At 46.2% G+C, this 72,089-nt stretch overlaps 1 protein-coding gene across 1 annotated transcript; it reads right to left on the bottom strand.

The window, feature by feature from the left end:
- Positions 1–21,922: 21,922 nt before the first annotated feature.
- Positions 21,923–54,709, bottom strand: LOC144782061 (toll-like receptor 7). The gene is given in 3 exon segments (XM_078661203.1): positions 21,923–23,181; positions 23,183–25,164; positions 54,575–54,709. Coding segments are annotated over 3 exon segments (3,111 nt in total). The 5' UTR covers positions 54,578–54,709; the 3' UTR covers positions 21,923–22,055.
- Positions 54,710–72,089: the final 17,380 nt, after the last annotated feature.

Here is a 72,089-nt window from a genome sequence, read left to right as displayed (position 1 = left end):
TCTTCAGGCTAATCCTCCGCCTACCCGAGCCCCAGATGAGTTCAACTAGCAAGGTATTCATCAATTTGAAAGTAGTGCTCGGGAGCATCAGTGGTATGTTCGTGAAATATTAGAGTAAGTGCGGAAGGACCACCATTTTGGCGATCGCTGCCCTGCCTTCCACCGACAACGGCAGGGATATCCAGAAGTTGACACTGGACCGTATGGCTCTCAGAGCCCTGTTCAGGTTGCCCTATAGCTTAGCCGCCTGAGTTCTATATACGTGGATGCCTAAGTATTTGAACGTATGGGGGGGAAATCTTAAATCTCAACGTTCCAAATTGGAAATCCTGCGGAGATCCTTGCTCTTTAAAGAAAAAAAACTTCGATTTTGCCGGGTTATTAGCGAGATTGGACAGTCGTTCAAAGGAGGCAAACAGCGTGGCCATAGCATCCATGGGGGAGCGAAGGTCACGGAGGTATAAAATGATATCATCGGCACATGCCGATTGCAAATGTGTAGTAGTACCCACAGTGATCCCCATGTCAAGCAGTTCCACCCTAATCTGTAATGCCAAGGGCTCAAGAGCTAATATAAAAATAAGCGGCGAAAGGAGGCATCCCTGTCTCGTGCCTCTACGTATCTTATATTCCGCCAGGATATGCCCTCCTGTCCTTGCTTTAGCCATGGGAGCTTGATATCGAAGTCGGATCCAGGCAATGTACTCCTCCGGCAGTCCAAAACTCGCTAAATATATAGTCCCACCTAATCGAGTCGAACGCTTGCCGCATATCTAACGAGATTCAACCTGCAAAGTCTGCACTGTTTGGGGCCTCTGCAAGAAGGTGGTGTAACTTTCTGGTGTTCAGGGACGTGCTGAGTGCTGGCAAAAAGCCCGACTGGTCGATATGGATCAGTTTGTGTAATGAGGGCTGGAGTCTGTTGGCCGGGACTTTGCTAAGTATCTTGTACTCTGTCGTCAACAATGATAGGGGCCGGTAGCTAGCCATATCTGTGGGGTTCCTGCCCGGCTTTGGGAGTGACACCACCAGCGCCTGCACTGTAGTAAGGGGAAAAGATCCCTCCTTCATTGCTTCCTTATATAGGATCTCCAACTGAGGAACAAGGATATCCGCGTAGGAGGCATAAAACTCAGCTGGTAAGCCGTCTAACCCAGGGGGTTTGTTACGGGGAGGCCCTTAATGGCAACCCTAATTTCGGATTGTGTAATTGGGCCCGACAATTCTTTCCTAGCATCCACCGTAAGTTGGGGGCATTGAACTGTGGATAAAAACTCATCTACCTCTGTACCTACCTCCTCCCCAGGCACACCATAAAGGCAAGCATAATATTGCCTGAAGGCCTTGTTAATTTCTACCTGAGTGGTTGCTACTCCTCCCGTGATATCAACAACCTCATTAATCACCACATTAGGGGGGGGTCGTCTCTCAGTAATTTTGCCAGTAACATCCCCGCCTTGTCTGTGTCTGTGTGGGTCATCCGAGTGTATCTTTAGTGGTCTATAACACGGAGGGACTCCAAAAGTTCGTTATGTCTAATTCTAGCTTCTTGTAAGGGGGCTCGCTTGTCTTCGTTCGTCACAGCATCCTGCTCCAACCCACTCAGTTTCTCCTCAACGTCTATCAATGACCTATGTAGTTATTGTCTAGCCCCTACCGTTGCCCCAATGGCTTTCCCACGTATTACTGTCTTAAAGGCGTCCCATTCTATCAACCTGGTAGACACTGTGTTGCTGTTGTCTGCGAAATTCTGCTGAATGGTGTCTGACATGGCAGCGCAAAACACTGAGTCCTCCAGCATCTGAGGCCACAACCGCCATGTTGGCACTGGGGTGGGCACCCTGCCCCACCCAATCACCACCTCTAATGGACTATGATGGGAGAAGGACTTCGCTAGGTATGTGGTGGTCAACGCTTGCATTGCAATGGTGTTGGAGCAGTACATCCTGTCGATTCGTGTGTGTAACATGTGTACTGGCGAGTAGAAAGAGTATTCCCTGTGTGTCGGGTGCCTCATCCTCCACACGTCACATAGCCCCCAGCCCTCCGCCCAGTCACACAATGCATTAGCTTGTTTACATACGCCCGTCCCATGCAGGGAAGGGTGCGATCTATCCAGCACCACATCCATCACAGCATTACAATCCCCGCCTACAGTCCATGGGTAATTCCCCCCCACCAACAGTGCAGTCCACAACTTTCTTAGGAACATGTCCTGCTCCGAGTTTGGTGCATATATTGAGCCCAGTACTACCATTTGACCATCCAGGATACCCCTGACCAAGACGTACCTACCCTGTTGGTCTACTCTCTGTTCCATCAATGTGAAGGGCACTCCGTGCCTGATCCATATCGTGGCGCCTTGCGCAATCACCGAGCACGTAGTGGAGAACACCTGCCCCCTCAATTTGTTTACGTAGCTTCCCCACTTCCGGCTCAACCAAATGGGACTCTTGCAGGTACACTATCTGCGCCTTGCGCCTCAACAACTGCCCTTGTATTCTTCTTCTGAACTGACCCCAGGCCCCTAACATTCCATGTTATTATGCTAAATTTATTCTGTATTTGCATCACGTCTCTGGATGCGGCCACCATGTAGGCAGCAAGGCTAATTTAATGCCGTGCCAGCGTGAGAAAGTGCACCCCGCAGGACCATTACCCTCCCCAACAATCCCCAATACTCGGTCCGGTCATGGAACCATACCGGACCACCCAACAAAACAGGAAACCGGTGTAACATTTATGCAAAGCGTTCGCATACTGGCCAGACCTACCCATGTAGCTTAACCCTCTACTCTGAGCTACCTTTGTTTTCAAACAGCCTTAATTACAAGTGGTACAATGCCTGAATAGCAAATATGATGGTATGAATAGCGCAGCAATACACGTTACTGTTCAGGTGCGAGTTCATAGTACTGTCCATTCACTTTAGGGAATCAGTCCGTCCGCAGTCTGTGGGGTCGCCGAGGGGAACAGGGCCACACTCCCATCCGAGTCTGACATCTGGGTGTCTGCTCCAGATGTAGTCTGGTTGTCGATCTGCACCGTAGTACGGAAGGAGGAGACCGCCAGGATCGCCGTCTTCTTGTCGCATCGCATCTGTTGGGTCGTGGGCTGGAGTTGTGTATTTCTTTTGAGTAGTCGGCTGGTAGCGCGGCGTCCCGCCGAGCTGCCCCCTTGCATCGTGGATGTCGAGGACTGAGAGTTAGCCATTGATTGCCTTCCCAACTCCATCACCTCCAGCCATTCCTCCATGTCACGAGGGCTTTCAAAGAAATACGTTTTCCGTTCATGGATAATTTTCAACCGCGCTGGGAAGAGGAGGGCGTATTGCAAGTTCAGGTCTCGTAGTTTCCTCTTGACCAATAAGAAGGAGGAGCGCTGTTTCTGTACTAGAAGTGTGTAATCCGGGTACAACGAGACTTTGGTGTTCTCAAAGTTAATTTGCGCAGTTCCCTTTATTTCTGTAGCAGCACGTCACGGTCCCTGTAGTTCAGCAGCTTAATTATGAGTGGCCTCAGCGTGACCCCGGCCTTGGACGGCCCTTGGGGGATCCTGTGCGCCCATTCAATGCAGAAGTGATCAGAAAGGCCCTCTGAAGTCACATGTTCCCTGAGCCAGCCCTCCATGTATCGGGCTGCGTCCACCCCTTCGCTTCTCTCCGGCATGCCTATTACACGGATGCTATTCCTCCGTGCTCTCCCTTCTGCATCCTCCACTCGATCCATGAGGGTGGCTACCTGGGATTGGAGTTGTTTAATATCGGCAGTGTTTTGGTTTTGCTGGGGGGATAAGGCTTTGAGTTCCACTGCATGATCTTTCACCTTATATGCAAGCTTGGCGTAGTTCGCCCGGAGCAGCGACAGGCCGGATGTAAGCGTGCCTATTTGAGCTTCTATGGCTTTCCTAGAGTCATGCACTTCTTGTAAAATCAGATCTAGCTTGTCCGTTGCCCCACTGCGTTGGTATATGAAGTGTCACCGGCCTGCTGGGAGCAATCCAACGATAATGTAGTGTCAGGGACACATCCGTTCCAGCCTCAGTGTCATGTTGTTTGCCCTTCACTCGCCCCATCACAGCGTGTGCAGACTCCCTGTTCCTCTCAATGGGGTCAGCCTGACAGGGCGGCACTCCCCAATGTCGTTAAAGCGAGCTCGCACACGACCTGGCCACCGCCTCTGTGCAATACTCCCAGCCATCAGCACACAGTGCAAACCGTGGTACACTTCTCTCCACGCTGGTTCGTAGGCCTCCAATCCACACCTCCCTGCTCCGTGACACAAGCAATAGCCTCCTACCACCACGGGTCTGACCAGGCATGTAGTTCCAGGCCGTCAATAGGGGAGCAAATTAGAAGGGTGCACCACAGACCTCATACACTGCAGCAGCGCTTCGAGAACGTCCCTCCAGTAGGTCACACCAGCGCCCGTATTAATAATCCGTCCAGCGTCACCTCCTTACATGTGCAGTTCCACCTCGCTGATCGTGTCGCCAGCAACGAGCGCGTCTCCATGCGCTGATACCTGCGCCGATGCGGTCCTCAAGCGACAGCACTTTCTCAGAGGGGTGTCCGCACCACACCGTCGGGTCTCTGTGGTGACGGTCTAGTCTACCGACACCAGGAAAGGGAAGTGACGGGAACGGAAGCGGAAGGCGGCCATATTGTTTTATCGGCGCCGACCGCAGAAAGAGCGGACACACTCCCGGCGCTCCGGGCTAAATAAACTCTTCCTAAATATAGAGTTTGCGTGTATCTTTGCAAACACCACAATGGCGACGAGGAATGCGGTATAATCCGTGCACTCACGGCGGACCGCGCAGCAACCACGTGGTGTCGATTAAGCACCACCAGCAGCACGGAGCGCGGCAGAGGAGCAGATTGCGCGCTACAAGGGCGCAAAAACGAGGGAGCGCCCACAGTTCATCCCACGCTGTTCTGAGGCACAAGTGAGTCACCTGGTCGTCACTCTGCTCGGGCGAGCCACTGAAACAAAATAAAGGGAAAGAAAGTCCTATCCCCAAACAAGCACTTGGCAATGCAACTGTTATAAGCCGGTGCTGAGGACTTTAGGGGGCAAGCTGTGGCCACTCGCAGTCGGCAAAGGAGTATTCCCTCCCCAGCAGAGTAGGCTGAACAGGGCACCCTGGCGGAGCAGCAGCCAAGCACAGTAGCGCCCAGTTCGAGTGACCAAGCCTCAGGGGACGTCAGACAAGCGTTACCTGGCCCATCGGACAGAGGAGGAGGCGTAGGCAACGCCAGCGACCTAGACGAAGGGGACAGCACCGAGCAGTTCACGCCGGGAAGCCCCCAGGGTCGGGCGGACCACGGTCGGGCTCGACAAAGGGGTGCATCAAAGATGGCGGTCAAGTCTTCCTCCCTCACCCAATTGGTGCCATTTCTAACGAAGTGTGGAGAACCGGAGATGAAATGGGAAGACTGGAAGAGGTACTTCCTCAATTATCTTGAAGCCCTGGAAGAAGAAGGCGACGCCCCATTTTCAAGTAAGAGACGGAAAAAGATACTATTGTACAACTTGGGCCCAGAAGGGATCAGGATCTACGACACTATCGTCAAAGGAGAAAGGGATGGAACGGACACGGATGTATTCAGTCACGCCATCGCGGATCTTGACGCCCATTACCGACCAGTAGTGTGCGTCGCAATAGATAGATACAATTTCTTCCAAAGGAAGCAAAGAAGTGGAGAAACGGTGGACGAGTACGTCGTGGCTTTGCAGAACTTGGCCCTTACGTGCAAGTTCGACAGGTTGCATGATGATTTCATAAGAGACCAAATTATCATGCATACTACCAGCTCCCACGTCCAGGAAAAACTTTGGGTGAATGGAGATGCATCTCTCAAAGAGATATGGGCTATGGTCAAAAAGGCGGAAATGTCAAAGCGTTGTGCACAAGCGGCCAAGAAAGAAGCAGGCGGAGCGCAAACGGTATGCAAGATCATGACGCAGGCGAGAATCGACCAGCCGCGGCAGAGAGAACCGCAAAGGAATCAAGATGGAAGGAAGTCCAAAAGCAACAGCTATGCTCCTACAGACAACAGATCGAACAAGGGAAATAGGCCGAGCTGCTACAGGTGTGGCAGTACCACGCACATGGGAAATGACAAAGCGTGCCCAGCGTTCAGGGCAAAATGCTCATATTGCAGCCTGTTCGGGCACTATGAGAAGGTGTGCCGCCGCAAACCCAAAGGAGCAGTAGTCAGATACGTGGACCAGGAACAAAGTGAGGAAGAAGAAGATGCAGAGGACCAGGTAGAGTTCTTATACATTGACGTCCAGGTGCTGGAAATGGACGGGGAAGGAACAGACAAACCCAGGCTCGACATGCACATTGGAGGGATACCACTGGAAATGATCGCAGACAGTGGAGCACCCATCTCCATCGTGCAACGGCAAGTTTGGGAAGAAAAGTTCGCGACCAAGGTCAAAGAGGCGCTGCAACCGATGGATTTGAGGCCAGTCACATATACAGGACAAAGAATTCCCATGTTGGGGTATTGCCCCCTCCTGTTTGAATTCCGGGATCGCCAGGCGCACTGCAAACTATACATCGCCGAGAAAGGCCCCTCAGTATTGAGTTGGAAGGACCAGGGAGCGTTGGGAATACAACTCAACCTAGGAGGCATTGAAAAGATTCTACTTATGGACATGGAAAAGAAGGATGATGTAGAGTCATGGCAGAGAGCGTACCCCAAAGTATTCAACGGACAAATTGGAGAACTGGCGAAATACAGACACCTCATAAAGCTTAAGGAGGGAGCGAAGCCGGTAGTGCACAAGGTGAGAAATATTCCCTGCCGCAGTAGGGAAGCTGTGCAATCCGAATTGGACAGACTGGAGAAGGAGGGAGTGATCAGAGCCATAGAGAGTGCTGAATGGCTTTCGCCTTTGGTGGTAGCCCAAAAGCCCAACGGCAAGGTGCGGCTGTGTGTCGACTTAAGAGAGTTAAATAAAAACATTGTGATCGACAAATTTCCGCTACCACGAATCAATGAGATGCTGGCGAGGACCAAAGACATCAATTTTCCACAATTGACTTGTCGTCAGCCTACCACCAAGTAAAACTACACTCTTCATGCTGTCATCTCACATCCTTTATCACACCGTTTGGTTGCTATGAATTTGTGAGAATGCCATTCGGGTTGGCATCTGCAGCGGCGGTCTTTCAGAAGTTAATGCACAAGTTACTCAAGGGAGTAGAGAACGTGCAGTTTTTCCAAGATGACATCCTGGTGATGGGCAAAACTAAACAAGACCACAACGAGAAGCTCCATGTAGTACTAAGGACACTGCAGGACAACGGCCTGACGGCTGAGTGGACAAAATGCAGGTTCGGAGTGACATCCGTCACGTACCTAGGGCACGAAGTGAGCGAAAACGGAATACTACCGAAAACCGCCAACATGAAGTCGATTCAAGATGCTCCCACACCAACCAAAAAAGAGGATGTTCGGTCGTTCCTTGGAATGGCCGAATACTACAGTAAGTTCGTTCCACACTTTGCCACGAAGACACATCTCCTACGCCAACTCCTGAAGGAGAAGAACAAGTTTGTGTGGGGTGCTGAGGAACAAACGGAATTTGAAGCACTGAAACAGGAAATGAGCACGGCCATTCCCCTAAAGGGGTTTGACCCAAATGCGGAATCCATCCTCACCACTGACGCCAGTGACCGAGGCTTGGGTGCAGTCCTAAAGCAGAAATCGGACAGTGGAGAAGTATCGACGGTCAGCTTCGCCTCCAGATCGCTTGCACCAAATGAGGAAAAGTTCAGTGTGGTGGAAAAAGAGATGCTGGCAGTGGTTTGGGCGATGGAGCGATTCAGACAGTATCTGTGGGGAGCGAAATTCTTGGTCCGAACGGACCACAAACCTTTAGTCCGAGTGTTGACATCAAGCGGCCATGCTCACGCAACGCCAAGAATTGCCAAGATGACTCTTAGGATTTTGGACTTCGTATACGATGTAGAACACATTCCTGGACCACAGAACAAAGTTGCTGACTTCCTGAGCAGGGCAGCAGCGATGGAAGCAGCGGACGACAAGGAAAAACAAAGATGGGAAGGTTATATGGTAGCCACCATTCAGGATACAGAGGAAGTGATCAGCGCCCAGGAGTGGGAAGAGGCGTACCGAGAAGACATCGAACTGGAAGCCATCAAAGGATATGTGGTCCATGGGTGGCCAGAAAAAAGACACCTCAAGGAGGAACTGAGGAAATTCTGGGAAGTAAGAGACGAATTATCGTTGGCGGAGAATCCCATCTTTCTGCTCAGTGGCGACAAAGTGGTTCCGCCACAAGGCATACTGGAGCACCTGATGAATTTAATGCATGAGGGGCATCAGGGAATAACTAAGACTAAAGCTTTGGCCAGACAAGCGTATTGGTGGCCCGCCATTGATGCCCAGATTGAAAGACATTTGAGGAAATGCGAGTCGTGCGCCAAGGCAGACAAGTCACAGAACATGTTAAGACCACCGTTAGGAAAATTTCCGGTTCCGGATGGGCCATGGGAAATGGTTTCGGTGGACATCATGGGACCTGTCCTCAACAAAGAAGGAACACAGAAGTATGCTGTAGTCCTAATAGACAAATATTCCAAGTGGCCTGAGGTGGAGATACTGGAAACGGTGGACACAGAGGCAGTAATACGCTTCCTACGTACCACGTTTGTCAGAGAAGGCATCCCGAAAATTATCACGTGTGACAATGGGCCGCAATTCACTTCTGCGAAATGGACTGCATTCACTACCAGGAATGGCATAGAGGTGAAACACACTCCCATCTACCATCCTGCTGGGAACGGTCAAGTGGAAAGGTTCAATCGGGTGATCATGGGCACCATTCAGGCAGCCATAAACGATGGAATGGACTGGGAGAAGGAATTGGAGAAAATGATCTGGGCCTATCGCATCACTCCGGGAAGCACGGGATACAGCCCATTTAAGGTGTTGAGAGGAAGGGAAGCCTTTACGAAGGACAACATGGCATGGAGGAAGTTGGTGGTGCAAAGCAAGTGGTCACCGGCGGTGGTCAGACGGAATTTGGAGAAAGCACAGGAAGTGTATACAGCGCACTTCAACAAGAAACGCAACGTTCAGAGAGCAGAACTGGAAAAGGGTGATTGGGTGAGAGTAAAGCTGGCCATCCTCAAGAAGAAAGGGGAAAGCAAATTTTCACCACCATTGCAGGTGTTAGAGCCCTACACCCGGTCGGCCTTGCTCAGTGATGGAAAGGTATGGTCACAGGACAGAATGGCTAAATGCAGCAAGATCTTGAATTGGGGTGACGAAACGGAAGACGGAACACAGCAAGTGGAAAATGAGAGCATTAGAGAACGTAGCGGAAAGGAGAATGAGAATGTAGATGAAAGAGAGCAGCAAGTGGAAGACGGCAAAGGAAGAGGAGGGGCGAGTGAAGAGATGAGAAGCGGGAGCAGAACTGAAAGCAAGGAGGAGGCACGTGACAAGGGAAATGAAGGTGCAAGAAGAAGTTTAGACAGACAAGGATCGGGAGTAGAAGATGGAACAGAAGTAAGAAGAACCAGAGTTGGAAGAGCGGTAAAGATGCCAGAGAAGTTCAAGGACTATGAGATGGACTGGAAGTAAGAGTATTTTAGTTAATGTTGTTGTTGCATAAAGGGGGGAGATATGTGGTGACGGTCTAGTCTACCGACACCAGGAAAGGGAAGTGACGGGAACGGAAGCGGAAGGCGGCCATATTGTTTTATCAGCGCCGACCGCAGAAAGAGCGGACACACTCCCGGCGCTCCGGGCTAAATAAAGAAACTCTTCCTAAATATAGAGTTTGCGTGTATCTTTGCAAACACCACAGTCTCTATCTCCGGATTCTGGCGGTGTCACCCATTCGCAGTTTCCGTATTCGGCTCACCCCCCAGCTGCAGAGGCCCGTGTAGGCCCAATCCTTGGCGCTGGCGTGGACGCGCCCCGGGACCCATGCTCCAGGCCAGTCCGCCTGAGCCGCACAGTGCGTCCCGCTGTCTCTATGACTTCAGTAGCTGTGTGCGGCGCCGCTTGGTCACTGCGGCGTCACTCTGGGTCCCCAGCCGCCTAGCCGATTTGTGGTACACGGTGGTATCCGATCCCAACTGGGTCTCCCCACCTCCGCTGGCCACACGTTGCTCCGCAGGCCACAGCCAGTACAGTCCTTCCGATCCCCAGGCCAGACCGCACCGGGACCCCAAAAGTGCAATGTCGGACAGCGCCAGGTAGCTGCTGCTGCCCACAGGTTCGGCGGGCGGCAGAGACCACGGGATACGGCGGCTCTAAGGGTAATCACAGCCCTGGTACGGAGCTCCTTCAGAAAGCGACCGACATATTCGGCAGCTGGCGACGCCCCTGCCCAAATATATTACTTAAGCATGGTTTGGTAGTGCACTGTCATTTACAGACAGTACAAATTACATTTAACTAGCCACTAAATTTGCTTAGACAGGCAGTTTTACTGATAAAACCTGGGGCCCGATTAGGATCGCGGTGAATCCGCATCCTACGGGCCGGCGGAAGCCACCGCCGGGCCGGAGGATGCGGATTCACCGCGGCGGACACAGAAAAGCCCCCCCACCAGATTAGGATGGCTGGGGGGTCATTTTTCCGTCCTTCGCTTTTCCGCCGCGGTCGCCTTCCGACCGCGGCGCAAAAGCTCTAATATGGTGGCGGTGTCTGTCAGACACCGCCAGCCATATTAGGATGCCGGCGGAGACATGCTTTTCCACGGCGAGTTTTCCGCCGTAGAAAAGCATGTGGAGTTTGAGTATGGGGGCCCGTTGCGGGCCCCCAGGGGTGTTGGGGGGAGCACATGGGTATTTTGCATGCACAAAGCGGCAGGCACCGCGCGGTGCATGCATTTTTAACATTGTGGCGGGTGCCGCTTGAAGCAGCACCCGCCACAATGTTAAAGATACAGGATGTGACCGCCAGGGTGGCGGTCACATCCTAATTGGCTTGGAGGGAACGCCGCTGCCCTTGCGGTCCCTCCACCTCGGGGGTGGCGGACGGACACAAGTCCGTCCGCCATCCTAATCGACCCCTAAATTTGCACGAATGATAATGTGTGGAAATTGGAGTTCAGCCACAATTTATCACAGAGCATCACCAAGTGCAGTGTCTTGGTTAGTTTTTAATCCTATTAAAATCTTTGCTTCCATCACACTTCAGAATTACAAAAAAAGGTGCTTCGTTTGTCCATTCCTAACTGCTGATGAAATAATTATGCAGTTCATTTACAGGCATTTACATTTTGTTGTATGTTAGGAAAAAAATGAGATTCTACATCCTTTCCTTTCACAATCCCTGTACCCTAGCAAAATTGTGATTGTTGTCTTACCCCTACGAAATAGCAATTGTCATGTAGTTCATGTTACAAAATCCTCTCATTTTTCAGTCAGAGAAAGAACAAGCATTGGCATAGCCAATAAGTCTCGCCTTTGGGACCTTATAAGTGTTTAGCCATGCAACAGTTGATGTTGTTGCACCAAGGATATTGTGCTGCATAACTATATACTTATAAGTTTTCAAAAGCGAGACCTATTGGCTTTGCCAATGCTTGTTTTTCTTTTGAAATGCAACCCGAATTCCTTTAAGAAAAACGGGCTGCATTAAAAAACATTTTTTTTTTTTTTAAAAGCAATGAAGTGCATGGTATTCTGCTGATCCCAGCTGGCCACCCTCCCTGTGATTTTAACGATTCCTAGGGGGTGGCAAATTGCTTCCTACCTTATTAATATTCATGAGGTAGGTCACTTGCGACCCATAGGAATCGTAGAAAGTGTTCAACACACTTTTGTGCGTGCCGTTTTGTGATTTCCTAATTGCAAATCGCAAGGATTCGTAAAATGGTTACTTAATGCATCTGGCCCTTACCAGTTGCACCATGCAGAGCTAAAACGTGGACTGCATGAGTTACACAAGCATAGATCTGGGAAACCAGGGAGCTCTGCAAGACGCTTCATGCACCTCTGTTAGCCAGTTGTGCATTTTTGTGAAAAGGACGTGCAGACGAATGTCTGACAAAATGTCGAAAGACAAAATATCTACATGCAAAAATATCGGAAAAAAGATATCGATGTCAACAATATCGACATCATATCTCCAAAAAGGTAAGTATAAAAATATCGAGAAAAAAATATCGAATGTCAAAAATATCGTGATTTAAAAAAAAAAGTTTTTTTAAAATAAAAAAATAGGTAAAATAAATTAAATAATACTTATAAATGTAATAAACATAGTTAAAAATGTTATAATATTTAAAATTAATAATTAATATACATAATTTTATAAAAAATAAATTAAACATATACATATAAAACATAATATATACTTACTTAATAATAACGTTTTATAATTATTTTAATAACTTATAAAAAACTACAAATATTAAAAATTACAAATACATCTTAAAACATAAAATAATAATATAAATAAAAATGTAAAACAAATTTAAAAAGTAAGGAGAATGTTGGATAGCGTAAGGATAAAAATTACTATTCCCACTCCAGAGAGTGCAACAGTAGGGAAAGCGCTGGATAGCGTAGGGGTATAAATTACTATTCTAACTCCAGAGAGTGCAAAAGTATGGAAAGCGTTGGATAGCGTAGGGGTAAAAATTACTATTCCCACTCCAGAGAGTGCAACAGTAGTGAAAGCGTTGGATAGCATAGGGGTAAAAATTACTATTCTAACTCCACAGAGTGCAAAAGTAGGGAAAGAGTTGGATAGCGTAGGGGTAAAAATTACTATTCTCACTCCAGAGAGTGCAACAGTAGGGAAAGCGTTGGATAGCGTAAGGGTAAAAATTACTATTCCCACTCCAGAGAGTGCAACAGTGGGGAAAGTGTTGGATAGCGTAGAAGTTAAAATATAACAAGCTTATATATAAATTAATATTTAAAAATATATTAAAATAATTATTAAATAAATGTAAACTATTTACAAATACCAATACATAATTATTAAAAACATAATCACCAAATAATAATTAAGTAACAATACATTTATATTAAATACTAATTAATAAAAATTAATTACCAATTAATTATTAATTAACAATAATATAATTAACAAAACAATTAAGGAAAATAAATTATTACTTAATTACATTTAAATTACTTCCCACCCTATTCCCCTATAAAACAGTAACCCGCCACAGAACATAATTATCAATTAATCAATTAATTAAAATTAATTACCAATTAATACAGTTTAATTACCAATTAATAATTAATTAACAATAATATAATTAGCAAAAACAATTAATTAAAATAAATTATTGCTTAATTACATTTACATTACTTCCCACCCTATTCCCCTATAAACCCATAACCCGCTACAGAACATAATTATCAATTAATCAATTAATTAAAATTAATAACCAATTATTAAAATTTAAATACCAATTAATTAAAAGAAATGTATAATTCCTAAAAAATTAAAATAAATGTAATATAATTAAATTACTTCCCACCCTATTCCCCTATAAACCCACAACCGGCTACGGTACTAAAATACAACATTTACTAAAATTACATTAAAAAAACAAAAAACATATTAAATACCTAATAATATACATAACAATCATTTAAAATCGCTATTAGTAACATTGATATTACTAAAATCGATATTAGTAACATCGATATTACTAAAATCGATATTAGTATCATCAATATTACTAAAATCGATATTTACAAAAATCGATATTACTTACCTTCGAAATTCTTTACCTTCGATATTTAAACATCGATATTATTGTATATCGATATTTAAAAATCGATATTTTGTCTGCCTACCGTGCAGACATAGTGCCTGATTGCGACTTTAGCTGTCTGGGAGAGGGCTGCCACGCCAACGCCCGCTCCAAGACCACCAAAGTATACCGCCGCCCGCCCATCGGATTACAAGCTTCCTCGCTGTATGGTGGGCAGGCAGAACAGCTATCCCATTCAGGTGCCTATTGAAAAGGCACCGCAATGGGAGTGCCTAAGACTGTTCCTGAACAACATGGACTGTGCAGTCCATGCCATGCAGGAAGGGGTGCATGTAGATAGGGGAGCATAACATGTGTCCCCCTGCATGCATCCCCATGTACAGGGTCCCCCTTTGTTTCCCCTACCTCCATCCTCTTCATGACAAGCTCACTGCCATGAAAAGGCTGGGGGTGGGAAAACGCATAATGTGCTTGGCGGTGATGAAGCATATTGCTTTCCCAGACTGCCGCAAGACCACTAAGGATCGCAGATTCCTGGCGGTTGCGGCGGTCCCCTGGAGGTCCAACCGCCGTAGTCGTAATATATAGGTCAGACCCCTGGTGCGGTGGTCCCTGACTGCCACCGCACCTCCACTGTAAGTTTGGCGGTCCTATAGGCCGCCAAACTCAAAATCAGGCCCCTAGTCTTTTCTTCTGCACCTACCTCAACCTAAAAGTTAGGCTTTTTAGCACTTTCCTCCTTCCGAGCTCAGCAGGAAAACTTCAAAGAGCATTACATTATAGCAAACCTGTGAATGAAGAACTGGATATGTAACATACTTTCGTTTCTGCAATCTTAAACAACCACTGGCAAAGCCAGTAGGTCTTGTTTATGCGACAATAGGTCTTGTCTATGCGACAATAGGTCTCGCCTATGCGAGAGTTATTGACTTTGTCAATATCTTTTAGCCATGTTATATAGCAGTGCAGCTGCTATTCAGCATGGCTGAAAGTTAATGAAAAAGACGCTATGACACTGCCAGAACTGACTACAAGGGCCAGTGATTTGTTTTTTAGTATGGAATTGTTCTCGGCCTTCCCAAAAAAGCCTTTTATGAACCAAATGACTGTAACACCTAGTGAGCAAACATAAACCAAGACGAAATTCAAATACACATTCATGCATCATTTTGTTATTTATTGGAAACCTGAAATGTAAGCCAAAGGTTGAGGTTGCTGGGCAAAACTAAAACTAAGCAATAATAGAAATAAATGATAACTGTTATCCATAAACAGGTGCAAAGGCTGCAATTTGTGTAAAGCAGAATGAATTTGTCAAAAACGATTATGACATGACTGTAAAGTTTGAAAATCACAAATACATAAAAGGCATTCAAGAAAAAAACCTCACTTGTTTAATTATCTTACCTCTAAGCTATAGTCCACCGTGTTGGCCCTGTATGAGGATAGCACCAAAGAGGCTGTGCAGAGCAGGGAGCTCAGAACCATCTGCATCTTTGTAGCATCTTAAAACCTGTTGATGCACTTTTCTGGGTGCTATTTCTTCTGCCAGTTCTTAGGGGAGGCAAGGACCAAAGAGGGAGGAGGGAGTGGGTTGGGGTGGACAGGGCAAGCAATATTTGTGGAGGGGACAGTGGTGGACCAGACAAGCAACAACACAGGAGGGACGCTGGGGCATAGGGCAAGTAACAATGTGGGAGGGAGGGAGGGGGAGTAAGGAGGTGTGGGTAAAAGGTATAAAGGTTTCTCTGTAAGCAGCAAGCAGTGGAAGGACACTAGGCAAGGGACACAGTACTTGGGCTATGCTCCTGGGTAGGGACAAACACTTGAAGTAGAAGTGAAGCTGGCACTGACTAAACAAAGAGAAGCAAGAAAACGAGAGTGATGATGATGCCAAACAGCACTAAGCAATGGGCGACCTGTCACCCCCCCTCCCCAGTAAGTAAACAAAATGTCTTGCAAGTGACAGCACCTAAGGTATGAGGGAAGGGAGGAGGAAACTGTCAAACAGACATAGGTGCATGCCGAACATACCAAAGGGCATAAATCAAGCAATAGTTTTACAAAAACATTTAGGGGTGCTAGGGTGAAAGCAGGAGAGTATTTAAGGTGGAGGCAGGGATGTGACCTGCCTGAGGGAAAACAGCTTTTACTACCCACCCTTTACCACACAGGACCTTTACCACTCAGTCATTACCGTGCAGGTAAGTACCACACATGTAAGTATTTTTACATTTAATACGCAGTACTTTTCCATACAGGTACGCATTTATTTTTTTAAATAACATAATTTTTCTGTTATTTAAAAAAAGTGATTTTAGGGTTTATGGATGGGTAGAGGTAAAGGAAGGTAAGAGTGATTTTTTGGTTTAGGGGTCGGTAAAGGGAGGTAAGAGTGATATTAGGGTTGAGAGGTGGGTAGACGTAAAGGAAGGTAAGTCTTATTTTAGGGTTTAGGGTTCTGTAGCAGTAAAGGGAGGTAAGGGTGATTTTAGTTTTCAGGGGTGGCTGGAGGTAAAGGAAGGTAAGGGTGATTTTAGAGTTCGGGGCTGGGTTGAGGTAAAGGGAGCTAAAGGTGACAGGACAACGTTCTCATCAATCAGTAATCTAGTCGTCTTGACAGCAGAACAAACAAATAATCAATAGGAATTATCGACCTAAGACACTCACGTTCTCTGCCTAGGAGGGGTTTTTCACACACTTTTTCTTGCAACATTCTAACAACTAATGATATGATTGCATTTTAAGGATAAGGGGTTAACGACTCGAAATTGAGCAAGGGCCTTTATAATGCATGCAAAAGAAAATATTTTTCTTTGATAAAGTTTATGACTGACTACCCATGAATCTCCTTTTGCATGCCACACGATGATTACTTGTATGATTCTAAATTAATTAAGTGCGCTCGCATAGATATATAGTTGTTATGCACAGAATCAGCGCACTACAGCATATACTGCATTAACAACGACTGTGTGGTTGTGCTTATTATTGTGTATTCCTTTTTCTTATAGGCACAACTTGCTGGGTGATAACCATGAGTTACTGATTTGCCCCAAAAAAAGGAAAATAAAGAGAAACTTATTTCCATCGAGTAGCACACCTTAGTGTGTGTGCCTCCACTTTACTTAACAGCAAAACACACAAGATGATGGACGGAATATTGCACAATGGCAAAACATTCACCCCCAGTCACAGATCTGGGTTTAATCCATCGTTATTTTGCTCACCAAGCCACCCCAGTTCAGACATGGCCATATGCAATTCAGTCTTGACCCTGTGCCTCATGGGAACAGTCCAGACCGAACTGCGAAGCCATGTCTTTCCTGGACCGGAATCAATCATCCTAGGACCGGTTTCTGGCTATCAGCCGTCTTCAGCCAGGATAGCCTGACTCCAGTGGCGTAGTGAGCACGGGACCCACGTCTGGGCATACCCTTCCCACATAGGGTGAACAGCAAAACACACAAGACTGAATTGCATATGGCCATGTCTGAACTGGGGTGCCTTGGTTAGCAAAATAACAACTTATTTAACCCAGATCTGTGACTGGGGTTACATGTTTTGCCATTGTGCAACATTCCGTCCATCATCTTGTGTGTTTTGCTGTCCACTTTACTTAAGGCCTACACATTTTAGGCCTTTCGTTTTTGGTCCTGAAGTAAGCCTCTTATTGGTTAAACACATAGACCACTTTTTTTAGGATATAGAAGATCAATGAAATCTCCTTTATATCCACATTTCATTTTTTTATCCTGCCACAGGACCAAACTATTAAAAGACTCCTGACTAGGAGGGGGATCCTGGAGACAGTTTTAATTTCACTACTTTCACCATCCAACACTATAAAAAAACCCTCTCTGCTGTAATCAGACATCAAAGCACACCTAGGATGCATTTGGCACCCTAGGTGGGAACCCAATGATGAAGCATGCCACCAACTAAGTTAGTGGGTGTGGGTTCTTTCAAAAAAACATTTCGTTTTTTTGTTTGACACAACTGTTTTTGAGAGCAGTAAACTTTTTTTGAGCCGTTCTTCTTGTTGTATTACATTTATTAGGGAAAAGGGACGAGCTGCTTCTGTTTCTCACTCTCCTTTTGTTCTAAGTTAAATACCCTATACTACAAGCAGGGTGCATGAGAGTGGCTTAAGGGGCAGTGAAAAGGTAGAGGAATGCAGATTGGCAGGGGTACGAAGTGAGAGACATCACAATATTTTGTAAAATAATCAACATTTTTTAGAGACTTTCAAAACTGAGAGAAAGACAGTGTGTATGTTTTGGTCTGTGTGTATGTAAAAGGTTGTATTGAAATCCGACAGATACCGCACCATACATGACTCAAAATACCTGCACCCAACTATTTACCCAAAAATACATTTATTAACCCCCCCCCCCCCCCCCTCCAAATCTATTCCCCTGTCAGAAGGAGTAAAGCACAACATGGTTTTATTGTGTTTCAAATCTGTTTATTTAAAACATAACAGGCAAAGAAAATCAACCAGGTTGAAGATATACATTCTTGTCGAGGAACATAAGAATACAACCACAATCCATTTTAGCTAGCACAGTACATCAACAACAATTTGTAATACAGAGACAGTACCATTCATCGCAAGTCCAAAACTACAAATACAAGAAAAGCTAAACTGAAAATAAGGGCAATGAGGTACAATCCTTACCAAGGCTGTTTCGGTACACTTCTCTTGTTAAGAAGAGCCAGAGTGAAATCCCTATTAACACAAGAGTTATTTGGCGGTGGTCCGTCCTTATCCAAAAGATTAAGCAGTAAGTGTCCCATGGTTTTATTTTAAAGGAAAACTGAAACTATACATTATTCTCCATTCTGACTTTAAAAACCTAGAATGGCATGTAGAAATTACCCAAGTAAGAAGCAAGAGGTCATCAAATTGATAAAGTATTTAAGGAAGATAGTTTCAAGGGAGGGTGGTAGGTACTATAGGTATTTGCCACAGTAAGCTGCTAAATTATTAGAATGCTGCATACGCCATTATCTGACGAACTCACGTTACTCTTTTCCAAGTTTGTGGCCAACCAATGACTGGGGCATCCCTAGAAACCTTTATAACTAAAGACATAGGGCCTTATGTATGAAGGTACCCATTTGCGAATCTCAAATAGCGATTTTAAAGAAATCGCTATTTGAGATTCGCAAATTGGTATGTATGTAGAAAATCGCATTTTTTTTGCGATTTCTTTAAATTCCTTAATTGCGATAAGCAACTTGCGAATCGCAATTAAGGAATACTTTCCCAATAATTTCTATGGGCCAGGAGGCCCATAGCAATGAATGTGAAGTTATTCACAATTTGCGATTCACAATTTGCTAATCGCAAATTGAGAATAATTTCAAGGGTGCAGGGGTGTCCAAAGGACACCCTGTTGCACCCCTGAAATATGCATGGGTGCACATGTGGCGCACATACATGTCCTAAGGGCATGTATGTGCGTCACATGGCACTTTGAAAAATGAAAACATTTGCATTTTTCAAGGAATTCGCAACTTACCACCAACTAGAAGTTGGTGGTAATTTGCGATTCCTTAAGGACATTTTGCTAATTTTTTTAGCATCATACATTGCATTTAAGGAATCGCAAAATTTGCGATTCCTTATATGCATTTCCTTGTTTTGCACCAGATTTTACTTTATACATGCCATTTAGCAAATTCGCATTTGCAAAGGCCGAAATTCTGCAAATTTCGGGCTTTTGCGAATGCGAATTTGCTTGATACATATGGCCCTAAGAAGCAATGTTAAGAGGGTAGTGCGTCATAAATAACCTTATAAATTTATGTGGTCTACACAGTGTTGAGATTGCTGTTATTTTTATTTCTGTTGAAAATGAAAAATGGGGATAGTACTCACCATCTAAGATGTTAACAGGGTCAGTTTAAGTTTAACACAAAATCAAGAATCGAGTGCAAACGATCTTTCCACTTAATTTAGAACTGTGAATTCACCAAAATTGGTGCTTGGACCCAAGGTGTTTCCACGCGTAAATCTTCCCACGTATTATCTGGAGGAGTATATGTGAGGAAGCAGATCAGAAGAGGGAAAACTAAGTCCCGCACTCTGCGGAGCTCGTGGAGTTCCAAAAAACTCCGATCCGTTGAGCAGAGTTTTTTTACTTGCTCACTTTCGTCAACGTCAAGTTAGCGAGCGCGCGCAAGGAAAATCCAACTACCGGCATGGGTTTTCCTCATTTGCGATTGTCAAAGTAAAGTTGGCAAGCGCGAGTGTGGAAAATCAACCTCCTGGCGCAATTTCTCAACGCGGGTGGTCGGATTTCTCAGTAAATTATCTCATTAAAACTGCATTTTTCTAATGCACTATCCTACTTGCGGAGCTCCATGTAGCGCGGCACAGTTTTTTGTGCACTGCAAACTCCGCCCAGGCTTACCACCCAGTTTTACCTTCAGGTAAAAATGCAGCTAAGTGCTGTTCTGCATTCCAACCTTGAAAACCCAGAATTGTGTGCAAAAATTGCTCACAAGACATGCAAGAGGTCAATCATTAAGTTGATGATGTGTTTCAGAAAGATTGTGTTGAGAGAGGGTGGTAAATCAGGTAAATGCAGATGCTTTGTCAGAGGGTTTGTGTTTATTGAACTCCCCTCTACACTCATACAATAGGTATTTATCACAGTAGGTTGTTAACATAATAGCTCTACTACCTGATACAGTTAGCACATTTTTGCTTTGTAATAGCCTTCTAAACATTGTTTATCAACAGTTCCATTATGGTATCATGTGGGGACCAATACTGGAAACATGTCCATTAGAGATGCAATGATTTGCATATTTAAGGTCCTCAATTTCAATGTTGACTTCTCTAACTGGAAAATGTACACATAATCCTACTACAATAAATCATTATTACAAATCAAGCAATTGATACGTACAACGTTTGAATGCCAATAAACCACAATATAAATGTTCATGGAGATTTATCACAGGATCACCACATGGACATTTTTATTTCCCCATGTTAGCCTAACTATGCACGTTGTAGGCCGCTTCTGCTTTACACAGGTTACCAAAGCACAATCTTGGTTTTGTGCCAAATTATATTTTCACTTACAGTTGGCACATGTTTTTGTATTTTTACCTTTTCCGGGGATTTAGTCTGCACATCCTAGGCAAAGTCAAACAATACTGCTCTTTGTTAGTCTCTGTGGTTGTATACTAGCACCTAGACATAATAGAGACACCAAGATGCTGTTTTTGAAAACACGTTATGTGATATAACCCGGGACATGTAGTTCTAAACACACCGAGAAGGGAGACTGGCAGACAGCGCAAAGGTCCTGAGACAAGAGAGCTGCGTCAGCTGGGATGTAGAACAACTATCTATGAATGCTACGTTTTGGGGTCCTCTTCTAAGCCCAGAGATCTATAATCTATAATCATTTAAGCTTTCGTAGTGAGGGTGGATTTAGGCAAATCTGTTAGATAATATGGCATGACTCTTTATTGTATACAGTTTAGTAGCTAAGCTAAAGTCATGACTGACCTGTATTTTTTTGCTAGTTGTAGTGCAACAATAGTTTAAATAAACATTATAAACTTTCCTTCTGTCTCTTTTCTATTTATTGTGGACAAGTACAAGTGAGAGAATGAACGGGGCAGATCTGCTATCGGGATCCGGAGAGGGTCAGGAGTGTTGTGTTCTGGGGTGCCAAATCGCATGTCTCTCTTGAAAGATTAGGAGGGCGAGTGAGGCACTAGGAGCTAGTCAGACTCCAGCCCATAGAAGCCGATGGGGTATGGTGATTCAGTCCCTACATGCTGACATTATATAGTCCCAGGCATAGTTCTGCTCCTGGGCAGAATCCCTGCAACAAAGGTACTATTGACCAGGTGTATGTCAGAAAATCGAGGTGAAAAATACCTCTCTACAAGAATACACTCACTGCTCAATATCAGCTACCACAGTATAATCAATGTAAGGATATATAGGTAAGTATTGCTTTATTATTCCTAACCCCACATCTATGTACCTTGACAATGTATGTATAGTCCAAGTAATAAGATTTGGAGGTAAAAATAGTACATTTATATTCTTATAAATCAATACTACCCACTCAATATGGTGACACACCTAAAGAACGGACACACTGATGAGGAACTCATGTAAATGTAATTTTTTGCATATTAGAATCCAAACACTTAAATTTCACTGCAATCACTGCATCATTCCAAAAGATAAACATACGTCATATTTAGACACATGCAATAGATACAGTTAAATGTTTCTAGAAACACCAAAAACTCATGATATTTTAATTGAGTCTAACCATCAATGCTTTTTCTTAACTTAGAGTCATACCAGTGCTTGCTATCATCTGTCAGCAGGACACGCAAGGAGTGCCAAAAATATGGCTGACCTTTTGGTGTACATGGCCAGTGAAGGATCGACTTCTTGCACACTCTTTTACGGGAAAGTAAATATTTAGACATCTTGATCTCTTTATCTAACAGCACAAGAATAGCTACATCCATCTTCTCATCGAGCAGCCTCTGTTGTGCCATAAAGAAGGTATGTCTTAGGAGCCCACATTCAAACCCATTAGCATCAAGAACAAAGATGGTCTTCTTGCTCTTATAAACAGCATCACAGAGATTTTCAATTCTGGATTTGCCAGCAACCCAGTCCCTTTCTTCTAAGCAGAGTTTAAAATGTTTCCTTTTTTTCCCCTCCAGGTGTGACAAAAGTTCATTGTACACCCAATCAACAATAGCATACTTTTGAGTATCAAACACAATGAATGCATCATATTCACTACCATCTGGGTTTTTTACAGAAGTACTTTCTTTTCTAAATGTTGCCTTGAGTATTCTGGTGCTGTACCAGATGTCCCACCAAAACAGTTTCTTTAGTATTGGAAAAAGCGTGAAAAATGCTACAATTGAAGCTGTGGAAATGAATGCCAGGTTACCATATATGTCCTGGCATGATCGAGGGTCAATGGAATACAAACTCTGCCCTTGTTTTGACTCTGGCAAATCACAAACCAAACCAGTAGAGGCATGCTTCAATTTGAGTTTGGCAGATTTAGAAAACCTAATAAACCAGTGGACATCACATGTGCACCTAAATGGATTTCCACTCACATCAAGGTATTGTAAATTTGTAAGGAGTGTTTCTGGAAAACTGTTTTCATTTATCAACTTGATATGATTGTTTTTAATAATCAAATATTTCAAGGTGCTGCAAGCAGAGAAGAATGCCTGGTTCAGGGTCTGAATGTTATTGGATTTCAAACTTAGAAATGTGAAATTGCTTCCAAAATAAACTGGTTCTTTTGGCAAAAATGTCAGAAAGTTATGACTAAGATCCAGAGTGGTCAAGCTGACAAGGGAGCTTATGTTTTTCCAGTGGAAAAAAGTGATTTCATTAAATGCGATGTATAACTTTCAAACATTTAGGGAGATTGTCAATGACTGTGTATGGCACAGTCTGTAATTTGTTAAGAGAAATATCCAAGACTTCCAATTGATGAAGGTTTGTAAATAAATTCAGGTAGGTATATGTCCCTCCCTTCCACATTATGTCCAACCTGTTATATCTGAATACTAAAACCTTAAGTGAATTACTCCTTAGCTTTGTAGATATCCTGATGCCTATGGTGTTGAAAGAAAGGCTTAAAAATGTAAGGGAATTCAGATTTTCAATGAAATCAAAACTATGAAAAAAATCGTTTATCATGAATTGGAATTCGTTATAATTGAGGTACAGTATCTCCAAATGTGGAATCTCAGTGAAAGAATGATTATTGGAAGAGTCAATTCTATTATTTGCAAGATCCAAAAGCTTCAGTGACTTTAGATGTAAAAATTGACTCCCGTTTAATCGTTGGTTGATGAAATTACAGCTAAGATTGAGGCACTGGATTTCGTCCAGACCTTTGAAGAACTCTGATTCAATTTCTTTGATGTTATTAAAGGACAAGTCAAGCGACCTTCTGTAGTTTCTGCAGGATGGAAAGTTAAAATAGTAAGTATGGTGTTGAAGGGTGTCCCTACCTCCTGTTGAATACCTCCAGTGAGGATAGTATTCAGAAAAAGTTATTTCATTGGACAGACTTAGTGGCGAGGTTTCTGTGTAGCATTGGGTTCTCTCACATAGTCCGGAAAGTGTTAAAATATTTCGAGACAAATCAATGAACTTCAGGCTTGGGACGTTAGCGAAGAGAGTCAAGTTCACTTGGTCAATGAGGTTAGTTCTGAAGGTTATAATTTGTAGATCTGGGAGCTTCAGGAGAGGTTCTATTCCTTTTTTATCCAATTGCCCAAATAAGTATCCATCGAGATAAAGGTATCTTAGTGAGCGCATATGTGCAAAGGCTGGAGAGACCCTCAATTTTGTAAATACCATTCCAGGCACAAAGTTATAGTTCATACGCAAACTTGTGACTTTACTAAGCTTGGAGAAAAATGTCCCATGTGCAATATCATATGCCAGAAAGTTGTCGGATACATCCAATGATCTTAGGTTGGTTAAAGGCACAAACAAAGAGTCATTGATTTTGTGCAGAGAGTTACCGTTGAGTCTCAAAAAACTAAGGTTTTGGAGGTGATTGAATGCATCAGGGTGGATCTGAAGGGCAGAGTTGTTAGCACATGGAAAACAAGGTTGTGAAGCATGGTCACATCGTTGGCAGTTCCATTGAAGATCCAGGTATTCCAGTTTGGTAAGATTGTCAAAGTCAGAGTGCTTTACTTCAGCTATTTTGTTTTCTGAAATGTCAAGATAGAGCAGATTAGGTGGAAGGCCTAAAGGAACACTTGTAAGGTTGTTAAATTTCAATGATAATGTTCTCAAAGATTTTGAATCTTTAAACATGTCCTTCAAGAAAGTAAATGAAGAGTTACATGGGTTCCGATAGAAGCAGTTCATGCCAAGATAGAGCTGTCTAAGATTAACTAAGCCGGATATATTGTGAAATCCCAACATAACTATATTGTTCATTTCCAAATCCAACAGTTTTAAGCTAGGAGGCAGCCAAGGCACCACAGTCAAGCTATTACCTGCAAGTGTTAGATTCTCTAAATAACAGAGTCCAGTGAAAGCATTGCGCTCGATTGTCAATTTGCACGTTTCGCCCTCAGCTCGCACTTTACCAGGTGCACAGTTCCAACTTAAATTGAGAGACAGAAGATTGGGAATCCCTGATAAAGAGTAATTAGCTATATGTTCAAGGTGGTTACAACTAAGGTCCAGTTTCCTCACATTTTGGGATTTAATGGATGGAATAATTTTTAAATTCCTGTTCCGGCAGTTCACAAGGGTGGAGTTGTTGGTGTCATCACATGGCATAAATTGAGGGAGGGTCGCCGAAGCAATTAGTATGATCCCTATTGAATGAATCTTCAAAAGCAGGCTGTTATATAGGGAGATCTAAGAACAAAAGAAATATAACATATTTTATTTGTAAGTACCAATTAAACAGCCTTGTTGCAGAAACCATTTTCCATAGGGATTTGTAATCCCAGCAGTCGAATACATGATATGGTAAATTCAAATGTAATATACTTTTAAGTTTGCTGGCCAATGTTTTTGCAGGAAAAATACTTACTTTATACTTATGATTGAAAACAGGACTTCATAACCTTTAGGAAGATTCCAAGAATGTTGTATTCTAATTTAGTGTGAAAGGTTTACATCATTATACACAGTATCTTTTTATTTCATGATGATACCATTGACGTGGGTTCAAAAGGTCACCAAAGTACTCTCATTTAACTTTCATGTAAAACAAATTTTAGATTTATTGATACATTGCCCTGGTAATATAAACAATGACCTTCATTATGTTCCTTGATCTCCCTCCTTTACAACTTGGGGGACGATTCCGATGTCGGACGGACCAGAGTCCGTCAGACATCGAACAGATACTGGAACCGAACAACCTATGGTCGTCGGTTCCAGATCTGCAAGTAGGATGCGACAGAACAATCGCAATCCTATACTTAACAATGGGAGCATGCATTCCTAACGGAATGCATGCTCGCATTTTTCCCTGCACCCTGTGGCAGGCACCCCAAGATGGCTCGCACCCATGGGGGCCATACTGAGGGCCCCCAAAGACAGTTTTTGTCTACCTTTTTGTGTCAGAAAGGCAGGGACAAAACGGCAGTGGGAAACTGCCATCCTACGCCCTTGGCCGGAAAGAGCCAGCCCGAGGAGTACTGAAGGATTTCCGGATGGCGGACAGGCTCTCGGGCCCCGTCGGAAGCTATCTGGATAACCAAGTCGGTTTCCTTTCCAACCAAGTCCATTGGAATGGCTTGGTCAGTAAGGAAACCGAATGGCACATTCAGATGCGGGCAGAAGGGCTCCGACCAACGGTCAGAGCCCTTCCTGCCCCATCAGAATCAGCCCCATGGTTGGAAACCCTTCTTCAGGCTGGGCTAGAAAATTGATCTTAATTATGCTTTATTTTGAGCATTGTCACGGTCACATGCCCATCTTATACCAGATCCCTGATCCACCTATGTAATCATTGCCTTCAGCTGTGATACTAGTACCTCAGGCCATAGTACCAGGACAGAAGACTGTGACCTGTATGCAGTATGGCGAGCTGGTATGGCATGCACAGCCCATATCTTTGCCCCCCTCCCCACGCCTGAGATCACATATGAACATTACAATCTCCTACAATAAGGACATTAGAATAGTTCTGCTTACTCTGGGTCATGTTCCTCAGGAAAGAGCCCAACTGTGTAATATGGCATGCTTAGGTCAGGCAGGCTACCGCGTTGTAAACATTTAAAAGCAATAACCTGCTTGTCCCACTGGATAATGACGTCGTCTGTAAAATAGGAGAAATATTGAGCAGCATAACGGAGTTACCTAGGACTGCTAAAGAGACAAAAGTTACCAAACCCCCCTTAGCTCTTCCTGCAACAGAGGGAGTAGCTGGTACAATAAGGGTTTTACAACCTTCCAAGTAAAATCTATTTTCAACAGCCCATGTCTCCTGAAGGCAAATTACATTGAAGTTTCTTACAAAAAAATCACCCAATCTGGGTTGTCAAACTTTCTTGCAAGCCCTGCGATGTTCCAGGAAATAAACTTGCACCCCTTACAGTCTTGATAGCCTGAACCCAATGGCCCAACCAAACACTGTAATGAAGGGGAATTTTATTCGGGCAGATCAACATCCAATCAATCGCAACATTCTAATGAGCTCAGGGGCGCAAACCCATTAGATGTATTTATACCTGGAATTGCCTCCTGCTGGCTCCTGAAACCTACATCTAAGGACGGCCCCAGGGTATTTCCAAATAGAGGCTGTGGGTAGATCAAAGGCCTGTATAACTAACCCAGTGGGAGTGCCACAATGGCCGAGTTACGACCCCTGTGGTTGAACTGCGTTGCAGAACTTAAGATGCTCTTTACCAAAAAAGAAGTATTAAAGTTGATAATTACTCAGTCACCAACCCAGTTTTTCTTGGCACTGCCCACCCATGATGTTCTACGCAACATGATGATGGGATTTTTTACCCACAACCTTGAGGCAATATTTAAGTTTAACCAATGCACAACTTTGTTCTTCAGTTGGTCAAAATCTTCCTTTGCACCCGGGGCAAGTCGAGGGATGTTGGCTAAAACCACTATGAGTAGAGTCGACTCTGGTGGCAGGTATATAGTACACAATCTCTGGGTAGAATTACTAGATTCTCCTAAATGCATCCCACCCAGCCTTCCGTTAGACATCCTGTTTGAACCACCTGCTTCAGATCCTGGGTTCTGGTGCTGCTTAAGATGTGATAATAAACAGAACAATTGCCAATACTGTTGTCCTAAATTCCTGTTATTCGTCACAGCACATTGGAGTGAAACCAAATAGGGGTTCTAAGACTAGTAATTCAGTCTGATTAAATTATTGTTTTATTATTTTCACTTTAAATGCATATGTAAATTACTTTATGCAATTTATACGAATTATTCAATCCCTCTGATCAAAAAACATTATATACAATGAACAATAAATACAAATGTACACATTCCAAGACATTACAACACATTCATTGTTTCCCAATCAATCCACACATTCCACATTCACTCTGTGACTCTCACACTAATGAGAACAAATTGTCTATTTACATAAAGCATACAAAACACCATAAACAATACTTTTTTTTAAAAGTTTGTGTTTTCAACAAAAATGCTAATCATTTGAGATCTATTGGCGTATAAACTAGCGGTCTACGCGTTTCGAACTCCTAATGGGTTGGGAGTTCTCATCAGGACCTCATAACTCCTGGTGAAGAGGAGTCTCAACAATCAATCCGACCAGAGACAATGTGTCCCTGGTAGTGAGGGAAGTAAGCAGTTGTTTGATGTCGTGGATAGGAACTGTCAATAAATCCTTTATCGAGGGATCTCTGTAGGATGGCGCCGTGTCTATAGAGCGGTCGGGTGGATCACGCTCTCAGAGTTGCCTTTGGCGTGCTGGTATCGGCGTATAGTAATCACCGCGGGAGCCACTGTCAAGATTCCAGGGAGCCCATACCCAGTAGTGCTTTTTTTAGCTTAAGATGAGAGGCATCCCCCATCATAATGAGTAGCTGCCAGTGCTAATGGTAATGCCCTGTTCTGTGATGGAGCGGATGTAGATGAACATGCTGAAGGCACTGGATGGCACATGCACTGAGATTACACCCCAGACACTGACTTAGGTAAAGACCTGGGGCCAAGCTCCTGCCCGTTACAGCGAGTACTAGGAGTCAGGACTGTTGGGGCTGGGGACAAATAAGTGGTAATGTGTGGTCACCGTGTAGTAAAGCAGTTAACTTGTTCAAATCATTACCAATTGCGGAAAGACGGTGTGAAATGGGGTCTACTTTAAGATCCAAGGCTGATAGCAGGGCAACCTTAAGAGCTTCGAGCAAAACCGTCATGTCCAGGCTGGGCTCGGCTGGGGTATCTGAGGGATTAGGGTGCAAAGTGATACTCTTTCCTCCCTTCACATGACCCCCAATCGAAAGGCACTTCCTTTTGCTCTTGCTCTCATCCCCACTCCAGGGCCTGCCCCTTGGGCTACGTACAATGTCTGAGGCGCTGGTGGCTGAGCGCTGACATGTCGAAGGGGAGTCAGGGAGAATGAGCAAGCACCCTCAGGCAAGACCAGTGCCACTTCTACTGGGCCTGCAGGGGAAACTTGTTCCAAATATGCTGGTCGTGAGGGTACTGAAGAATACTGGGTGGGGAGAGTTACGGGGTATCGAGATAGTCGCCGAGTGGCCGGCTCAATTTCCTTATCCAGGACCACAATGGCACGTTGCAAGAAAGCATCCATAGTGGACCCAGTGTTCACATGCTCCTTGGCAGGGGGTAACACAGGCCTATCTCTCCCCATTATAACAACCCCGGCGTCCCTGGAAAATAGCCCAACTTTGTCTGACGAGCTGTGTAGATGAGGAATTTGTTAGTTCCAACAATAAAAGGTGGCCACAGGGCTGGCAATGGACCAAAGGGGATATATCCAGCAGCACTGAACGATGTTAACAGGGAGACAGGAATGAGGGCAAGAAGGCTCAGGCCACTGCTCCCACCAATTCACATACAGAGCCCAACACACTCCTAAAACGAGTAAAAAGGCCTCTTACCTGTGCGAGAATGCCTACTATGAGCCCAAGACCCGGGTCCTCCAGTTGATAGTCCTAATCCTTATGCAACCTTCCCCAAAAGTGCTGAAGAAGCTCCTACTCTCAAAACGATTTTAGGCGATGACGATGAGTATGACAAGGGATGACAAAGGTTGACAAACGGCCAGTCACCTGAGTCCCCAAAACAGAGAAAATAAAACCAAGAGGGGGGCCCAGCCCAGCCTCCTCTGGTCTCTGATGGGCGCGGACAGGTCACCCTTGGCCCGGGTGCGTCACGCAGGTCAGCTGGATGCAGGCTCCTCCTCCTCACCTGGATAGTGGGACAGAGAGTCCCTGGCTGCAAGAGACCTCACCTTAGTGTCCAAAGGCAAGAATAGCATCCCACACCTCGGGAGATGATCAGAGCCTTTACGGCACGCGGCATGGGTCAGCTGGGTGCAGGCTCCTCCTCCTCACCTGGATATTGGGACAGAGAGTCCCTGGCTGCAACAGACTTCACCACAGTCTCCAAAGGCAAGAATTCAATATAAAATATATACTTCTTATTTCTTATACATCTTGATCTGCTATAATTCAAAATGTCGGGGACATTTTGCACAATTCCATTTCCAGCCACCAACTGATGTTTATTTAACAGATTGCACTGCTATCGTTTGTGCACACCTAATCAACCTTTTCATGAGTTATACAGCAGTCATATATGTATCAGAGGCACCATAGTTTTTAAATTTGCAAAATTAGAGCCCATAAAACATTACGGAAGTGATGTACAGAATTCCTTTTCTTATTGGTTGTCCTTCCAATTATAAGACCATGAATTTTGTTAAGGCAAGACCCATACAAAGATTAGTATCATGGCTACTTCATTGACATAATTAAAGTATTTCCACATTTCCTCATATATCCTAGAAACAAACTCAGCTCAAATGTGTTTGTAATTTAAGAGGTTCACATTTTTTAAACCCATGGTACAGGCATGCCTAAAAATTAAGAGATAAAAACATTTTTGTTTAAAATTCCATTAATGAGCCAAGCCTTTTAATTTTCTTTCAAAAATGTGTATTACAGAGACTTTATTTTTTGTTTTTTTATACACATTCCTGCGTTTTTATTAATTCTGTTGGATGCTAATGCGTGGCATAATATTAAGTCAGTTTGAAATGTGTACCAAACTCTGGCCACACAGTATGTCCCGGAAGTGAAAACTATCTCCTGCAACCATATTGGATTACCCAGAAACACATTCTGTGCTTGATTAAGGTGAAACAGTAAACATCCTCGTGCTGCCACTCGTTTTAGAATGTAGTTTTTCCTTTTTATCTATAATTGATATATATTATATTATGTCTGCAAATTTTGATGTTTTGACCGTATAAACTGGAGAATAAAAAGATTTTTTGAGACTGTATGGACTCAAATATTCATTTTACTTAGACCATGGTTAATTTAATATTTGTTGTTGTTTGTGAATTATCTTGCATTTAAATACTATGATGCTTCAACAATAAGCAAACATACTTACTATACAAAATAATAACTAACCACGGGGAAAGCCGCTCTATATCAAATCATATGAGTCTCGGCTAGCATTCTTAGAATTCCAACTACGGGAGGAGCTACGCTCGGAAACAAGATGGCCGCATAAGCTCCCGGCTCCGTCGACCGCCGCCAGAAGCTCATAAATCCTGCACTTTATCCTGAAATCCCGCCGGACCCCCGTGCTGGTGAATAGCATCTGATTTGAAAGGTGCAACCCCGACATCTCTGGCGGCCCGGACGGCGAAGTTATGCCGTGCGCCATTCTTGGCCTGCTTCCGCTCTGACGCCGGGGCCTCGAGTTTCAACTTGGCCGTGTTGGAGGCGAACAACAACGGCTGCGAAAAGTGGGTGGATCCGGTCTCTCGAAGTGGCTTTTTTGTTTCTCCCTATTGGATGATGCCCCGGTGATGGCTTTCCCCTGCAACTACAGCGGCCTGTAAATATTGTCTGCTTGCTCGAGGTTCCGCTTCCCGGAGACCCCGTTGGGTTCCCGGTGGTCCTCTGGGCTTGGTTCCTCATTAGCGGCGACGGTGCACCCACTGTGCTGTGTGCGTGCTTAATTGTGGTTTTACATCGATTCTGCCCTGAACCCTGGAGAAGTCGACCTCCGGGGTTCGGTTACCCGCCCGGTTGCTCATTGAGGGGCGATGGGGCGGACTGAAACTACACCGTCGCTGCGCACTGTGCTGGCCGCCATTTTGCAGCTCCACGAACGGTTCACCGCCGCCTTCCAAGGGATGGTCGTAACTGCAGACCGTATTTGCTCGAGACCGGATTCCGACCCTTGGCTGTTAGAAAGCCTAGATACTCCACCCGAGGATACTGCCTTTCTTGCCACCAAGGTCCCCGTGCAGACTATTGACCTGGACCCTCCCAGCAACTTTAAGATGGCGGCTATCGAGGCCGAGAAGACTGGATGTGAGTTACGCCCGACATTGAAGCCGCCCGAAATGGATGTTACTGCCATTATGGACCAATGTTTCTTCTGCAACGTTTGCCAATTTCGACCTTCGCCTCTTTCTGTACTCGATCGACACCGCCTTGCTACTTTCTCTCAGGTGGACCATGGACTTGCTTTGACTTTTGAACTTTGTGTACGTTTATCCTGCTTCTCCTCTCCTTGCATTGCTTTTAACGTTCTACGATTTTCTGGCACTCCTGTTATGATGGCGGTTCGAATTGAACTACTCAACGTGCATAATCATGGCGATCTCTGTGTGCAGGAGGGACTTTTCGTGATGGACCGCGAGGGTCTGGGCTGAGCTTGGCTACGCTTCAATGCACTGTCGCTGTTTTTGCTGGGTGGTATCTGTGGGAGCGGGACCGCTTGTACATTTGATGGGCCTGGGTACTGTTTTTCTGATGTGTCTTGATGGGATTTGCTCTTTCTTCTGAGCCGGGGTTGGATGGGATGTTCTTTTTGTTACGGCTCCCCTACGAACTATTTCTTGATTTGCCGCGATTTGCTATCTTGCCGGTAGGGGGTGTCTGCTTTTGGCGGGGGGCGGGAGTCTGGGAGCTTGTATCGTACTTTACTATTCTCCTCCTCCAACCTTTTTCCCTATCCTTGGGGTGTAGTTTAGGGGGCGACAGACACACTGCGAGTGGGGTTGGGTCGTAGCCATAAGCAGGGGTGTAGGGTGGTGGGTTGCGGGTTTTTTTTTTATTTTTCCTTTGTTAATTTCTATGACCTTCCTATTTCCCCCTTTCCTCTCCGCAAGAGCTGTGGCTTATTCTCCTGTTCTTCTGCATATCTGGGTGTCACATATGCCTATTGTATATCCTGTCATTTTGGTGGTGAATGATGTGGGGGATGCCGGCGGTCATTGACGTTTAACTGTACGCTCCAGCCTCGCTGGTATTTATTTTTCTCTTGCTCATGACTGTATGGTGTTTCATATCTTCGTTCCCACGTACACGGCTGTGCTGTGTTTCGCTTGGTGGCGCCTGATATGTGTATTATTTCTCTTGCGTTATAAAATAAAAATATATATAAAAAAAAATTTTAAAAAAAGAATTCCAACTACATTGAAAAGTGAACAAAAGGAATTTCTTTATTATCACTATTGCAATCAGCGATCCCCCATATTCTCACAGAATTTTCTCAATGGAGATCTAATTATGTAAGGCCAATAATTTAAATTATTGTATTACCATGTACAACATCTTTACTCATTTACATGTTTTTTATCAGTTTTGAATTCTAATTGTAGTTGATATATCCTAGTTCTTAACTTGATTCAAACTTTGATTCATGGGTTTCTGATAGCACAGTTTGCAAGTGTGTGCAATGGTTCAAAATATCGAAACAGGTTGAAATATTCTCGACCACAACATTGGCAATAAAAATGTAACAGATTCCAATAAGATATCATTCTGGAAGTACCATAGATTACTCAAGTGATGAGCAATATTTAGCAAATCAAATACTAGTTATTTGGCCTCGTTTCTATTTGATTCCATATTCAGTTGGTTATACATTCTTAAACATCAGTTACACACTGCATTTTCGATGTGTAAATAGTATGGATTATATCCACCTTTTAACATGAAAAAATTTTATTTTTACAATTTTCTTCCACCAGAATGGTCCCTTGTTTCTCAGAAGGGACATATGAACCCTTCCCCCCACCTTATTCTAGGACTTGTCAGTCTCACCTTTGACCTCCCCTCACTCTGATGGGGGACTTGAACCAACCTTCTTGGGGTCACTCCCAGATACCTTTTTGGACACTCTGGTGCTAAACCAGAGGTCCACATCCTGGGCAAGCTCCCTAGGTGAAGTAAGCTTTCTGTCAATTAAGTGACGGGTCAACTCTGTAAAGCAAGTACAGAGCATGTGCTCTTTCAAAATAAGATTATACAGATCATTAACATCACTCACTGTATTGCTCCTCGCCCTACCACTCAGTACCTTGCTGGAGTAGTCCAGGAAATCCAACCAAGAATGGTTTGGCAGTTTCTGGCTGTCCCTGAGCCTGATGCACTACTTCTCAGGGGTCAGCCCAAACTTTGACTTTCATGGGAGTGCACCTCCTTTTCTACCCTCCTTTAATGTAGTAAGGGTATCCCTCCTCATTGGGGGCATGTGTTTCTACAGACAGGCTCCCCAATTCTCCTCATACTCATCTCATATGCAGAAAACCATTTATCCATGGCATTCCCCACCATGCAGACGGGCACCAGATCTTGGGCCTTACAGACCCTCACCTCTCCATTGGACACTGATTGCTGCCATCATTGCTACTGAACCCTGCTGCTTGCTTGGCTTCCAGATCCACCTCCTTTAGGCTCATCTCATGAGCCATTCTCTTTTCCTCCCAAGCCAGCTTTTTTTCTTCTGGGCTCTGTCTGCCTCCTCCCTTTTCTCCTCCATTTTTAGTTTGGCCATTAGCAGAATGAACTCCCTTTCCGCTTTCCTGTTCACTAACTCCTCAGGGGACAGGTTGTGGGAGGACATACTGCTGCCTGCATTAGTATGAGGTTCCATTCCTGTGTATAAATTGTCCTTCCACTCCTCAGGTGGCCTCCTCAGACCCTCCTTCTCTTCTTTCACGTCCACCTCTTCGTCCTCAAGCCCATCCGCTTTCTGTTTCTCTGGGGTGAACAGCATCATCTGACGTCTTGAAAGGCTATGAGGGCTACTTGGTGATCCAACTTTTTGGGCTTCTTCTCCACATTAAGCCAACTCTCCCTGCAAAGCTTCTGCAGGCCTGCCGTGCTCAGGTTACCCACGTTGAACAGCTCCATCTCCATTGTGAGCAAAAAGGAGGTGCGGTAACAAATTTGGAAAAAGGAAAACATTACCAAATCAAAAGAAATGAAGGAATGTTTTAGAAAAAGCAAAAGAGGTCAATCAATGAGAAATTGAAAAAAAAAACGAAACTGATAACAGAATAAATATTTGGGATTTTGATGTTACACCAAATCATTGAATGGTACTGCAAAAACACGAGTACTGGATCCCGCCACTGATCACCAATATAAGAAATCGTTTTTTTGTTCGAGGGGGTTGAAAACCTTTCTCAAGCAACAACCATAATTCTTGTCAGGGTGAACCACAAAAGTCACTGAATAAGACTATGCTTAACCCTCTAGTGCTTGTCACAATAGCAGTCACAATTAACTTAGAAGCACTGTGTTAAGTTGCTATACAGCACACAACAGGAATAGAGTGCACACACCACAAGAAACATACCACACCAATTTAGGAAAATAGAGAAAAAAATCATAAATCATTTCACACCAAAACAAAAATCCAATTAATAGAACTGGAGTAATGCATTTTTAAACTTTTCTGTGAAAAATAGCACCTAAAAGTGCCAACCACAGGAATCAAGTCGTGCGAGACCAAGGCAAAATCATAAGTTATGGCCAACCACGATAGAGTGTCGTTTGAACATATGAAGTGGATTGAGCCTGATCTCATCTTACCTTCAGACCTAGAAGACATTTTGAAGAAAAATGTCGAAAAAGGTCAAGTTCAGCAAGGCAGCAGGCGGTGTCTGAGGAGGAGCATTATTGTCCGGGAGCCACTGGATGAAGTAGCTGAGAAGATTTCTGCATTTGAACTATCTAGCTTTTTTAGAACTGAAAAATCTCCAGCAGAATACAGCTACATGCTGCAGCTGACGAGGGCTCCATGAAGATGGTATACCATTCCAAAGAGAATCAGCTGCACAGGCTTTGCTACTTTGGAGAAGAACGTAGCTGGAGTTACACTGAAGTCAGGCCTACCGGCGATGCACCTTGGGGAGATCTCTGAGCAGGTAGTTCCCAGTCATCTGTTGGTTCTCAGAGCACTTTTAAGCTGAACATATATTAACTCCCAAGTTGTGGTTTCTGGCTATTTGGGCACTTCCAAGGGTCCAGGTCTCGGTAGGGATGACTTGGAGGGTAGAACTCACTTAAGGCAGGATCTAGGTACAGGGTTCAAGTTGTTGAAGCTAGTTGTGTCTCTGTAACTCAGAACGGGAGGCCAGCCATTAACACCTTAGGAGCTTCGTAAATATACCTCCCCAGTGCTGCGCTGTCCATTATCCGTGCTGATTGGACGTCCAACGGTCGCACGCAGCACTGGGGAGGTAGTGCCCGTGACGACCGTTGGCCGACGGCAGCACTTAAAGGGTTAAGGCAGGCCTCAAGCAGCACAGCCATCCTCTGAGGGGACAAGGCAGGCTTCAAGCAGCAGGGCAGTCCTCTGGTAGGATCAGGCCAGTTCTCTCAAGTACAAGGTAGATTTTCTGAGTGGCCTCAGTGGGCCCTGAAGTATACAGAAGAGCAGCTCTGCAGGTCCAATATTTATACCTGGTGACATGCCAGCCTTTGAAGTGGGCAAAACATCTAGGTCGTTACCCATCTGGTTCTGGAATTTCCCCCACTCTTCCTCTACCCAGGCTCCAAGAAGTCTAAGGTAACAAAAGACTGGCCTCAAGTTGTTTGTGAGTGTGCTGGTGCATCTCCTTGGAAATGTAAGTGGGGCTGAGAGCAACTCTGAACCTCCCATACTGACAGGATGGCCCATCTATCCACACCTTGTCCCCCTTTGTCTGAATGTCTGGGAGGAATACACAACGGCCAACTGCCACTCTAATCACAGTCATGTGACTCAGGACACAGGCTGCAGGAACCAAATGAACAAGTTACTTAACTTTGGTAACGATATCTCTGTAAGAAACATAGGTCAGTTATAGATTCCTTACCTTAGAATTACCCCCAGGCGTCAGTCTGGATCTGGAAAGTTTTTCATCAGCAGTACCCCTGCGTGTCAGAAGGTGGCATCGGTCCACTTCGCGTCCGTCGTCGCGGTCACCGGGATGACATCACGGTAGCTACAAAGACGCCGCACTCGCGTGCTGGCGTCAGTTCTGTACATGACTTTCCACGTCAGAAGTGCTGAGCAATACAAGACACTGACCACTTGTGCACACAACTAGGGCCCTGAAAGGATGTCCTTAACCTTAGGAGTCAGTTTGCAAAACGGGGAGGATGGGTGGGGGTGTAAGGAATCTATAATTAACTTATGTTTCTTACAGATATATTGTTACTGAAGGTAAGTAACTTGTTCATCTGAAAGAAACAGTTAGTTATAGATTGCTTACCTTATAATAGATACCCCAGCAATACAAACCCCACAGGTGGGTCTGCGATCCAAGTTCACACCAGAAAGTCCTAGAGAACAGAACGGCCAAAGAAGCCGCCTCTCCGCACTTGGCTGTCCAGGCAGTAGTGTTTCGTAAACGTGTGCAGCGATGCCCATGTAGCTGCCTGACAGATGTCATTTAGGGGACTCCTCGTCCCAAAGCAGTAGTAGCTGCCATCGCCCTGGTGGAATCCCCACTGCAGGCTCCTTCTTAGCCAAAGAATAGCTGGCTTTGATGCATAGAACGACCCACCTGGGGATGGTGCATTTGTGCCTGGCCCAACCTTTCTTAGCGCCCACATAACCAACAAAGAGCTAGTCGTCCACCCGGAATTGTTTTGTGCAATCTAAGTAGAAAGAAAGCGCACACTTTGGATCCAGAGGGTGGAGCCTCTCTTCCTCTTTCGAAGGATGTGGAGGCGGAAAGAAAGTGGGCAAAGTGATGGTTTGGCCAGTGTGGAAAGAAGTAACCACCTTGGCAAGAAAGGAAGGTCTAGTTCTAAGGACGACCTTGTCCGGATGAACAGCTAGAAAGGGAGGCTTGGAAAGCAGGATAGAGCTTGTAGCTCACTCAACCTGGGTGCAGAGGTGATGGCCACCAGAAAAGCAGTTTTTAAAGTGAGAAGACGTAGAGGACAGTTATGTAGTGGCTTAAAGGGAGCGCACATAAGATATGTCAGACCCAAGTTCAAGTCCCACCGGGGTATTATGAAGGGAACAAGAGGAAAAAGCTGAGTAATGCCCTTAACAAATCTATTTACAACAGGGCACTTGAAAAGAGAAGGCTGATCAGGGAGCCTGAGAAAGGCTGAAATGGCCGAGAGGTAGCCCTTAATAGTGCCCAGAACAGAGCTGAGCTGGGCCAAAGAAAGGAGGAACAAGAGAACCTCAGAAAGAGGGGCAGAAAGGGATCCACAGCCTTTGCTGTGCACCATGCCACAAACGCATTCCATCTGCAGGCTTATACCATCTTAGTAGAGGGACAACTGGTTGCCATGATTACATCACCGTCTTCGGGAGGCACGTCAAATGACGACAACTGCCGCCGCTGAAGCTCCATGCAGGGAGGTGGAGACTGGACATGTTCGGTGGAGGACCGTCCCCTGCTGCTGTGACAGAAGAGGCAGTCTGATCGAAGGATCAATGGCCATGCTGAGCAGCTCGGGATACCAGACTCACCGTGCCCAATCCAGGGCCACAAGAATTACTTAGGCCGGGTTGCGCTTGATCTTCTTCAGCACTCTGGACAAAAGTGGAATAGGCGTATAGAAGACTGCAACTCCACTTGTGACGAAAAGCGTCGCCTAGCGAGTTGCGCCTTGGAAATTTCAACGTGCAGAATCGCTGACATTGCGCGTTCTATTCGGTGGCGAATAGATCTAACCAAGGCTCTCCCCACTGCTGAAAGAGACCTTGCACCTCCTCTGAGTGAAGACCACATTCGTGATCCATCATGCACCTGCGGCTGAGTTTGTATGCCCTGGCGTTCAGTGAACCTGCTAACTGTTGAACCACCAGAGATATGCCCTGATGTTCCAGCCATGTCCAGAGGCGGAGAGCCTATTGAGATAGGGTCCATGACCCCACCCCACCTTGTCTGTTGCAGTACCACATGGCGGTGGTGTTGTCTGTGAACACCTGTACTACTCTTCCCAGGACAGAGGGAAGGAAGGTTTTCAGTGCAAGAGGAATCAACCAAAGCTCCAGAAGGTTGATGTGGAGCCCGGACTCCACCGGAGACCAGAGGCCTTTGATCTCCGCCTCTCCCATGTGGCTGCCCCATCACAGAAGGGATGCGTCTGTCACCACTGTGTTTTCTGGTTGGGGAAGGGAGCGGGACCTGCCGTTGACCCACTCCTGGTTCGTGAGCCACCACTGCAATTGTCATGCAGTGCCCTGCGAGATCTGGACACAATTGGACAGATTCCCCTGATGCTGCGCCATATGGAACTTCAGGTCTCATTGCAGAGCCCGCATATGCCTCCTGGCATGATCGACCAGCAGAATGCAGGAGACCATGAGACCCAGCAGCCTCAGGGTCATCCAGACCAAAACCCGGGATAGGGGCTAAAAGATCGTAATCATAGCCCGAATACCCCAGACTCGCTGTTCGGGATGATAAACCCGAAACTGCGTTGTGTCCAGAACCGCTCCGATGAAGTGGAGCTTCTGAGAGGGGGTCAGGTGTGACTTGGGCATATTGATGGAGAACCCTAGCGCATGCAGGAGGTCAGCCATAGTCTGGAGGTGGGAAACGACAGCCTGGGGCGAACCCACCTTCAGCAGCCAGTCGGCGAGATAGGGGAAGACTGGAACCCTTGATCTGCGCAGATGAGCTGCGACCACAGACATTACTTTTGTGAACACCTGAGGGGCGCTGGTAAAGGCCAAAGGGGAGCACGGTAAACTTAAAGTGCTGTTGGTCTACCGTGCACTGCAGGGAATGCCGGTGGGCCGGCAGGACGGGGGAGTGAAAGTAAGCATCCTACAAGTCCAACGCTACCATCCAGTCTCCAGGGTCAAGGGCAGACAAGACCTGAGCGAGCGTCAACATCTTGAACTTCTCTTTCCGGAGGAAGCGGTTGATGTTCCAGAGATCCAAGATAGGACGCAGGCCTTTGTTCTTCTTGGGTACCAGAAAGTAGTGGGAATAGCAACCATAACCTACTTCTGGGACATGAACACGCTCGATGGCACCCTTGATCAAGAGTGCTGAAACTTTCTGTTGGAGAAGGGCCAGGTGCTCCTCCGATATGCAAGGGTACTGAGGTGGCATGGAGGGAGGGGTAGTCTCAAAGGGGAGGGAGTAGCCCCTTCGGACTATTTGCAAAACCTACCTGTCCGACGTGATGGTGCGCCAGTGGGGGAGGTGATGGCATAACGTGCCGCCCACTGGCGTTTGGTGGCCCATAAAGGTCGGACTAGGAAGGTTTTGAGGCTGCTGCAGAGGGGGCTGTGGTGGACTGGCCCACCCATTGGCCTCCAGAACCACATCGGTGGTTCCCATGTCCCTGGCCACGCTGGGGCTGAACAGCTTGCGCCAGCCTGTGGCCCTGGGTGGGACGTAGTGAGGCACCCCTTCCGTAGCCACAAAAGGGGCGAAAGGCAAACTGCACAGGGTGGGTGGTAGAGAGGCCCAAGGACCTGGCCGTAGCCTGAGAGTCCTTATAGCGCTCTAGTGCGTTGTCTTCCTTTTCGCCAAAAGGTGACAACCATCAAAGGGCATGTCCATATGTGTGGATTGGACATCCCTGGAAAAACCAGTCGAAAGCAACCAGGCGTAGCGTCGAAGGGCTACTGACATTGAATCGTCCTGCCAAGTGCGGCTGCGGTATCCAGCCCAAAGCGGATGGTAAATTTTGCTGTGTCTCTCCCCTTTGCAACTGCATGGGAGAGTATGGCCTGGGCCTCCGCCGGGCACTGAGGCAGCACCGGCACCACCGTATCTCACACAGAGTGGGTGTAACGGGCCAACTGACATGCAGTGTTTACCAACTGTAGTCCCAAGCTGGCGGAAGAAAACATTTTCTTCCCAAGGTGGTCCAGCTTTTTGGATTCCCTTTCTGGTGGTGCGGTAGGGAGAGCGCCTTTGGAAGTAGAGGCTTGGACCACCAAGCTCACAGGAGTGGGATGTTGGGAGAGGAAAGTGGGGTCACCCGGGGCCGGACGGTGGCATCGGGCAATCATCCTGTCCACAGGATCCCCTGTGTTGGGCCTGGACCGGGTGTCTAAAAGGATGTCCGTGGGGTGTTTATTAAATGGCAGCAAGAGCTCCGAAGAACTCACTGCCGGCTGAAAGACCTCTGTCGGGAGGTTAGTCCTGACTGCCACCGTAGGTAGCTCGAGGTGGAGAGCCTCGGCCGCCCTACCAACACCACTGCGTATGACGCTCCCTCCTCCGTAGCCACAGTAGGTAGAGACAACATGCCTAGGTCTGTGGAGGTATCCAGACCACTGGCATGCCCCAGTTCCTCTCTCCCGATCGTACTTCAACTGCTCTGTCGAAGGGTCACCAGACTCCTCCCAGTCTTCCTCACCCTCCTCAGGCTGCCAATTTGGCCATGGTGGAACACAGGGACAAAGGTTTCCATCAGCGCCGGACCCGGCGCCGCCATTCCGGCTCCGTGTCTACATCAGGGCGGATGCCGGGGTCGACGCCAGCTGGGGGCCAGTCATCGTCGGTAGCGGGCGTGGTGCAGGTGGAGGCGGCGCTGGTAAAGGCGTAATGAGGTCGACCTGCACTGACCCGGATCCAGGTCTGGATTCAAGGGGGCCTTGCAGTGTGGAGGGCGGAACTGCCGCCGTCGAAGGCCTAGGGCCCCCAGCTGAGTCCGCGGGGCCTGAAAGTGTGCTGGCGGAGTTGGGCTGCAAAAAGAGGGTATACATCGCTTCTTAAAATTGACAAAGCTGGGCAGGGGTCGCTCCCGGTCACGGGAAGGAAGGGAAGGGCGGAGTCGACCCTGAAGGCTCAAAACGCTGAGCCGTGGGAGGAGCACGATCCGCACCCTGCGTCAGCCGACGAACGAGGGGAAGTCGAAGAGCGACGATGCTTCTTCGACTTCTTCTTGTGCTTCGACTTACCTGACCCCGAGTGCGAAGACTTAGAAGAGGAGTGATGATGACTCCGCGATCGATCCTTCGATCTCCCACGCGACCGAGACCTTTGCGCGACGCTAAGCCGACTACTCCGCTTCCCACAAAGACTTCGGGCCATGGTTCGACAGTCGGAGCAGGACTTGGGGTCATGGTCGCGCTCCAGGCAGAAGAGGCACACACGGTGCGGATCCGTCACCGACAACAGTCGGGTACAGGAATGGCATGCCTTGAAACTGGGCATCCCTTGTGCACCAGGAGTCGATGTAACACTCAAAAATGAAGTCGACAAAGTCGCAAAAAACTCAGTCAAAAATTGACTGGGGGTACCACTCTCTCCAGGTCTGCGCTTGCTGGCGCGGAATTAGAAAGAACTGATGTCAGCGTGCGAGGGCAGTGTCTATGTAGCTACGCGACGTCATCCGGGCGATCAGGACGCCGATGACGGACGTGGCGTCGACCGCCACTACCTTCCGACGCGCAGGGGTACTACTGACCAAAAACTTTCCGTATCCTATCTGATGCCTGGAGGTAATTCTAAGGTAAGGAATCTATAACTAACTGTTTCTTTCAGATGGTTAGGACAAGAAAATGAAGAACTTCCTACAGGTGACACTTTTAGAAATGTGACTAAAAATCCAACTTTACCATTAAAGCGGATTTGGAGACAGGACATGACATTTCTACCTTTTCTCAAACAAAAGTTATCACTTATCAAAAGCAATAAGGTAACCCAATGCTATCCTATGGGAGGGGTAGGCTTCACAGTACTAAAAAACACATTTAGGCGTTTTTCACTACTAGGACATGTAAAACTTAAAAGTACATATCCAACGTTTTAGATACACTGCCCTATGGGCTGTTCAGGGCCTACCTCATCAGTAGTAACACAGGCCCCCGTGGTGCGGGGGGACCCAAGCTTCAGGGGGCCCCCTCAGCACAGCCCTTCGGCTGGAGAGCTCCTGATTGCATTGGTGGCTCCTTTATAGAGGGCAAAAGGGCGGCAACCCCCCCAATCCATCATGACCGAGGTGCTGGCTGCAGAGTCCGCAGCTGCTACTCTGGTTTCAACAGTAACAATATTATTTAGGGATCAGTCACGGCGCAGTGCTGCACCAATTAAATTTAAAAGCATTCACCGCCGAGTCTGTGTGCTGAACCACTACTAAGGAGACAATCAGCTTGGGGTAGGGAGTTTGTGATGCACACAATAGGCTGAGGCGTACGTCAGGTCAAGTCCTAATTGCCACCCACACGGCACGATGAGCAGCCAGTGAGGGAATAATATTTTGGCAATGGCCCAGTGATTCTAAACGTCCCGCGTTATGTTCACATTGCAGGGTGGGTCGGCTGTCCCAGATTAATACAGGTACTGTGTTCTATTTAAGTTTTCCGCCCTACCGTCCTCCAGGCACGTGTGCAGGGAGTACTGCTCTGTACATTCTCGACACTTGCTGACATTTGTTGTTCCACCTCTCTCTAGAACTTAGCACGGCACGCATGCAGTCTCTTTCTGCAGCTCAGGCTTGATCATGTGCCAGCCTGGCCCCAAAGCACCATCTGTCTGGATCCACTCTGCCCCTTAGAGAGTGGCTTGTGTGAATCTTTCCGTTAATGTAGAGTCACTCATGAGTTGCAAAATGATATTAACCTGTAACGCATGTATGGTGCCTGTCCTAAATGCCGAGGGAAGAGTCAATCTTTTCTTTGTGAATGTTCTTTATAATGAAACATGGTTTTATGAAATTCGACCCAAAAGGAATTTGAACATATGTATTGTGTATTTAAAAATGTTTCTATACTGTTACTATTTTTATACGTAATTAATGGTTTTATAATTCCTTGGTATAAAATTTGTAGTATGCTTTTATGGTTTTAAAATAAACTGAATAAAGTATTTTGACTGACTGACTGACTGAAACTGGCATGTTGTATGTCACCCTAGGAATGCCAATTTAGCTTTTGTGGTATATGCTAGTAATTCAGAGACTGTCAGTGCAAAGAACGGCATGTGTTCTACCTGAGCTTTAGTCAGCATTTGGCATCTGCTCTGCCTTATTCCTAATTCAAATGTGGGCGTGTGTTCAGGTGTTTTCCAGTACAGAAGATTTTGTTTATTGTACGCAGTGGTAGTAACTCATCGTTTGTCCACATTTTATTTTTGCAATTGTTTTCAAGTGCGGGGCATTATGACTAATATGACTGAAATGCTTGGTGAATGTGCCAATTTGGCAGTCATTGCAGGGTTGAAGGTTATCGGTGAAAGGCTTTTCAGATTTTCTGTGGGTGCCGGTGAACTTGCTGACTGGACTGGAAGGGTTTCAATCAACGACTCCGAGCGGGTGCTAGAGGCCGACATGAGGCCTTAGTGCAGTGCTATAGGAATGTACAGCAAGCAGGAGCACAGCCCGAAAGTCAGTGGGGCACCCGATGGAACAAGTTAAATCCATAACATTTGTGGCAGTGTTTAACAGCATTACACTTTTAACCCGTTTGCCACGGCCGCGATTTCACGGCAGTGCGGCACTTCCGCAAAACGGGCGGGGCCACGTCGAGCTTTGGACGTGCGCAGCACTACGAAGGTAGTGTGCTCGCGACGTCCAACGGCCGACGGCAGCACTTAAGGCAGCACTTAAGGGACTTGTAAAGTCACTGCAACGTTGCGCTCTAAGTGGCAAACATTCAGTATTCGTCATTAGTGTGCAGCGAACAAATTTAAATGAAGCCTGAGTGTATTATAGTGTAATGCTGATAGGGGCAGCAAACTCCATTGTGGGGCTCTGCTTCCACCTGCTTCATTAATGGAGGGGTGGGCAACAATCTATGAGGCAAGTTGGTTTGTATTGAAAATAAATGCTAGCCACCAGAGTGGCACTGTAAGACCGTAACGTGCACCCATTGTTTTCAGCATTTCTGCCAGTGAGCTCACTGGCCCATCTGCCCAAGAACATTGGCCAAAGATACTCTCTACCTCAGTCTGGCACTGCAAGGAGAACTTACTTGTGGTGGCACAGGTGAGTCCACAACAGGGTACTCAATGAAGATGACTGCAACGAGAGCAATGTCTGTTAGTTTGGGGGAGGGGTCAAGATTCTTTTTGAACTTCATTGCTCAAAGGGGTCTGATTTGTATCATTTATGTCTTTCCCTGCACTTCATTGCTTGTTTTTTACTTGCGAGAAAGTGTCACTGGAACAAGATCAGCGTTTAGTTTAGTAAGTTTTCACAAAAGAGCACGAACCACCTTTATTTGCAAAACTGTGTTTTATGATGATTAGCTCTGAGCTACTGCTTTTTACTAGGTAATGCCTTCAATTTCTGGTGCTTTGCAGCAGTTTTAAGATTTTATTCGTTTCTCGTAGCTCAAATATGTGCAATTTCTTATATTTATAAGTTTCCCTCACCTTCATTGCTTGATTTTGCTCGCGTGAAAGTGTCACTCATAGTTGCTGAATGTCACTCATAATTACACTGAAATTATGAAAATGTCACACATAAGCAATCTGAAACCTTGCCAGCTATGCTTACTCTGCACCTAATTGTTATGATATTACAGCTTTTACATGAAAGAAACAACCTTACCGATCTTTTGTTTGCATATGAAAGCTGTAATATCACCCTTCACCAGAAGAGGGCTCCCTGGGGCTGTATTGCGCATGTGTCAGGCATGGGCTGTTCCAGCCCGTCCTTTCACAGATGCAATACATGTCTGGGGACATGCTGTACTAACCTCAGACAGTGCAAAATGTCAGAAAATGGTGAATTGGGGCTTGTCCCTCAAGCGCCCGTATGACCCATCAGAAGACACGATAATAGAAAAGGACAGCCTTCCGTCCTATCTGAGCTTCTGATTGGTCATAAGAGTGTGAGCCTCATTCTGGTGCACTTTTAGGTTTCGCCTCGCGGAAAGCTGCGCAGCAGACTTTCGCGCAAGGCGAAAACTTTTGAGAAGAGTATGTGGCTTGGTCACCGCCTCTCACTTCCATTGGCTAGCTCCATAAATGGAGGCTAGCCATTGAAAGTGAGATCTGTCCGTCACGGTCCGAGGCGATTCAGGGGCGTTCCGGCGATGTTTTTCTCATCCTGCCCCTTTTCGCACGTCATGCGGCTGTGGGCGTGTTTTTTCTTTTTTTTCTCCCGTGATGTTTTCGTCTTTTTGGAAGTGCATTTAGCCGGAGTGGTCGGCGAGATTTACGTTGCCAGGAAGAAGTTGTTATTTCCAATCAGGTAAGCAGCATTTTGTTTATACTTTTGCTCCGTGTTGTGAATGTTTGTGTCTCCCCTTTGTGTGTCTCGTTGCTGTCGTGTTCAAGATAAAGGTAAGTGCGACACACTTCCGATATGCCCTGTGTTTGTGCGTGTATCCTGTCTCGTCTATCCCATCTCATGTTGTCTGTTTGTTTGTTTTACGTTTTTGTTTGTTTCGTTGCTGTCGTCTCTACATGTCCCGTGTTGTGAATGTTTCCGATCAGGTAAGCAGCATTTTGTTTATACTTTTGCTCCGTGTTCTGAATATTTGTGTTTGCACAGTATGCTTTATTTTGCTCAGCTAATGTTTTTTTGTCTCTTTTCCAGGTTTAACATGGCCTGTGTCGTCTGCATGCAGTGGTGTGCACCGCTGTGCACGAAGTGCTTCCGACGGTAGGTATGCTGCTGTTTTTGGATGTTAGAGGTAAGCCATCTGTTTTATTTTGCTCAGCGAATGTTTTTTTGTCTCTTTTCCAGGTTTAACATGGCCCGTGTCGTCTGCGTGCAGTGGTGTGCACAGCTGTGCACGAAGTGGTTCGGACAGTAGGTATGGTGCTGTTTTTGGATGTTAGAGGTAAGCCATCTGCTTTATTTTGCTCAGCTAATGTTTATTGGTCTCTTTTCCAGGTTTAACATGGCCCGTGTCGTCTGCGTGCAGTGGTGTGCACCGCTGTGCACGAAGTGGTTCCGACGGTAGGTATGCTGCTGTTTTTGGATGCTAGAGGTAAGCCATCTGCTTTATTTTGCTCAGCTAATGTTTTTCTGTCTCTTTTCCAGGTTTAACATGGCCCGTGTCGTCTGTGTGCAGTGGTGTGCACCGCTGTGCACGAAGTGGTTCCGACGGTAGGGATGCTGCTGTTTTTGGATGTTAGAGGTAAGCCATCTGTTTTATTTTGCTCAGCTAATGTTTTTCTGTCTCTTTTCCAGGTTTAACATGGCCCGTGTCGTCTGCGTGCAGTGGTGTGCACCGCTGTGCACGAAGTGGTTCCGACGGTAGGTATGCTGCTGTTTTTGGATGTTAGAGGTAAGCCATCTGTTTTATTTTGCTCAGCTAATGTTTTTTTGTCTCTTTTCCAGGTTTAACATGGCCCGTGTCATCTGCGTGGAGTGGTGTGCACCGCTGTGCACGAAGTGCTTCCGACGGTAGGTATGCTGCTGTTTTTCGATGTTAGAGGTAAGCCATCTGCTTTATTTTGCTCAGCTAATGTTTTTTTGTCTCTTTTCCAGGTTTAACATGGCCCGTGTCGTCTGCGTGCAGTGGTGTGCACCACTGTGCACGAAGTGCTTCCGACAATAGGTATGCTGCTGCTTTTGGATGTTAGAGGTAAGCCATCTGCTTTATTTTGCTCAGCTAATGTTGTTTTTGTCTCTTTTCGAGGTCCAACATGGCCCGTGTCGTCTGCGTGCAGTGGTGTGCACCGCTGTGCACGAAGTGGTTCCGACGGTAGGTATGCTGCTGTTTTTGAATGTTAGAGGTAAGCCATCTGCTTTATTTTGCTCAGCTAATGTTGTTTTGTCTCTTTTCCAGGTTTAACATGGCCCGTGTCGTATGCGTGCAGTGGTGTCCACAGCTGTGCACGAAGTGGTTCCTGACAGGTAAGTGCTATATTTATATATTGTTAGGGAATGTGTTTGTGTTTTGTTACATCATATTGGGTCTAGTTTTTCCTTTGTTTGGCTTAAATAGCTAGTAGTTTCCTTAAAAAATATAACTAATGTTTTTGTAATTGACGCTTTTTTAACGAAAGTGCTTTTGATGTATTTTAGGTCCAATTTTCTTCGGGAAACTTCTAGAATTCCCCGTCCGTGATGCAGCGAAATTCAGGTAAGTGCTATATTTATATATTGTTATCTTAACCAGAGCTGGTGATGCTGTTTGAACTAAGTCACTGTTGTTGGTGAGATGTCGCTACGCACTGCGGCCTGGGTTTTATGTAGTCTCGTTGAAAGAGAAAGCAGAAAGATTTGAGTGAAATCTCTCTACTTTGTTTGTGCTTTATGAGTATATACGTCCACTATTTTTAGATTCAGACGTAAATCACTGCAGTGCAGCGTCTTTGCTTTTGAGCATGTGGACTGTAGTAGGTGGTTGGGCCCCTTGCGATAGAATATCTTGCATCTTTTGGAAAGATCAGTACTTGCTAAAGTCCAGTCAACTTGCCGGTAATCACCCAGCTATTGGCATTGTAAATGACAATGCCATTTATTTATTTATTTTCAAAACCAACACATAAATAAAAACTTTGTCATTTACAATGCCAATAGCTCAAACTTTTCAAAAGGCGAAACCATTGCATTGTAAATGCTTGTTACTGAATGTGGTCAGTTGGGAGTCGTGATTCGTGATGTGCAAGTCAAGGACTGCCTCGGGGAAGTTTCACCTTATGTGTATGTCTGAGAGCAAAATTGTATCAGCATACATTTAAAAGATGGCCATCGTGGCAATGCTACCTGCATCGCTTCCCCTCGCCCCTTCACCCATGAGGCCAAAGACAGAGCAGAATATTAAACTTTATTCGAACCCAGAGATGGCAATATAATACTACATATTTTACCCATAATGGATTTTTAATATTTGCCTAATTTGGTGCAGTTAGCATGCAATCTGGGCTTCTTTCAAACTTGGAAATGTTAATTGGAAACAGCAAGTGAAATAATAGACTGTACAATTTGATTATCTATTGTAAAAAGAAAGAGAGCATTAATTCATTACACAATTACAAATACAAGGTTTTAGGGAAAACATGCTTTATATCTTGTGAAAAAGCACATTATCTCTTTAAAGGAAGATATGTTTGAAGCTACTGCCAGCAAGGTGGAGCTAGCAATGAACCCAATAAGTAAGTGTAGGTTTTGATTGACTTTCTTGAATAAAACTCAGATTAAACTGAACGTTTTTAATATGCCACTGCAAAGTTAATGGGTGGGTGTGTGTGCGCTGATTTGGGATTGGCAGATTTTTCCTTATGACAAAAACCCTGTGTAAGTGATTTAAGTTATGGGTGGTCTCTTGGTGGGTCCTTCACAGTTGGATTTTGTGTCCCGCAACACACCACCTAACCTAACCTCGCCAGGGTTGACTGTTGGTGAACCTCAAATGAATGGCACAGCAATTATCTTTTCTAGGGTTTTAGTGGGTGGGTGTGTATTTGCCTAATCGCTCTGATGTGTGCATGCTTGGACAACCAATTTGGTGCACCTGTTCTGTTTTCTTCAATGCAGGATTGCTCTGTGTTCTGTAATTTGCTCGCGGTTGACTCAGCCTAATCCTCAAAAAAGGAAAGTACACTGACAATAAGTACAAAACAAATTCACTTTAATGAAATAAACATCTTTTTTTAAAGAGGTTTGTTACTTTGCACTCAAAGCGTGACATATCTTAATTATTTATTACGCTAGATAATGCCATATGCAGCATACAATTGACAAAAAAATTAAAGAGGCACAGAAAGAAATATTTTCAAACTGTCTGCGACTTCTTGCACCTCCTCCTGGGCAAAATTGCTTTAAATTTTTATTTTGTGCTAATGTAACCTTAACACAGCACTCTCCGGTGCACACCAGTAGTCCTTCCAACTACATAGTTCCTTTGAAACAAAAAAATGCATCTTACAGAAAGTGCTGTGATCAAGTGAAAAACAAAAACGAAATTTCGGGGCCAAACGGTTGCACCACATAAGCTTATTGATTCAAAATCATTTAACACTGGATTATCTGTTTCCCAGAGTCCTTCATAGTTGGTGATAAAGTATTCATTTTGTCTGGTGAGAGCCTATCCGGCTTGACTTCCACACGAAATGACAGCTTCTTCCAGTGATTTATGTTATGTTAATAAAAAACTCATATCATGCTGTTTTGCCATTGCTATGGCTCCCAGCACTCGCTTAGGGGTTTGAGCAAAGGTGAAACATAAGTCTTTCCAGTTCTACACATCTTCATCAGTAGGAATGGAGAAGCTGGTGCATTAAACAGCGTAGAATGACTTTCAATTTCTGCAATTAACCAATAACTGATCTTGCATTAGCCGCCTAACCTTTCTTGGCATGGATGTTGGGGGCTTTGTGGTGCATGTGCTATTAGGGCTACTAGCCAAAGAAGAACTTCTTGCGAATGGATGAACACAGATTCTAACAAGTGTGTCGGGACTGATGTGGACAAATTGAACCCCCGTTGTAACGCGCGTTCATCTCCTGAAGATCCCTTACAATCATATGTGGGCTCCTTTATATGATACCTTTGTGACAGCTTGCGAACCCATTTATAAGAAGCCGGATACCTCTCAATGGGTGAGGTGATCATCGACTACGATTAACTGCTATTTCAGACCCCCTCATTTAAGCACAGCGTCTTGAACTGTGTCAGAACAAGACTGAGTGCATAAGTGGAGAGACTAATTACATCAGAACCCCCTCGGCCTCGCAGCCTCATTAAGATTTTCAGGAACCAGATTCATGTGACGGATTACTTCCCATCCCTGATTACGTTCCCTAGATAAAGATTCACTGCCCCCCTTCCGCGTCCTTGTCCTGATGAAGACCCTCTAGCAAGGTTTCATTCCACACCTGCATCATTTTGGGTCGAAACGTTGACAGTCCCGTTCACCTTCAGCCTTTCTCCTGATGTATCATTTGTGATTTCCCTAGGCATGATATTGCTTGAATTAATCTATGTACGGTGATTATTTAGCTTCTCAATTAATTATCATTTCTGGTTTATTGAGGTCATAGTGACCACTGTTTCCCTTACTCATCTCAGTACCCTCACCATCCTAACACTACCCTTCCCTTTCCTTTTGTTTAGGGGCACTAAATGTGATAATTTATGGATGTATTTTGTGAATATTTTTCTATGATACACGTTGTGAATAAAAATAATGTTGTTTATATTTTCTCAATTTTTTTTTTAGTTATGGTTTATTCTCTCTACTATTCCCAGGACATAGCGGGCAGAGGCCGCGGAGCAGCGCATGCATGCTGCCCCTCTCTGGTTCTCGCTGCACCGAAGCTCTACCCTTAAATGTACCAGGCCAAAATTGTTGTAGTTACATTGTCACTTTGGCGAGACAGCGTAGAGCGCAATGCACTACTCCAGTGCATGATAGGTACAAACTCAAATACCAGCACCTACCTTTCATATAATGACTTAATTTATTTCAAGGTGAAGGGTGCACTATTTCTGACAAATACAAAATATCAGTTAACCTTGACTCCTGGAAATGAGTGTACAGCTATTGAGTGATTTGCTGGCAGTCTCCCAGATGTTTATGGTGAATGTCCATTTTCCAAGGGACTGTCGATCCAGCTCACACAGCAAGTTCACACCAGCCTTTCTAAGCTTCAAGGATGCAGTCCACATGCAGAGCTCCCTTCCTCCCCTCATCCCAGCAAACTCGTCCACCTCCGAATCCCGGCAGGGCCGACTAAGCTGTTAATCCTTTGGGGGTCGATATCATGAGGGCCATATCACAAGATGAATACAAATATCACGAGGTGAATAAACTTATCATGAGATGAATACAAATATCATGTGAATAAATATGAGATGCACGACGTGAGGTACTATGAGATGAATAAAAATGAACTTTTTAAAGTGCAAATTTGTAACTAAGTTTGGGTTTAGAGGGGGGCTCTGGTAAAGCTTTGAGGTTGGGCAATAGATGCCGTCCAGTGGTTAATAGGACTCAACTTTTGGGAGCATCAGGAACACATCAGAAGAATCGCACTTGCTTCACCTGGTGGGGAGGGAGTAGGACTTCGACATGCATGAAGGACCCTTAGTTTCATCTGCCCCCACTGTGCCACTTTTTGATAGGCTGGCCAGGTCATCAAGTGCTTCCAGTGCTGGCCACGGCCGGCACCTCTGTGTGATGAAAGGATACTGAAGCTTGGAAGACTGTGGCATCAGTGAATCTTTAAGGTCTGGGTTCAGCTATCAAAGAGTCCTATTGCTTACAAAATACCCATGATTTAGTCGACCTTTCTAACTACTGGCTTTGGGTCCACCCTTCCAACTACTGGCTTTGGGACCGCCTTTTCAACTACTGGCTTTGGGTCCACCCATTCAGATACTGGCTTTGGGTCCACCCATTAAACTACTTGCTTTGGGTCCACTCTTTCAACTACTGGCTTTGGGTCCACCCATTCAACTACTGGCTTTGGGTCCACCCATTCAACAACTTGCTTTGGGTCCACTCTTTCAACTACTGGCTTTGGGTCCACCCATTCAACTACTGGCTTTGGGTCCACCCATTCAACTACTGGCTTTGGGTCCACCCATTCAGATACTGGCTTTGCGTCCACCCATTCAACTACTTGATTTGGGTCCACTCTTTCAATTACTGGCTTTGGATCCACTCTTTCAACTACTGGCTTTGGGTCCACCCATTCAGATACTAGCTTTGGGTCCACCCATTCAACTACTAGCTTTGGGTCCACTCTTTCAATTACTGGCTTTGGGTCCACCCATTCAGATACTGGATTTGGGTCCACCCCTTCAACTACTTGCTTTGGGTCCACTCTTTCAACTACTGGCTTTGGGTCCACCCATTCAACTGCTTGCTTTGGGTCCACTCTTTCAACTACTGGCTTTGGGTCCACCCATTCAACTGCTTGCTTTGGGTCCACTCTTTCAACTACTGGCTTTGGGTCCACCCATTCAACTACTTGCTTTGGGTCCACTCTTTCAACTACTGGCTTTGGGTCCACCCATTCAACGACTTGCTTTGGGTTCACTCTTTCAACTACTGGCTTTGGGTCCACCCATTCAACTACTTGCTTTGGGTCCACTCTTTCAACTACTGGCTTTGGGTCCACCCATTCAACTACTGGCTTTGGGTCCACCCATTCAACTACTGGTTTTCTTTCTCAATCACGTCTTTTCTCAGCCCAGAGAATTACTCATCTCTCATCTAATGCTACAGGCTGTTTACGTGTATCTATCTACCTTCGCTAGAAAGCTTAAATGGAATTCCATGAGGGACTACTTTACAACTATTGCTCTCTCTGTCACTCCTGCTGGCTTGCTCCTCTGTGTTTTGACCTGGTATGCTAAGGCTACTAGTGTAAGTGCATTAAACCCAGGCCTATTGGCTATTTCAGTGATTGATTCACAGGTCATCTAGTCTTTGTGAACATGGTTGATTGTTCAATTGTTCAGAACATGTTTTGGCTCTTAGGGCCAAGCGAGACCTGTGGCTTGCACCCCAACGTCCCGCATGAACTTGATGGCTTGTCCACCTCCACAATCCATTGAGAAATTGATGTTCCGCCATTTTATTAAGTTAAAGTAGGACAAGAGTGTATTCCTGCTTATAGTGTTCGCCAGCATGCAATTCTGACTCGCTCCTCTAGCTGTGCACGGAGGGAATCTGGCACAAGTTTAACCTCTGTGACATGTCTTAGATTCCACTTTCATATAAAGGCTGGCGCTGGATCCCCCGACCAGCAGTTCTACTGTTCAGATACATTATATCCTCCAACCAAATAACTTTTCTTCAGTTTGCAGCCTCTAAACTTGTCATGGTTGAAGGCAAGCAGAAGCTTTTTTTGACAGTCTTTCCAAGTCCCCTGTGGCTTCTAACAGGGTAGCGTGTGTGTTTCTCCTGCCTAGACCTGTTCCATATCTACAGGGTTCCTCTCGAAGGCGAGATTGACCTCATTTTGTTAGAACTTGTGAGGAGCAAAAAAGAGACATATAATATATGCTACAATTCTACTTGAGAGTGTGGAAGTAATATTGAAGAGTATTTGGGGTTTTGTTCAAATCTTCACTGACTTCATGGGTCTCCCATGGCCTGTTCAGTTAACTGATGGTGAGAAATGTTTCTGCAACTCTCACACGCTCAAATAGCTTGTTTTACGGCTGCAAAGTCTAGGTCTGGGATCCACAAACCCTGAATTTACACTCAGAAAGCCATTTACACATACATATTATTGACCACAGGGAGGATGCCTTGACAATATTGGGGAAAAAATCGCAAACAAATGAATTTGAGGGCATTCACAGTCTTATTTACAACTGAGTCCAACAGTGAAAGTGGCCGAAGATTTGCTCCTTTGGCAGGAGTAAAATAAATGTGCAGGGTGGGCGTGGGAAGGGGGAACTCCCAAAATTGTTGGAGATACAGTGGAAGGGGTTTTATCAGAGTGTGAAAAATATTTTGGAAAAATGACTATTGTACAAATGCAAAGGTATTTTTGCATGTGCAACAGTACACTTTGTAGAGCTGTACATGCAGAAAAATATTCTCGTGAACGGAGGTAGGCATTCACAAGCGTTTTCCCGGATTACCAATGGAAATCTGAAACAAACATAGGTTTGAAGCCATTGTGAAAAAGCAAGCTTCTCTGTTTAAGAAAGTTTTTGCACAAAGGACATACTGATTTAAAAAAGCAATTCTTTTCCGACCTGGCTGCCTGGAGAGATTCAAAGGTTTTTAATTTGAGAGCACATTTTAATAGACCAAGTAGCAGTCCTGCTATGGCATTTAAAAATATTTAGGTGTCAAATTACACACCAGAGAGCTAAAGTCACTCACCACAGCCACGCATATGCGGCGTTTGAGGTCTAATGCATACAAATGTGTCTATATGGCTGTGCACCAACTACATCTGTCTTTATGCCCGAGTGATAAAAAATGAATAAGTAACAAAGAGAGACATCACAGCGCTTACCATGGTGTGTCAGTGCTGCACAAGACGCTTCCTGAACCTCTGCAGCCGGGCTGTGTGAAGTCTGTATGGAGGACAGAGCACTCCTCACCCCCTCTAGTGTCACCGACCCCGCGGGCAGGCCTCTTAGCACTAACCTTTCTTCCACATTCAGTATCAAGACCGCAAGGAACTTTCCTCAACAACATACACTGAATAACTGAATACACAAGGGGAAGTTCTTTTATGCTACTGCAAACTTTCATTTCTGTGTTCTATGAACAAAGCCTAAGTTGTCCCATTAACGGGAAGTGCTCTTGCATTCTTTAACAAACAAGCACTGAAAACACTGATTGGTTTAGCTTTTGGTTTTTGAAGTAGCTTGCTCTTAGTATACAGAGAAACTATGAAAGAAAACATTTTGTCTGAGCCAGAAGAGCGTATCTGTAGATTGTTTATACATCAGAGGGGTGATATTACAGAGAGGTAAGGAGCATCATCATACAATTTTAACCAGCAGTTAGTGTGCGCCTGCCCGAGGCCACGCAGTGGCCATAGAGAGGGCGGGCCACTAGTCTCGGAGGGCTGTCCCGCCCCCAGCAGGATGTTCAGCTTCTCCTCCTCACTGGTTGGAGGAGGCGGCTGGCGGTGATTCTCGTCCGGGGTGGCGGGGAGGGGCCTCCATGGGTACTTAAGTTCCAGTACCCCGTTGGAGGGCCTCTTTGCCGCCCCGGACGCCGTCGCGAGCTCTTCGGGACACTCTTCTTCGTCGGGACTTCGACGGTGATCGGCCTGCATGGGAAAGTTCGTATGGCCAGGGGGTGAGGCGATTCCCGGTCCCCTTTTGGGCTGGCTGTGCTTTCCCTTCCATCCTCCAGTCCCGGGGCGCTCTTTGTTCGAGTAGGGCCCTGAGCCGGCGCTCGCCTATTTCCCTCGGGTTGGGTTTGCTGAGTTCTCCGGAGATCCGCGGGTGAATCCCACCTCCCCTCCCCGCCTCTTCCTGCTGGTGTTAGCGCGGCGAGCATTCTTGAATTTGCTCGTAGGGTCGTGGTGCGGGGGATACTGTTGCATTCCCGTTTTCAATCGCTCATGTCAGTTTATGTCGCTTTTGGAAAATGTCCAGTGTGCGGGGCGGCTGGGTACGATTTGTTACAAAGATATATGGTGGCGAGGTCGGTGTTCGGTCCACGTGGGCCTTGGACCCGACGAGCAGTTCATGCGGGGCTGATGTGGAGTTACAGTTCATACCAAATTTGTGCTGTTTGTTGTACTGCATTGCCATTTATTTAATTGCAACATGTTTGAATTGTACGTATTTTCCTGTTATTGCTGTGCTGCGAGGCTTGGTTCTGGCAAGAGGGGTTCAGGTCTGGCCTGCGGTGGGTTTGCACGTGGGTACACACCTTTTTCACTGCTTCTGAGTGGAGGTTCGATCGGATTGCAGTGGACGAACGTTTAGAGGTCCTTGGCAGCCAGTTGATGATATGGTAGGTTTTCAGAGGATCTGTGAGCGTGGCTTTCGTTGTATTGCCCGCCTTACATGCGGTTCGCAAAAGTGACCCCTGAGGTTATTCCACGTGGCTAATTTTACGTACATACTTTAGTGGGTGATCCCGTGAGTTAGGCCCCAGTGCGAGCGTGATTCATCAAGTGTGCGCCTCTATCTGTCGCTGTGCGCAGGTGGAACGGAATAGTTCGGTGGACACGGCGGGGCGAGTGGGGGGTAGAGTACAGGTGGTAGCCGTTTGGTCTTTCGATGCATCAGCCAATGCTTGCGCCAGTGCCACGAAGGGGTCCCCCCCCCCCACTAAGGATTTTAGTTCTTCCAGGTAGCCCAAGTGTTTTAATTTAAGCTCCTGTCCCATGTCGAGCACGGAGGGCGGACGCGAGCCTCGTGCGACAACCTTTGTTTTGCATACTGTGCGCGAGATGAGGGGTGCATTCAGGCATGTGCCTCGGGGCCACGGAACTGAGGTATTTATTCTGTTGCGCGAGCTTCGCGGGTCTCACGACGCTCAATTGTGAGCACCGTTTATTTTAAAGTGTGGCTGTGCATACTTCAAGGCTATGAATGAGCCTTACAAGCGCAATTTGTATAGTGCGATTGATGTGTTGACTTCGGTTATTAGATAACTGCGCGAGGGTGCAGCCCACCACGCGTGTGCATGTATGGTGCGACCGTAATGTCGAGGGGAACACAGTATCATTGGGCCTAGTATCTCGAGGATCAATACTATCGTTAGCATGCCAACGCTTCTTTGCATCTGCAGTGTTGGGGTGTATGGTGCGTTCACCCTGGGCAACATGCTCGGTAATTTCAGCATATTATCGCTTGTTATTGATGTCATGTGTGTAGTATCAGGTCGCTAAGCTTGTGCGTGGCTGCAGTGTAGGTAAAGGGCAGCTCTATCACGCCAGGCGTAGATGGGAGGCCGCTGACCTATTTCTAAGACCTCGTGGGAGCAAAGCCGCAGCGGGTTCGTCTCGGTTTGGTGGCCACTTGTTGGGTTTAAATCCTCCCTCATGTCTGAACATTGCGAGGTGATATGCCTGGTATGTGGCGTAAGGATTGCTCAAAGCGCCAATTTTAGGGTGGCGTGTCCGGTGTCTTTTGCGGCGTACGCCTGGGTTGGACAGTTTGGCAATGGGTCGTGGGGGTCGGTGTGGGGGCACGATGCGCTACTCCAGGTCCCACGTTGTGGAGTAAGCTAACATATATTGTCTTATTTCCTCCCGCTGCAGGCCCGATTCACATGCCGCCCCCTGCCGGACTTTCTTTTCGTGTTCCTAGGTGCTGTATTATGTCCCACAGCTTCAGACAATTGGCGAGGTTTGTATCAGCGAAGCGTGGGGGGCCAGCTCAAGATGGAGTCGGGTGGGCGAGTGATCATGTGGAAGGTTTGAGGCCTTACGTTGGCCGGGGTGAGATTCTTGGTTACAAGTTACAGTTGCCTGGGCACGGCATATACTGTGCTATCTTTTCTGAACGTACTCCCCAGGGTAGCTGGCCGGGTAGCATGCCATGAAAGTCTGCGCATATGTCGAGTACAGCTCCGCCCACTGCTCGTTTATTTGCTCATCTCTTGTGAGGGGTGGTTTAATTTCTAGCGAGGCGTGACCCTCCTAATGTTTGCAAGCGTTTTGAGTAATAAGGTATGATGCTACTCCTTTTGTTCAGCTTGGTGTAAGTGCATGGTTGCCTAGTGCTGTCGAATAAAGAGCGCAGTTGAGGGTGCCATGCTACCACAAAAAGAATTATCGCAGAGCTAGTCAACGATCGCTCCTTGGGTATTGTGAAACCTGTGTTGACCTGATTCCATTTGTAACCGTGTGTCCCAGAAACTAAGTCGTTGAAATTATTTCTGCCTGTACCACCTGTGTATTCTTCGGGGTGAGCAGTACATTGCGTCACTTACTTTCCCGACTAATTTTGTCTCGTCCAAAGTTATTGTGTGGTCATAAGAAGTTAGGTTTTCGACCAAGCTACGAGCTAAGTTTTAGCACCCTCCCCTTTAGTTACGTGTTGCATATGTAAGGGTGGTTCCTGTCATAATCACACAGTCTCAGGAGATAGAACGGCTGGCAGCGCTGATGTAGGATAAGTTAGACATGACAGTAAAACCTGCATACGGACGAGATAGATGGACTAGCTGGTGAAGCTTAGTTATTTATAAAGGTATAGTGAGTGACAAGGGATTTGAAAACTGCCTCCAAGTTCCATTAAAAAAGCAGACATGCTATGCAGGGCTCCTGCTGAACTCCAAAATAGCTCTATATCGCCATCTTTTGGCTTCCTGCCGGATAGTATAAAACCTGGTCAAAGGGGAGTTTAATTCAATAGAATAGTGCGATTTAGAAGCGTAAATGATGCTATTTCTGCTCCTTTCACATCACAAGATACCAACACTTATGTAGATCCAAATGTGATACCTTGTAGTAGATTCGCTTTCATCCACTGTTCTTGCATGTGGGGTCTATTCTTTGGGTCCTACTAGGTTTCTGGGGATCTGGCGTCGAGATTCGAGTATAGGAATGCGCTGCATTAATTAGACTGTGTTACCTGATACCGGAGGGAAAAGTTTCTTCAGCGTGCCTATGCGAGGTGTCACCTTCACTAAGAAGGCTTTGTTGCCACCCTCCCTTCCATTATCGCTGCAATATGCAAGGTAGTGTGCCCCCCCCCCTTTTACTTGATATCACCGTCATCAAAGACTACGTCTGCTCCATAGGTTGGGCTTGAAAGCTTAGCGGGCTGAGTACTGCAGGCAGGCGGCCTAAGTATCTGTAGTGCCTACATATGATATACTTTTATCTCTATAGGGCCAATACAGTTCTACTTTCTGCCTTCGGCGCAACGAGCATCTAAGTTGGGCCATAGTAGAACTGCAACACTGGCGTAAAGTGTTTTCATTATATTCTGTGTAAACCTAAAGTCCCTATCTGGTGTATGTTGCACGAGGTGGTGATTAGTAGAAGTAGTCACAACGGTGGCGCCTACTTTTGCTTTTGCTCATTTTTCATAACAAGATCCAAATCGCACGATGGGGCCCTCGACAGGGCCCAGGTAATTGCATGCAATGTCTTGTGGTTAGGTCCCCTCCCCCCCCCGAAGCTAGTGTTGTTCGGTCCAGCTGTGTAGTCTAGACCGCTGTTGCCACCCCATTCATGTGTAAGCCTGAGAGTCGGCTGGCGGACGGATTACTGACAGGTTACAGATTGTCATCTTGTAAAGACTGCTTTGAGCTTGAGTACTAAAGTTCTCCGACAACATAAAGTAAATAAAGCAGCAAATCCGTGGGATGAAAGTGGAGCGTTGGGACCTTTTTGCCCTGGCAATTACAATGGAGATTAAGCCAATTTCTGTATGGAATGTTTTACCAGGTTTTATTCGGTGCCATTCCGGTGGATCGCTTGTATAGGGTTCTAAGAGCCAATTTGGGTATGAAGGAGTATTCAAATGACAAATCATAGAAATATGCAGAAGCAAAGTTGAGTGAATTTCATCTAAATCACCAAGGGGCAGATATACCTTCCATTTGAGTGCCATGCGTGATAACTACTATCATACCTGACACCACTATTTCATAGTAAGTGAGTAGTAAAGCAGCAATGTGATATTGGTATCATTGCCAAAAACAGGTTAGTTCGACTGTTTGAACAGATGTAAATAGAACACAACAGTGCAATCAGTGTGCCAAAGGTGTTAATATTCAGTCACGCTTTACGCATTTGGCGTCTTTGAGGTCGGTCCTAATACGTTAGAGCAGGCACCCCACGGAAGGTCTCGGCCTTGTGTGCTAGGGGGGCCCAGAGCCGCGTTGTGACTCTATATGGCTGTGTGGAACTTTTCTTGGCCCCTGCAGTAGTAGTAGTACGTCCGGTATGCAGTCGGCAGCGTTTCTCATTCCACATTTAGTGGAGTATAGTTTGCATCCAATGCTTGAGCCTGAACTGCCAATAATACCTATAGACGTGGGCCCTTAGTAGACTCTCAATTAAGAGTGCTCCAGAAGTGAAGTTACAGCTGCTTTGAAACTCGGAATGTCACCGGCAAGCGATACTAATTAAACATTGCGCACTGAATTACCCCTCTGTACTTGGCCGAAGTCTAGTTGCACAAGCGTACATATAGCGCAATTTAACAGTTGAAGTTGTTATCTGTGCCTCAGCAGAAGTTTGACGAGACTGGGTGTAGTCTGCTGAGGCTTTGTGTGTAGGTGTGTGGCTGATTTCAGTGGCTGCGCTGGTTCTCCCATCCCATAGTTAGGAGCGCTAGCAGCAGGGGAGGTCGCTGTATCCCACGGTCTCTTCTCTGGGTATGATCCGCGTACCTGGTAGAGCCTGCACTATTGCTGTAGGGGGATTTGTCCCGGGGGTATATGCTGATTAGTGGCTAAGGGGCTTGTTTAGGCAGGCGTGCCTGCCTACAGATAAACTATCTTAGAGGTAGCATGGCCAAGCGTCATGATGCAGGGCGGGATCTTAAGGGTGCACTCAGTCTTAGGCCCAGCATTCGCTTGTTGGTGGTCCTAAGTTTTCCTCTCTGACCAAGCTATCTTGGAGGTAGCATGTCCGAGCTGCCTCCAGTCCTCATCTCAAGAGGGCAGGTGTGGCCCTCCTTTAAGTCCTGTCAATCCTGTATTGACATATGTAGGTATTACCCAAGTTATAATATAATGTGTATTGTCCCCCTTGTCCCTGCGCTTTCTCGAAGTTTAGCAGCTCTAGCGTTCTTCGTGAGCGCACTTTCACCATGTTTTGCGATGAGCGGCGTTTCACCAGTAGTGGCAACTTAGCTGGGTATACTGGAGGGGGCCTGTGGTGAAGGATGGGGTTGAGTTTCAGGGCATGTGCTGTAATGCCTATGGTTCAATAGCCTAAGTTGCCTTCAGTCTACAGCCCACGGTTGGGGTTGAGTTTCGGGGCATGGGCGGCAAGGCCTATTGTTCTATAGCCTAAGTGGCCTTCTGTCAACAACCCGTGGGGCATGTGTTGCCAGCTGTTACGCCAATCCTGTATTGGCATATGTATGACATCACCCGAATTGTATAGGATAAGTGGTACTGACCCCTTCATTGTCCCGGTGCTCTTGAGCATTGCTGCACAGGCGTTCATCGTAAGCACACTTTCTCCATGTTTGGAGGAGGATGGCATTTCACCAGTAGGGGTAACCTAGCGGGGTTTGCCTGCTGCGCTTGTTGTGACGGGTTGGTTGAGTTTCAGGGCATGTGCTGTTACGTCTAGGGTGCGATACGAAGCACCTTCAGCAGTCAGGGGCCCTCGCTCTTCTCATCATTTCCTGTTAGTATGTCCTCCCGTTCTGGGGATGGCTACACTATGGTTGTAAGGACTAAAAGACCTAGGGGTATCCGCAGATAGTGGCGGGAGGCCTGGGTGTCTCATTAGGCATGTAAGGTTCATGCCAGCATCAGGTATCTGCGAGGTGGTAAGGGTCCACCGCTCTACCGTCGTCCTGGTCTTGTTCAGTTTGACTGACTAGATGCTCCGCAGAGCAAAGATTGCAGGTTTTTTCCCCGAAAGCATGGTGGTGGTGCCATGAAAAGGTTCACCCAGCGTAGGGGTCTAGGCGTGTTCAAACAATGACATGTGTCAGGACCAAGTTAGGGTTATTTGGAGGAGGATGGTGTTCACCTCACGCCTGTAGGCTTAGACCTCCTCCTGCTGGACCATAGTGGCAGGAGGCCTGGGTGTCTCATTAGGCATGTAAGGTTCATGCCAGCATCAGGTATCTGCGAGGTGGTAAGGGTCCACCGCTCTACCGTCGTCCTGGTCTTGTTCAGTTTGACCGACTAGATGCTCTGCAGAGCAAAGATTGCAGAGACCTCCTCCTGCTGGACAATAGTGGCAGGAGGCCTGGGTGTCTCATTAGGCATGTACGGTTCATGCCAGCATCAGGTATCTGCGAGGTGGTAAGGGTCCACCGCTCTACCGTCGTCCTGGTCCTGTTCAGTTTGACGGACTAGATGCTCTGCAGAGCAAAGATTGCAGGTTTTTTCCCCGAAAGCATGGTGGTGGTGCCATGAAAAGGTTCACCCAGCGTAGGGGTCTAGGCGTGTTCAAACAATGACATGTGTCAGGACAAAGTGAAGGGTTATTTGGAGGAGGATGGTGTTCACCTCACGCCTGTAGGCTTAGACCTCCTCCTGCTCGACTTGAAAGAAGCACTCATGAGCAAAGGTTGCAGGTAGTAAAGGTAGCAATGGTGGGGGGGCCTGTGCGGCAGCGGGTACCACCGCACAGGCTGTGGCGGAGTTACTGGGCGATCCGGAAGAAGAGAGGTGCAAACGATGTACTTCAGCGGGCACATAAGGGTGCCAGAGCCTAACCTGTAACCTCATGGGAGGTGCAGGAATTCGTGTCGGCGCCCCAGTAGTCCTTCGGGCGGTTGTGGGCCTGTGCAACCGGGGGTTTGCCTAGTCACGCCAAGGAGCGTGTCAGTATTTATATTCTAATTGTACAGCAGTTGGGTGGTTCGCCACTGTGCTGTTTGGCTCAACAGGCGGGCAGGTGGCGAGAATGCAGCCGGCCCGGGATCGCCCGTAATGTTTACCCACCTTCATTACATATGTTGTATGTAATAAACCTGCAGCAAATTTTTCCCAAACTAATACGATGTCTGTGTATTATTTTGCGCATTTGGGGAATGTGGGGGCGGGGGACTTCCTGTGGCCCTGATGTGACTATGCGCCTGCCCGAGGCCACGCAGTGGCCATAGAGAGGGCTGGCCACCAGTCTCGGAGGGCTGTCCCGCCCCCGGCAGGATGTTCAGCTTCTCCTCCTCACTGGTTGGAGGAGGCGGCTGGCGGTGATTCTCGTCCGGGGCGGCGGGGAGGGGCCTCCATGGGTACTTAAGTTCCAGTACCCCGTTGGAGGGCCTCTTTGCCGCCCCGGACGCCGTCGCGAGCTCTTCGGGACACTCTTCTCCCTCCCTTTCCTCTAACCCAGAGTGTCTGTATGAGGGAATTGTGGAGGTTTGTTAATGTGTTCATTTATCGTTGCAGGTCGGAGTTAAGCGGAGTTACTGGGCGATCCGGAAGAAGAGAGGTGCAAACGATGTACTTCAGCGGGCACATAAGGGTGCCAGAGCCTAACCTGTAACCTCATGGGAGGTGCAGGAATTCGTGTCGGCGCCCCAGTAGTCCTTCGGGCGGTTGTGGGCCTGTGCAACCGGGGGTTTGCCTAGTCACGCCAAGGGGCGTGTCAGTATTTATATTCTAATTGTACAGCAGTTGGGTGGTTCGCCACTGTGCTGTTTGGCTCAACAGGCGGGCAGGTGGCGAGAATGCAGCCGGCCCGGGATCGCCCGTAATGTTTACCCACCTTCATTACATATGTTGTATGTAATAAACCTGCAGCAAATTTTTCCCAAACTAATACGATGTCTGTGTATTATTTTGCGCGTTTGGGGAATGTGGGGGCGGGGGACTTCCTGTGGCCCTGATGTGACTATGTCCTATGAGTGTCAGTTATTTGGTGTGTGAAGGTTTCCAGATCCTTTGGGTCATCAAAAATATGTGGAGTACCTTCAAAGATGATCCTCAGCTGTGCTGGTCCATTAAAAGAGAGAGTTATGTTTAGAGATCATAGATCTGAGCAAAGAGCTAGGAACTTCTTTCTTTGTTCCACTGTAGGTTTTGCATAGTCTTCTGCAATGCCAATTTTGTGGTCTTTCCAGACGAGAGCTCTTATTTTATTCAGACGGTCTAGGATCATTTCAGTCTGTTGGCATCTTAGCGGTCTGAAGATGAGGGCCCTTGGGGGAAATAGAGGTGGCGTGTGTTGGAATCCTCCGGGCCCTTTAAATTTCAAAACTTATGTCGAAGGTTAGTTCAAGAACCCGAGGGATCCACGATTCCAGGAGAAGGAGACATAAGATTGGTTGTTGTCTTTCGGGGGGGATGGAGGGTTGGCTAAGGGTTAGAGCTGGTTGAACACGTTGAACAGGTTACTCTGTAAAGACATTAAAACAGTAAAGAGGAAGAGCAATGTAACATAAACATGCAAACATGTGAATGTTAAGAGAACTGCTCAATTGTATGTTATGAGTACCAAATGCCAATAAAGTCTGTTTAAAAAAAAAAATACGATTTCTTGTTTTTACTGGTAAACTGAATATTCAAAGGTTGCCTCTTCTGTCCCTATCTTCCAAGGCTGATATTTCTTTTTCTAGAGAGATTATTTCCTGTCACATTATTTCAGTGGATTTTGAGAAGCAGCACTGTTGGTCTTTGACTTTGCTGATGTGAGAGTCTGCTTCCTCCAACCGGTTAGCCAGTGCCGTAAATCTTGCCTGGGGCCGCCCACTTCCGACTGAAGGTTCTCAGTATTAACATTTGAGGACTGATTTAAGTCATGGAGAGTCTGAGCTTCAATAGTTGGTGCCCAGTCCATTCAAGAAGTCTTGTTTCCCCTTCATTGGGGAGGCCGGTGTCAGCGGATCCTGTCTGGTTGTTTTTTGGCCTGATTGTTGTTCCCTGTGGTCTTTCTGATCCATGGCCCCTCCTGGTTCAACTCTATGATCTTTTTCTCTTCTGTCTGCCATGTTCATGAGGCCCTGCACGTTGAGAGGTCACTTGTTGATAGTCCACTTGTTGTCTAGAGAACTTCGATGTGTAGGGTTGTGGCACTATAAATCTGGAAAAATTCTACGCAACTTCTGGGGTGATATTGGAGACAGATCACTATCAAAATTAGTAGATTGAAAACCTGGTATTGTAAAATCTTGGCAGCGAACACTGAGGATATTACACTGATGGGTTAAGACTAGAGCACCGTTCAAACATGGGGCCTCATTTATGAGAAATGACGCATCGCTGCGTTAAAGCAGTGATGTGTCACTTCTCAGTGCGCACTTCTTGTGACATATCTGCTGCGTCATATTTAATGTATGATGCATCATGTCGCAGAAGTTACAGATACGTCAGTATTTCTGACGTATGTGTAAGTGCAAAAGTGACGCATTGCTGGAGTGTGTCACAAAAGTGACGCAACTCCAGCAATGCGTCCTTTCACTTGGGGCAAGCCCCATGTGAAAGGGCCTGCGCCAGTCTTATGCCTGCTGTGAGGCAGGCGCAAAATTTTGACGCATCCGCGTCCTAAAAGTGACGCAGTGAAATCTCATAGATTTCACTGCGTCACTTCTACGAGGCTTTTTGTGGGGGAACACCCCCCTGCATACATTATACCTGACGCAGGTATAATGTAGCGCAGGGGTTTACAAAGTGACGCATCTGCTTAGATGCGTCACTTTGTAAATAGTGCGCAACAGGAGGTATGTTTTACGCTGCCGCCGCCGATGCGTCACAAAAAGTGACGCATCGGAAGCGCAAAACTGACTCAAGGCCTCATAAATGAGGCCCATGGTATCTGGTCTGTATCCAAGACTACACACACGTTAGGAGGTTATGAATATAGAAAAAACAGTCAAGTATCTGGATGCACAAGCAAGAGCTTTGCTATTGTGCTGATTGTAAAAAGTGTAATGAGTGCTGTTTGTTTGCGGTGCCAGACGTGGAGTAAACAAAGCCAGCATTAGTGTTTTAAGGTTCTTTATATTCAGACAAAAGAACTGCCAACCTCTGTCAGTGAACGATATTGAATGAAAGTCAGAGTAATGGGTTATTGCACGGATCACTTTGAGCCACAAACAGCAGAGACAAATTAGTCACAATGTCTGGAGCAGGCGCTGAAATAAATGTGGGGAAGCACTTGCGGACGTCACTATATCATGGAGAGCAGTTGTAGAGAACAGCATCTTCCCTTTGTTGTTTTCCCTCTTTTTCTCCATACAATGCTACAAAACGGCACTGTTTTTTTTTATTCTTCGCCAGCGAGATATAATCAGGATAGCTGATTAATCACACAGAGCACATTTAGTCATGCCTGACAATGCTACGTTAGTTAGATGCAGTAACTGTAGTGGGTGTTGACATGAGTGTTAGCGGTCACCATTTTATTCCAGTGAGCAGTTATGAATTCAGGCAATCAGTGGCGGCTGCCACAATAAAGAGGTGGTGAGGAAGGTGGAGGTGGTGGGGAAGGTGGAGGTGGTGGGGTTGTGGGAGAGAGCGGGATGGGGAGCACAAGCAGGGAGGTAATAAAATTAATTTAAAAAAAAGAACTTACCTTGTGCAGCCTCCTGGATCACGCTCGTCCTTACTTGTCCCAGCAAGCACTGGGGCCGGTGTCACATACTCCCTGCAATCCCTGCGCTGCTCTCATGTGAGAGCAGTGAGGGGACTGGTTTGAGCGGGCTGGAAAGACGCTCACGCCAGGGAGTCTGTGGAGGTTCCTCCAGCCTGGCTGGAGAAAATTAATTGCGCATGTGTGTTTTGGTCGGCCTGAGACGGCCGGCCAAACACATATGCTCACTTCGGAAGGGAGTGCACATAGCACTCCTACTCCCCATGCCGAGCCCTCCCTGCGCAAGCTGACGCAGAGCCGGCAAAAAAAACAAAAAAAACGATGACATCCTTTTTTTTTCATTTTCTTTTTTCATTTGCTCGCTCTGAGCCAGGCAGTGGGGCGACGCTCCTCCGCCATTGAGGAGGAGCCCCCGCTCTATCTACCTTTAAGCAGACTCATCGAGACAGTGTTTAAAACCTTGAGAGGTTTGAAGATGCTGTGCTGACTCGTGTGTCCTTTGGGTCGGGTACTAAAGACCCTGTAGCACATTGTATGAGGCGGCAACACAGGCATCTGAAGAGAGTTGGGCACCATTTTAAAGAATGCTGCTTGCGTCAGATGACAGGCGCACTTGCTCGATATGCGAATAGAGCCAGCAAAACCGGTGAAAACACTCACCAATGCATGAGAGATGCGTGGAGTACTCAATAGCTTGTTTTCCTGGCAGTGTGTCCTTCTGGTAGAGGTTATAATCAGGGCTTTAAGTGGGATGAGAAAACGGGGGTCTCTCAAAGGAGTGTGGCCAATGTAATTAAGGGTGTGGCTTAAAAACACGTAAGCTAAAAATCTGTGATTAACATTGTGTGCGGCCTGACTTGTATTTTGCTGTTTCTGTTATTGCATCCAGATACGTTAAAAAAACTGCAGAGTGTGCAATACGCGGCGGCTAGATTGGTGCTTAAATTACCTAGAAAATCTTCTGCATCCACAGCCCTTAGGACTTTGCATTGGCTGCCCCTGCACAAAAGGATTTTCTTCAAAATCCTGTTGACTACCTTCCGTGCTCTCAGTAACATGGGCCCAAGGTATCTTTCAAGACGATACACTCGCTATAATCCCACCAGAGTGCTGAGATCAGTAGGTTGTAACCTAATTAACATCCCCGAATTCCATTACAAAACTAAGGGTGGGAAGACCCTTACTGTCTTGGCCTCCAAAGCTTGGAATGCCATGCCTAAAGAACTCAGACTCCTGGATAGAGAGAGTTTATTTAGGAGACAACTAAAAACTTGGATTTTCAATTTACCTGATGCCTATGTAATGGCCGCCATCTAGCTCTCACGAATGTTGTCTTAGTCCTCCTTCAGTGCCAGGATGCCCCTTTTGGTGCGACAGTCAGCGCTATATAAATACCGCATACAAATACAAATACAAAGAGTAAGATCATACCTACAACAAGTTAGGACTATTGGCTTTGTCAATGTTTGTCAGTTGCATAAGATAGATAAGCAACAACTATTGTATATAATATTGAAAAAGCTTCCACTTAAAGCCCTGGTGACACCATGACAATGTTGCTGCTCCTGAGTCTCAAAAAGAGAAGGAAAATCCAGAGAGAAATTGACTCTCTTTAAAGGATTTCCATTCCCCTACATTTCTATGGCAGGACCGGAGGCTCCGATTATGCTTCTCATTTTCTTTATTGAAAATTCTCAGCAGCCAATTAGAAAGTAAAAAACAAAATACACACTACAATACCCATAAAGCCTAGTGGGTATCACATGACAACCATAGAGTAGACCCCTATATAAGGAGCATAAGAGAATACAACATCCTCTTTCTTTGCTGCTCCGCAGCCAGTTAACTGCATTACCTTTTACTTTTGCTGTGTATTCATGGGGCTTACTGCTTCTGCCTCATTTACCTGTGTTTTACTTGATGTGGTGCTGTGCGCGCTGCTCGCGCTGAAGCTTTAATTAGGCTTTGAGCGCTTCCGGCGCTTTGTCTGCAGTGTAATTCGCGCTCACTGGCGCTTTACTTTCTCTTTGTTTTCTCCTTCAGTTCAGCGGTTGTCACGCTGTGTTGCTTTGTGTGCGTTCGATGCCGATTGCTCTTTTGTATTACGTGCCGTTGGGAGCGCTGCTTGCCTCCTGTTACCGGGCGCTTTGTGCCTGTGACCTGCTTAGTGGAGCTGGAGACGAGGAGTGAGGATGCATGCTCTTTGATTGCGCAGTCCTCTTTCTGGCTCAGGTTTCGGCTGTTCCGCGCATGCGCGGCGGCCATTTTTGATACCAGGTGTCTTCATTACGTTGTTTACCGATATTTCTGGAGCGCAGGAGCAGCGCATTCATTGCTCTAAACCCACAAACCTTTGCCAGCCTCCCAGCGACGCCCAAGTCATTCTGTAGAACTTTGGGCTGTATAATTTGGCATAGGCTCTGCCTAGAGTGGAATTGCTGGGCAAGCCCTCCCTCCATATTTAAATATAATTGCACACTTTGGAATTTCTGCATTCCTGTGTTGTTTGGCTTGCTTGGAGTTAGCCACTGCCCCTTATTTGTCACTGTCATTACCTTTAGCGTTGTTTGCACCACAGACAGTGTTTATTGTCTCTGTATTTTCCTCCTGTGGGTATATTTGTCACTTATAAGTACCAACAATGTCTGAATATTTTTATGATGAGACAGACTATTTGGGGAGGAACCCTCTGAGTCATTGGAGCATGAGCTCGTCGAGGCTCTGGATGTGGGAGTCCAGCACTCCGTTAATAAGGCTATGGTCAGGGCTATTGAACCCTTGAAGCGCCATTTATGTAATTATGCCTTACAGCAGGGATAGTTACCTGGATCTATGTCCCGTTCTTCATCTGGTGGTAAGGGGTCTAAAAACCCACACTCTTCGGATTTTGCGAAGCTGGCAAAAACCTTGTCTTCTGAGCACTCTTATGGTGCTGCGACCAAAGACACTTCTTCTAGCTCGCCTCACAGAGATGATGGTAATACCTCCTCTGGTACGACGTCTGAGTCAGAGGCTTCTCCTCCCCCATCTAAGAAACAACGCAACGAGCGGTTTGTGGACGCTCCCTCCCATCCTAATATACTGACCTTTGATCTTACTATGATTGTCCACCCTAACTCTTCCGCATGACTTCCCTCTACTGAGGTTGCTGAATATAAACATTCCCACGTACGTCAACCTTTTGATAAAGATGTCCGAGCGTGTTTGCGTTCAGAATGCCCACTTCCAGATTTGGCGGACAAGGTGGCGGATACTCCGGAAGTGGATCCTTCCATGTTCACATATCTAAAGAAATACACGAAAGATCCAAAGAAAGGTATAGATCGTGCATGGAGGTCCTGCCAGGATAAGTTGCTCGATTTGACCGGTCCCCTAACATAAATGTTGGATTTGGGTTTCAAATCAAAAGTTCAGGGCAGATAATAAATCCTGATGATTTAATTGGATGGGCTCAACGTGACATATGTCTATTGGGCAATGCCAACTGTGCCATGTCCAGCGAGCGCCGCCGCTCAATTCTATTGAAACTCGATCCTAAATTGGCGGAGTTGTCTTCCTCTGAGTCAGGCCCTTTGGCACAGGGTCTTCTAATTGGTCAACCTTTTTTGAAAGAGTTGAATAAATTTGTTGCTACCTTCAGTGGCCTTGACTAGGCGCAAGGTTCCTTAAAACGGGCTTTTCGTTCGGTTTTTGGACGGGCCGGACAACATCGGGAGCGGTCGTTCGGCCGAGGTTACCAACAAGGCACCCAGCAAGGTTATAATTCACAACGTGGGAAGTATCAGGACTCCAATTCTTCCGCCAACTTCTATCTCACCCGTGGATCCCGCAACTACAACAAAAAAGGCCGCTATGGTGGTAACCAAGGAGGTCAACGTGATGCCGCAGCTTCAGGTGAGCCTGATTCCTTTTTCAGAGGTTCAATTGGGGGGCCGAATCCAGTATTTTCCCAACAAATGGCAAGAGATCTCGCAGGATACGTGGATCCTGGATTCAGTGCAGGGTTACAAAATAGAGTTTTTTCATTCCCCCTCTAAGACTCTTCCCCCGCGTCCAATGTTTTTTTCCCATCAAGATCAGGTGTTCATTTCCAGTAAAATCGAGTCTCTGCTTCAGAAGGGAGCCATAGTGAGGACGGTTCGTCATCCCCAGGGCTTTGTCAGCAACGTCTTCCTAGTTCAGAAGAAGGGGGGGTGGACCCAGGCTTGTTTTAATTCTCAGGGAGTTCAATGGATGGGTTGTATATCGTCACTTTAAGAAGATGAATCCCCTCCATCTTGGTTTCTCCTTCAGGAAGGGGACTGGATGGTCCGCCTGGATCTGAAAGATGCTTATCTGTCAGTGCCCATTTACAGACCTCATCGTCGTTTTCTTCAATTCCAATGGCAGTGAATGTGGTACGAGTACAAAGTCCTTCCTTTCGGCCTCTCGTCAGCACCTTGGTGCTTCACAAAACTTCTGAGGACTGTGGTCGAATTTCTTCGTGCCAGAGGCTTTCGCCTCATCATTTATCTGGATGACATTCTCATCATGGGTCAGTGTCCTCGTCTAGTATTACAACATCTTGCCTGGACCATAGATTATTACAGAATCTGGGATTTTTAGTCAACCCTCAGAAATCAGTGTTGATTCCCTCTCAGTCTGTAGAGTTTCTGGGCTTTCTAGTCAATTCCCTCACTTGTCAACTCCTCTTACCCACTCAGAAGATCAGATCGATCAAGAGAGCGTTGAGGTTGATTTTGAACAAGCAGACTGTGTCCTTGAGGTCTGTAGCCCGGATCGTCGGGTTGTTAGCTTCTTCTATACAAGCGATTTTCCTGGGTCCCCTTCATTACCGAGCACTTCAAAGGCTCAAGATACGCCATCTCCAGAAAGGCCTCAAGTATTCCGATCAGATTCCTCTCTCAGAGGAGGTGAGGTGGGAGATGTTGTGGTGGCTGGAACATATGGAGTCGTGGAACGGTCGAGCCCTATTCTGCACCACTCCGGAGGTGGTGATCGAATCCAATGCCAGTCGGTGGGGTAGGGGAGCCCGGTGCGGTCAAGTATCCACAGGCGGCTGTTGGTCTCCGGAGGAATTGAATCTCCACATCAATTGCCTGGAACTTCTGGCAGGTTCCTTTGCGATTCGGTGCCTTTTGCCCCAAATTGTTGCATCCTTCTCCGCATGGACAATGTGTCGGCGGTTCATTATGTGAACAGGTTGGGCGGGACCCAATCTCGACTTCTAGCGGAGATTGCAAAGGATTTTTGGCACTTTTGCCTTCAGAACAAATTGTTTGTGGTGTCGGAGTACCTTCCAGGGTGCAGCAACCAGGTTGCCTATTGGAATTTCCGACATCTCTGGGATTTCAGCGACTGGCGGCTTCACCCTCAAGTGTTCTGATGGTTGAACAAGATGTGGGGTCCTTGTCAGATCGATCTGTTTGCCTCCAGACTCACAAAACAGATACCGGTGTTCTTCAGCTGGCGTCCGGCTCTAGCCACGGATGCTTTTCTGCAGGTGTGGCCTCCAACACTTTGTTATGCGTTTCCTCCGTTTGTCATGGTTCTGAGGGTCCTGGCCCGAACCAAATGTTATCAGTCTGATTTGGTTCTGATCACTCCACTATGGAGGGCTCAAGCTTGGTTCCCAGTACTTTTGGAAATTTTATGTGCGATTCCGGTCCTTCTTCCCTAGTGGTGATATCTGTTGTTGGACCCGCTCAGCTCTCCGCATCCATTGGTAACATCAAGTCAACTCATGCTGGTCACTTGGCGAATTTTGAGGATCGCTGGAAAGTCCCAGGCCTTTCGAGAGACGCTACCAGATTTATCAGTGAGGCTTGGTCGCCCAACACACACAAGCGTAATGCTACAGCATGGAAATGATGGT

This window comes from Lissotriton helveticus, chromosome 9 (genome assembly GCF_964261635.1).
Source record: "Lissotriton helveticus chromosome 9, aLisHel1.1, whole genome shotgun sequence".
NCBI classification, from domain to species: Eukaryota; Metazoa; Chordata; class Amphibia; order Caudata; family Salamandridae; genus Lissotriton; species Lissotriton helveticus.
The sequence above is the reverse complement of the archived record's forward strand: the minus strand, read 5'-3'. Positions and strand labels throughout refer to the sequence as shown.